The 72,089-nt window shown below is 43.5% G+C and overlaps 2 protein-coding genes across 2 annotated transcripts; one reads left to right on the top strand and one right to left on the bottom strand.

Moving 5' to 3' along the window:
- Positions 1–58,146: 58,146 nt before the first annotated feature.
- On the bottom strand, positions 58,147–63,437 carry LOC134203606 (CLK4-associating serine/arginine rich protein-like). The gene is given in 9 exon segments (XM_062678489.1): positions 58,147–59,039; positions 59,097–59,202; positions 59,388–59,478; positions 59,938–60,094; positions 60,407–61,415; positions 61,418–61,837; positions 62,081–62,262; positions 62,564–62,661; positions 63,088–63,437. Coding segments are annotated over 9 exon segments (2,829 nt in total). The 5' UTR covers positions 63,193–63,437; the 3' UTR covers positions 58,147–58,378.
- A 5,889-nt stretch (positions 63,438–69,326) lies between these two features.
- Positions 69,327–71,473, top strand: LOC134203605 (symplekin-like). The gene is made up of 3 exons (XM_062678487.1): positions 69,327–69,652; positions 69,747–71,151; positions 71,224–71,473. Exons 1-3 carry the CDS (start codon positions 69,569–69,571, stop codon positions 71,265–71,267), a joined length of 1,533 nt encoding a protein of 510 aa, XP_062534471.1. The 5' UTR covers positions 69,327–69,568; the 3' UTR covers positions 71,268–71,473.
- Positions 71,474–72,089: the final 616 nt, after the last annotated feature.

Below are 72,089 nucleotides of genomic sequence, written 5' to 3'. Positions count from 1 at the left end.
AATCAATAAAGGCAGTTTGTAGAGGAAAGTAATGTCATCGATTGCCACCAATTACGTACTGTTTGTATGGACAATGGCAGTTAAATGATATCTATTACGGGTAAAGTTAATGGCCGCAATTAACTAGCAATATTAAACTCCTGGCTGCGCTTTGGTTTCACGTCTATGAATGTTTTGAAGAAATCTCGCTTAACTTTTCAAAAGGTCCTAAGTAACATTTTTTTCATGAGTTAATTTGAATAGCGCAATCAACACACCAATATGAAAGTTTTTGATTGCAGTACTCAAATTAATTCATGAAAAAAATGTTACTTAGGTCCTTTTGAAAAGTTAAGCGAGAAATGTTTCGACGGTTGCCCATTTTAATACATACAACGCAACCTTTCGACAATAAAACCGCGATATATTTAGAGACTAATTATATTTAAGCCTAGAATTCGCCAAATATGACCGAAAGCGATTCAGGTTCGGTAAGAATAATACATGGGCGTAGCCAGGATTTCGAGTAGGGGGGAGGGGGGCAACATTTTTAGGCTCTCTGAATCGTAATTTTATATTAGTTTTATAAAAACACATGTATATTAGTGCTTGGTACAATTTCCTTCTATGTGTGTATGTTTCCATTCTATCTCCCACTGTCCGGCAGTGTTGTTAAGGTTCCCCCAAACACACGCGACGCGACAGTCGCGACGCGATTCTATCGCTTGGCGACAGCGATTCTGTCGCCGTTGGTATGGAAGCGTATTTAGAACATTGGCTGCAGCGACGCAACGATGGAATCGCGGCGACTAGTTGTCGCCGTCGCGGCGATGAAATCGCTAAGGTTTGGGTGAGCCTTTATGGAAGAAATATGTCTTCATATATTTCTCGGGTACTTATTCAAAAGGACGCATGTGATTTTGTAAACAAAGATTCAAACGTCGATTTGTCCAATCTGATTGTATTCCCACGCAAACCATCGCCACAGACAGGTAGGGGAACCCTTCGGCTACCTGTTGCTAGCCCTAGATTTGTTGATATTTTATCCAAACATGAAAACATTTTTAGTCCTGGAGATAGAAGGTGATAGCTCTACTGTGCATACAATTACCCTATAAAAAGAAGCTCATACCACATCTTGAGGTAATTTTCAGCACAGTAAGCACCGCGTAAATCTTCTATATAATAAAAATGAGTTGAGATTTCCTCCCTGATGATTTAACTCGCGAACGGGTTAACCGATTTGCAAGATTTTTTCCCTAATCGATTCGTTTTGAGATTCGCAAGGTTTGTATATAGAAAAAGTTGGTGAATTTAACGGGGAAAGGTAAAAAATCATTAGAATACAATTATGGGTCAGTTGTTGAGGAAAGCAAAACAATCACACGGAAATTGATCTAGAGTGCGGTGCTGGAAATAATTCAGTATGTGACATTTGCAATATAAACACCCGGGCAAAGCTGGGTATTTTCGCTAGTACGTTATAGATATCAAATGGATATATGCAATGTATTTACACTTCCGGGATTTTAGATTAACACCAAGGATATACATCAAAGTTACATATCTTTGATCGTAGCCCGTATTTAGTGAAATCAATTTTAAATATGCCAATAATGGAACCAAGGATATTATCGATCATTTAGTAATATGCCTTCGATCATTTAGCAGTTTGTCAATAACTCATTCCAGAGCCTAAATTTCATAATATGTTGTATGGCGGACTTCTTTGGTCATCTAAAGCTCTGCCTAACAGTTCGTTGTTTGAATTACACTAATAACGGAGCTATAGCGCTAGTAGCAGTAACTTAGACTAAATGATTGCATATTTTGTTATCATTTAGTATAAATATAGCAACTAGCACCGTAGCTCCTTTAATAGTGGAATTCGAACATCGACCTGTTTAGGAGAGTTGTAGAAAAACCTTAGCACTAAAAGTCCACCATACAATACATTTTGAAATTAGGTCTCTGGAATGATTTATTGACCAACTACTAAATGATCGAACGCAGATTACTAAATGATCGATAACATCCTTGAATGGAACATACTCACCTATTTGCAGCTTGATCGATAGGTCTTTCCTCACTTTCTGAGAGTTCAGTTTTTGAATGGAATGGAATGAATGAATCAGGAATCAGGAATGAATCTGTAAGTCGTTCTTCATCGTAAGATCTCATTCTTGAAAACCTGCGAGCTCTAGCTTTGTACTTATTCTCCAGAATGCAGTATACGAGCTAGCTGCATTTTCCAAAATGCAGTGAAAAGCTTTACCGACAATCCAGGAAAGCCACGAATCTCAAATATAATTTGAGTGGACACATTTCCGGAAATCTTGATTTATTTACAAATATTAGTTTCTGTTAAAATATGTGGAGCGTAAATATGAAAAATGGTTTAAATTTATTTCACTGAAAGTGGAAGAAACAAATTTACAGGACAATTTTGGAATTTCTGAACTATCAATAGTTTTTGGTTTCAATTCACTGATTAATAATCAAACTACACTAAATCAATCTAAACTAGACATACATCTTGCAAAATTATGTTTCTTTTCAAACATCTGAGCTCCTATTTTATATGTTCCATGAAAATGATTATCTACATGTTATATATTGAGGTTTGAACAAATTAAATATAATGAGTGTAAATCGTTTCCTACGTAATGAAGTTTAATGTAAGTTTAATGTAAAACATAACGTTGTGATTTATAATATTATAGTTTTGTTTGGGAGTGGTACACTTATAACACAAAAAAGCGCTTGCTGCTTGAGCGTGGGAAGCGTAGGTGTGGAATTGCAAGGAGAATTCATTAATTCTTTTCAATAGCGATCTTTTTAGTTGAATGAGTTATCGGTCATTACGTGTCGTTAAATCAATTGTTGATATTTGGCATAGGTTTTACGCATATTAATTCCTCTACTTGTTGTTGGTTTGCTTCGGTTGGCCGTCAAATCAGACAATGCGTCCAAAAAATGGTCAAGGGATTTCGTGAAGAGATACGGTTTATATCAAATTTTAAATGTCCCATACCTAGGCTGACCATACGTACCATATTTAACGGGACAGTCCCGTGTTTAGACCTTTTTGTACTGTCCCGTCGTAATCTGAAAAATCCTTAGTTCGTCCCGTTTTTTCATTGATTCAACATTGATCATACATAGAAATTGTTTTTTTTTGCGTCCTTATCAAAGAGATTTACAGCCCTCGGCTGGCTCATATCTCAACATAGAAAGTAGACGAAACCCATAAAAAAAGTGTTGGATGTTATGTTATTAGTGTTGCTTTTAAAAGAATGCTATCTATGCTGTTTTGTATTTTCCATTGATCGACTTTTATTAAGGTTTATAACAGTTAATGACAACAGGTCGCTTCTCTGGGAGATTTTTCATACAATCAATGATTTTTTCTGCTTATTCCTGGAGCATTAACATTTGGCCAATTTCATCAGTGGATTGAACCGAATTAGTAACTTGGTAGACAAGTATTTCCTTAAAATCAGGTCACGCCTCAATGTCAATAAAATGAAACGCAGGGACAGACATTCTAAATTTCAAATTAAGTTTTTTTTCATTATTGTTTTTTAATCTTCCGAAGTAGGTACTTCAATTTTTTTCAAATGCTTTACCACATGTTGTTCAATCATTTGATTATATTCGCGTTTCAAGTTTAGGGTATTTTCAAATAGAGGGAACATTTGGTCGGATTAATTCGGCTAGATTAAAAGTCCTCACGTACTTCAAGGCTAGTTTACACATCAGGAGCTTGTCTGCAAGTTTCGCTCCCATGTGTGTGGACTAGAGATGTTGTAAAATCTCGATTAATCGATTAGTAACTAATCGATTACACTCGATTCTTGACGATTATTGAATCGATTCATCGTTAGGTAGTAATCGATTCAAAATTAATCGATTATTACAACGATGAATCGATTTGAAGTAATTGACATCTAATCGTTGTCGTAAAATCCCGATTTATCGGTTAGTAACTAATCGATTACTCTCGATTCTTGTCGATTATTGAATCGATTATTCGTTGGGAAGTAATCGATTCAAAATTAATCGATTATCACAACGATTAATCGAAGTAATCGATTAATTTGCGACATCTCTAGTGTGGACGGGATTTATGGGATTTCGTTATGAAAAATTTGAAATTCGTCCCGATTCAAAATACAATCCGGCGGAAATCTCCGATAGTCCGAACTTGTAAATCAGGCTTTAAATTGGGCCAGATTTTTTTACTTTTTGCGTCGGAATTTCATCAGTTCCTTTTTTTTATAGTACATGGGAACAAAATCAATGGACGAAATTCCCGAAGTGTAAGGCTACTTTTAGCGTCATTTAAAACAACTTCGATAAAAAGGACAGTTAATTGATTAGATTTGTCATTCATTCTCATGCGCCAACCATATTCATTGGAATAATTAAAATAACATTTTATTAATGTTCTTTCCTTGTTAAGATTCCTGTTATTCTTATCTGCAGATTTTTTCCCACTTATATTCATGAAAAAGGGATTTGGAACGGGAAATAATTGCTCTTTTCGCATTTGTCTCTTGACAATTTTTCTTTTCTTAGCCATAATATTTCAAGTTTTTGATATTGGTCAATAGTAAAATCCTTAATGCATGTCTAAAAGTGGATTGAAATGAAATTTCAAAATTCCTTAGTTTTTTTAGCATTGAAAGATTCTGCTCCTTGGTGTTTTTGTCCGCGTCCCCTTTGAAGAGTAAAATATTTGTAGTCAAGTATTTTGCCACAACTAACTTAATATGTACAATAAAAGGTTATGGTGGGGAATGATTCACTCTAAAATATTTCTAATTTCTGTAATTCTGTAAATCTGTAATTTGTAAATTAAGCCCATATATCTAGAAATTTCCACAGCTCTTGAATATTATCACAATGTTTTTTGACATGTCCCGTTTTGCAAGCGCGTTTGTCCCGTTTTTTCATCGAAATGATCTGGTCAACCTATACATGGTATGATTAACATATGGTATTTCGAATGATTCCATAAACAATTCTACTTTAATTTTCAATACTCAAAAAATGATAGCTAGAAAAATAGTCGTATAATACCATTCTATTCGAGATCACGTTCCACAGCAATGGACCCAGAATTGATCCCTGTGGGACACTGCCGTGATGGGAGTGCTAGCTAGTATTGACCATCGTCTCGTAGGTCAATACTCGATTCTGAAAGTAGACGTCGTTGTAACACAGCACTTAGTTAACCTGATAGACCAAAGGATATGAACTCCAGAACAGTTTGGAGAACTTAGAACACCTGGTTTATGCATTATTGATATTCAAATTACACCCAATGGTTCCATGGGCATGTGTGGGCTTGATGGGTTCACGTCATTGTAGACCAAATAATCTGCTCCGGAACAGACAGGCCAATAATGAAGATTAAAATTAAAATACAAATTATGATTTTTATTTGATGTCGACAATAAAATCTGTTTTCTACTTAATGCCCTATGACATCAGACTTTGCATACTAGCCCTAAAAGTTATCTTATTAAAAATAATGGTAATGTGGTTAACTGGTGACCAATATTTAAGGAAATCAGCCTTTTATATATTCAATTGTTCATAATTTTTGCGGGTTTTACTAATAGAGGTAGGAAAATATACAGATAAGAAAAATCCGAACTAAAAATACGTTAGATACGTAAAGTTTGAACTATGACTTAGAATTATTACGACCAAGTACATATTTTGAGTACGAATGCGTTGCTTACTATTCTCGTTCAGTTCAAAATGTAACACAAACTCAAGATTTGTAACAACCTGTTACTAACAGGGTTTAAATTTAAATAGGAAAAAATCCCTTGTTTTTATCAATTATACATACACTGACCATAGATAGCGCATCATGAGAGGCATCTGGCGGCGTGATATAAAAAAAATCAGATTCGGAAGCATACATCCTACATTAAATTGCATTAAAAGTGCTCCAAATGTGGAGGCCTCGGTGTTGTTGATGTTCTCAACATCAGCGAAAAAAACTTATCCTCGAAGATGAATAAACGAAAACAAGGCATTTCATCAAAAGCTGCTTCTCGTGATGCAGCTATAATTCGTATAATCCGATCACTCTGATAATAGGATAGGTAGAACGATTTCTATCGTTTCTATTTGAATTTAAACCCTGAACATGAAACTTAAACCGTCGTTTGACAAGTGATGGCACTCCACTCAATCTCGTGGGAAGTTTTTTTATCTTCCCAGTAATATCACAACCGAATTTAATCTCACATCGGTTGCGCAGGTACCGCCACATCGGTCGATCCAGCTAGTTAATAATTCAGACAACATCCAGAGGTCCGCGAATGCTCGTAAAGGTAGGAGGTAGTTTGTCACACACAAAATCAAAAAGATTCACGCGCCTTAGTGAGTCACTTTGCCATCCACCATGGTTGCAAAAAAAAAATGGAAATAATTCCTCCGACAAACCGTTGTCAAGCGAACCTAATAAAACAATCCCATCTACAGGTCGGTTCATGGATGAGAGAGGTTTTAGATTTGCGGTTAATCCATTGATCATCAAAGTCATCGATATCTCACAATTGTTCCCTCCATCCTCATTCCCGAACGCTGACGAGACGCTTAGAATCGCAAACCCTCGCGCTAAGCTAAGTTGGTTTTAGGCAAACGATAGGTTTGAAATTGTCAACGAAGCAACCGCCATGCCATGCCACCATAACCCAGCCAAGTCGCAGTTTAAATGCTAAACGTGATCCAAGAGGAAAGTAAGCACAGAGTCAGTGTGAGAGACGAATGATTTTTTGAATACCTTGCCGATGGCACCTCAACGCTATATCAAGTGTCTGGGAGTTAAGATTGGCGTTATGCAACGCTCGATTAGGTCTTAGGGGGTTCCACGCGGATACTCCCACAATTTGTGACAAAGTTGGTTCAACCAGCAGTACATCGAATAACTATCAACCAGCTATTTTTATTGTAACCAATTAGGAAACTTGCAATGGCACGAAATACGCAAACTGCAATCAATCGATCATTAATTTCAAGTTGAAATAAATCATTTATTTTGATGAGCACACATACCGCATAGTTGACCTATGCTGAGCATCCTAAAGATCACGATCCTCTCTGTGGGGCTTGCGTTTGGCGGGGTCCATAAAAAAGGAAGAACAGCCTGCCGACTGCCGGCGGCAATGCCGAACCCACCCGGTTGGTCAGCAGTTGTCGTCATCATTCCTCTACTAGTCAGTCACTCAGTCTGACACGGTGACACAGAAAACATCGCTTCGTTGGGCGATGCTGAACGTGAACCCTATCGATATTCTGCTATAGGAGTCCTGTCAACATAACCCATGATGCGGAGACAAGTTGATCCGTAGGGGGCGGAGTAGAGATGATTCGTCATGTGGCGAAAATTACACAATTAATTATTTACGTGTCATCGGATAGCAACTCTCATGCATGGATAGATGGCTTGCTTCACACGAAAGGTCGAAAAACAATTTAAGCTTGTCAGAGTTGATTTTTTATTGGAACCCTAATAAGTTTTTCGAAAACAAATACGTGTGTGCTCATCAATATGGCCTCTCAAGGCCACGGATGTATCACAATAACATTAACTTTGCCTCAAATAGTGGTTCTATATTTGGCACATCCTTCAGGAAAGTCCCTAGTAGCACAATTTTTTTAAACTTAATTTTCAACATTTTTTTGCCTTTCTCGTACAACAAAGTTGTACCGAAAGGCTATCATTTCACTCCAAAATCGAACTTTTTATAGAAGTCTCGGAGACCCATGATGTTATATACCAATCGACTCAGTTCGTCGAGCTGAACAAATGTCTGTCTGTCCGTGTGTATGTGTGTGTGTGTGTGCACACGAAAACCGAAAAACATTAGCCACTTTTTCATATAGTAATTCTTAACCGATTTTCTCGCAACAAGTTGCATTCAACGAGGGACAAACCCTAGTTGATCACTATTGAATTTGATAACGATCGACCATTGCGTTTAAAAGTTATTAAGAAAATGGAATCGAACTATGTAAGCGCCATAAAAGGTTGGTGTCTTGGCTAAATGCGAGAAAGGCAGTGTCACCACTCGGTGAATTAAGTTGGGTTTTTATTTTCCATATTAATTAATGCATAATAATTAATTGAACTACAATGAACTCTTCCTAGCTCGATGTTTTCGATATTTCCCAAACAAACAAGCCCTCTGAATCTAAATAGCATACTGCGTTCCCTCCATAAGTCGATTCCTCCCTAACTCGATATTCTCTAAGTCGAAGTAATTTTCTAATGCATTTTCACCATACATATTTTCAGTAATGTTTTTATTACATTTAGAGTAAAATGCCCAATAGTGGACCCCCTAGTAGCGGAATTTTGCATAAGGAGTAGAAATTTTCATCATATTAATACTGCTTGATATCTAATAACAGTTCTGCATCTCCTCTTCACGATACATATATAAAACACGCAAATACACGACGTTATTCGTTGAAATTAACATTTCTAGACCAACATTTGGAAAGGGCGTAACAGCCAATATTAGTTCCGTCTGATTCTTCGTCCACATACATAGCTATATACAGGGGTTAGGCAAAATGATTGAGATAGGCAAAATTTGGCCCAAATTCAAATCCTTATAACTTTTTGAAAAATTGAGGAAATTGAACAAAACTGGAAGCATTCAACGGCAAATTTAGTCAAGATTTAGGAACATACACGGTCACGAATACTGGCCACCGGACACCGGAAATGTTCCGGATTTTCGGAGGCCATGTCAAAAACACATTTTTTCTGCCGCTCGTATTTTTGTGTGGTTTGAAGTTACATTGATAAACACTATTTTCCTAGAAACTAGATGTTGAAACATCAATCAAAATGGGTTAATCTTGAACGTCACTTTCATGCAAGTTTTATGTAGCTAAGGCTCCAACACGGTGTATAACAGTTAGCATGACGTTTACGAATATTTCGCCTGATAAAACTAGCAACCAGGATACAAAAAGACCGTTGGACGCTCCTTTACTCGCCGTCCCAGTTAGTTCATAATTAGTAGTGCAGTTGAACAGAACGGAGCAATAAAATCAAGTGTTGATAGTAAGACTAAGTGTTTGAAAGTTAATAAAATAAGTGCATGAATTCAAGTCTTACCTGTGTTCTAAACGTCCGCGTATCGAAACCTACCTGTGGATCCACCGTTGTCCCGGTACTGTGCCTCCGTCGTCCGTTGATGCTCCGTTGCTGCTACTGCTACCTGCGAAAGAAAAGAGAAACCCAGACCCCCCTGCTGCATACACTACCACCGACCGGCAGAAGTGTCGGAAATTGAATTAGAAAATACACAACGTAGGACTCATTCGGGTAAGCGCCCTACATAAAAAGTGGTGCCGTGACCAGGATCCGTCGACACCGTCCGGGATTCAACATCTGTGAAGCACGTGGGACGATCCTACTGGGCGCTGCCATTTTGTTTTCGCCATACTTTGGAATCGAAGTTATTAGATTCAAGGCTCGTTATATCGGGCCACAGGTAATTACCTGTCCGATTAAGTTGCGGGGTCTCGCAGGTGCCCTCTAGATTCCTGTTTTTTCTTTGCATGTTTTCTGTCGACGGCGGACGCGCTATTTTCCTGTCGAAGTGCATCAAAGGACGACGTGTCATCGTAGGGCGATCGCCCTTCTCTCTAGGCCATTATATTCCATTGAAGAAATACTGTTCAGGCCAAAGCATTCCGCCATTGCACTTGGCGCCAGTCTGGAAGAATCAACGCATTGTTCAGCGATCTATCGGCATTGTTCTAGATCCACATCGTCCACCAGTGACTGCCACCAACCGGCATCTGATCTAGTGCCACTCTGCTGCGCCATCGACTCGGATTGACACAGACGCTGCCGTGATTTGTTCCAGGTTCCAGATTTCCAAAAAAATACAAGGCATTGTTTTGCCTTGGAATAGGTGAGTACCTTTCCAAGCGCTTATATTCTCTCTCTCCGGATCTACTGTGGTCGTTTTTGTTCAACAGATCCCTCGTTGTCTGGAAACGCAAGCCGTAAGCCATTCTGTGCATCGAAGATGGCGCTTCCGCAGCACATTCCAACGTTGATGTCGAGGAGGACTACCGTGATCGATGCTTTGGGTCGGGCAGAGGCTTTCATCGCATCATACGACGAGCAACGTGACCAGGCCCAGGTGCCAATTCGCCTGGAATACTTCAACAGCATGTGGGCAACTCTGGAGGAGGTGCAGGGGCAGCTGGAGGATCTGGAAATGGCTGAAGAAGGTAGGCAAGCCCATCGTGACGTCCGTTCCCAGTTCGAACCAAGGCTATTCGCAATAAAAGCCGCTCTACTTTCTAAACTTCCTGTTATTACTCAACCTGCTCGCATCCCTGAATCTGGTTTTCAAGCTTCCGCTCTCTCTGGGTTAAAACTGCCGACTATTTCGCTTCCTGAGTTTGATGGCGATTACATGCAGTGGCTGGGGTTTCACGATACATTCTTGGCATTGATTCATTCGAACTCGGAGGTACCAGCGATCCAGAAATTCCACTACCTAAGGGCAGCACTAAAGGGTGAAGCGGCACAGCTGATTGAATCCATCGGGATCAGCTCCATCAACTACAACTTGGCATGGCAAACTCTCGTCGACATGTATGCTAACGACTATCTTCTGAAAAAGCGGCATCTTCAAGCTTTGTTTGACATCCCATCGGTGAGAAAGGAAACTGCTACATCGTTGCATTCGCTTGTGGACGAATTCCAGCGGCATATGAAAATCCTCTGCCAGTTAGGAGAACCGACGGATACTTGGAGCAGCATTCTGGAGCACCTTCTCTGCACGAAGCTTCCGGACGAAACCATCAAGGCCTGGGAGGACTACGCGTCAACCAACAACCAACCAAACTACGACTGTTTGATTGAATTCCTGCAACGGAGGATCCGCGTATTGGAATCTATTCAGGTGAACCATCATCAACCAACCTCGATGCCAGCTGGATCCACTTCAAATTCCAAACGGCAATCACACTTCCGACTCTCTTCCTACGCATCCACAGCTGGATCCGGCAACAGTAAGTGTCCAGCTTGCAATCTAGACCATATCCTAATGAAGTGCCCGAAATTCAACCGTTTATCAGCTTCCGAACGTCATCAGCTCGTCTCAAGCAAGCGCTTGTGTCACAACTGCTTGAAAGGTGACCACATTGCCCGTAAATGCTCATCGAATTTCAACTGCAAGTATTGCAACCAACGCCATCATAGCATGTTACATTTTGGTGACACTTCTAGTTCTGCCAACGACGGCTTTCCAGCTCGGGTTTCCGCTTCGTCTCGAGCCGCACAGGCCACTGCTCGCTCAACGATAGAATCATCTCCTCAATCAACCGTTTCAGCTACTCAAGTCGTCCCTCGTGTCGTTGTCGCTGCATCTGCTCCACAGTCTCGTGAGGACGTACTTCTCCTGACAGTGTTGGTGAAGGTTATCGATGCTTACGGTCAGGACCATTTAGCTCGTGCCCTACTCGATAGCGCCTCTCAACCAAACCTCATAACCAATCGTTTTGCACGCAGGCTGCATCTGAAGAGAGATCCCCCACTAATTCCAAGTGCACGGCCTTGGTGGCGAAGCAGACAAAAACGCACAAGTAAGCTTTGGCAGGGGCAGCACGCTTGTGTATGGGCTTCAGATAAATTGGTCCTGCGTAATCCACACCTGTTACTGAGAATGGACGACTTTGGGTAACCCTCGAGGATGGTTAGCGCCCAAGGTTAGCGCCCTCTGACGCTACGAGCAACTCGAACGCAGACTAGATCGAAATCCACAATTGAAGGAAGATTACAACAACTTCATGAAAGAGTATCTCTCCCTCGGCCATATGCAGCTGGCCGACACGGACGATGGAACGATCTCACACGCGTATTACTTACCGCACCACCCCGTCATGAAGGAAGAAAGCACGACCACCAAGGTCCGATTTGTTTTCGACGGTTCGGCTCGTACTTCAACTGGCTTCTCGCTGAATGAAGCTCTATGCGTGGGTCCAGTGGTGCAGAATGATCTTCTTTCAATAATCCTACGATTTCGGACCTATCAAGTGGCACTCGTTGGAGATATCGCCAAAATGTATAGGCAGGTGCTGCTACACCCCGATGACCGTCCTCTGCAGCGCATTATGTTTCGTTTCACAAAAAACACTCCGGTTCAGACGTACGAACTGCGTACAGTAACTTATGGACTAGCTCCATCCTCCTTTCTCGCGACTCGCACACTCCAGCAGCTTGCGACAGATGAAGGCGATGCATACCCTTTGGCTGGGCCATCGTTAAGCAAGAATTTCTATGTTGACGACTTTATTGGAGGGGCCAATTCAGTTGAGGAAGCTATCCAGCTTCGAAAGGAGCTATCTGAGTTACTCACCAAAGGAGGTTTTGAGCTGAGGAAGTGGACCTCGAATCGTTTAGAAACTCTGCATGGGCTAGATGATGATCAGATTGGAACGCAATCAACCTTGCAGTTTAGTCCCAACGAAACCATCAAGGCACTGGGCGTTCGTTGGGAGCCAGAAATGGATCAACTACGTTTTGACTCGCAACTTCAAACACGCGATGATCCTCCTACGAAGAGATCTATTCTATCTGACATCGCCAAGCTTTTTGACCCCCTTGGTTTAGTTGCACCAGTTGTCGTAACTGCGAAAATCCTCATGCAGGAGTTATGGTCGTTGGCCTGCGGATGGGACGACCCGGTTCCGGCTGCTACTCGAATAAAGTGGGAACAGTTCCGCAGTGAGCTACCGAAGATTTCCGTTTACAGAGTTGACCGTTGCGCACTTCTTCCAGAATCCAACGTGGAACTCCATACCTTCGCCGACGCTTCAACAGCTGCCTATGGAGCATGCACTTATGTTCGCTGTTCAAATGCCAGGGGAACCGTGAAAATCACCTTACTGGCTTCAAAAAGCAAGGTCGCACCCTTGAAACGTCTGTCCATCGCCCGCCTAGAACTGTGTGCCTGCGTATTGGCGGCGCATCTCCACCATCGCGTGAGGGAATCTATCGGCGTAAACGTGTCGGCATCGTTCTTCTGGTCCGATTCAGCAGTATGTTTACACTGGCTTCGTGCTTCACCGAGCACATTGAAGACGTTTGTAGCCAACAGAGTCTCTGAAGTGCAGCATTACACCCGCGGTGGAAACTGGAATCACGTATCCGGATCAGAAAACCCAGCGGATCTGGTTTCTCGAGGGATGCCAATTGCGGAATTCATTAATAGCGCCGTATGGAAGCATGGTCCTGGCTGGTTAGTTCAATCTCAACAATATTGGCCGATTTCTAACCCGGTAGTCGTTCCAGAAGATGAATTAGAAGAAAGGTCCGTCGTCGTATCAGTGCAAACCGCACGCTGCATCAATCCGTGGTTCCTAAGATGGTCATCGTACACACGATTGCTTCATACCGTTGCTTACTGCCTTCGCTTTGCTGCCAAAGCCCGTTCGAAAGCCAGAACTCAGCCACATGCAACACCTGAAGAGAGAGAGATAAATTCAAAGGCATTAACCGTCGAAGAACTTGCCAATGCGAACACAATCTTAATCCGTTTTGCCCAACAAGATGCGTTCAAGGAAGAACTCAGAGAACTGCTTCGAGGAAAGCCACTCCCAAAACATTCATTCACTCGGCGTCTGCACCCGTTCATCGACCCAATGGGAATCATGCGAGCAGGTGGTCGGCTTAACCCTTAAATTCGCAATGTTGTTTTAAAACAACAAACCGAAAATACGTTTAATGTTAATTATTTCAATGTTCATTTACGTTGAAAATATTTTCGACGATTTCTAAAAAAAATCGCCTTGCGCATTAAAGGGTTAATCTATCTCAGCTGCCTTACCAATCGAAACACCCTGTCCTCCTCCCTAAGAACCATCCGTTGTCCCAGCTCATCGGCGAACATTTCCACCGCCAATTGCTTCATGGCGGCGGGCGTCTTCTGCTGTCCACGATCCGTGAGGAATATTGGCCACTTAATGGCAGGAACCTCGTCAAAAGCATCGTCCGGCACTGCTTCCGCTGTACACGTCATCGACCGGTCCTAGCACGGCAACAAATCGGTCAATTACCATCCTCGAGGGTTACCCAAAGTCGTCCATTCTCAGTAACAGGTGTGGATTACGCAGGACCAATTTATCTGAAGCCCATACACAAGCGTGCTGCCCCTGCCAAAGCTTACTTGTGCGTTTTTGTCTGCTTCGCCACCAAGGCCGTGCACTTGGAATTAGTGGGGGATCTCTCAACTCCAGGGTTTTTGGCCGCTCTACGCAGGTTTATTTCTAGAAGGGGAGTCCCAAACCACATCCATTCGGACAATGGAAAGAATTTCGACGGCGCAAAGGGGGAGCTCGCAGAACTGTTCGCCCGATTCCGCAGCGAAAGGGATCAAGTAGAAATTACCTCCGCCTGCGCCCTAAGAGGGATCACGTGGCGCCAGCACCCCAAAGGCACCGCATTTTGGTGGCCTTTGGGAAGCCGCGATCAAAAGTGCCAAAAACATTTATTCAGACAACTCGGTAGTACTCGTCTCACATTCGAGGGCTATTACACGGTGCTAACACAAATAGAAGCCATGATGAATTCTCGTCCTCTGCTGCCCATCTCCGATGACCCGAACGATCTGGCTGCGCTGACACCGGCGCACTTCCTCATCGGAACATCGTCCACCGCCTTGCCCGACCCAGATTATCAGCATCTCCCGACTGGCTTGCTCGGAACGTATCAAAACTGGCAGCAGCTCGTCCAAAAATTCTGGGTCCATTGGAAGAGAGAATATCTGCAGGAGCTGATGCGCGATACAAAATATGCAGCTTGCAACAACCAAATTCATCCTGGTCGCCTGGTCATCGTTGCGGATGACTCACTACCAGCAATCCGTTGGCCACTTGCCCGCATCGTTGCCGTACATCCTGGAAGAGATGATTTATGTCGCGTCGTTAGTCTTCGAACAGCGAAGGGAATAATAAAACGTACCATCAACAAAATATGCCTCTTGCCGCTTGCTGATCATCCCGACGAAGTTCAACGAAGCGAAACAACATCATGCCTGGTACCGCAATCCGCGGCAGTTTTCGATGAATTCCAACGATGTAGCACCAGAAATCCAACCAACAATCCACATGCCAGCGATTTGTGAATATTTGTACCTAAAATTATAAGAAAAACAAACAAAATAGTTAAGATAATCATACTTACCTGTAACGCGAAATTAGCTAGACTATTTATTATTGTTATGATCACTGAATTTGTTATTGACGTTTGTTGAACGACACAATCATTCAAGGCGGCGGGTATGTTGAAACATCAATCAAAATGGGTTAATCTTGAACGTCACTTTCATGCAAGTTTTATGTAGCTAAGGCTCCAACACGGTGTATAACAGTTAGCATGACGTTTACGAATATTTCGCCTGATAAAACTAGCAACCAGGATACAAAAAGACCGTTGGACGCTCCTTTACTCGCCGTCCCAGTTAGTTCATAATTAGTAGTGCAGTTGAACAGAACGGAGCAATAAAATCAAGTGTTGATAGTAAGACTAAGTGTTTGAAAGTTAATAAAATAAGTGCATGAATTCAAGTCTTACCTGTGTTCTAAACGTCCGCGTATCGAAACCTACCTGTGGATCCACCGTTGTCCCGGTACTGTGCCTCCGTCGTCCGTTGATGCTCCGTTGCTGCTACTGCTACCTGCGAAAGAAAAGAGAAACCCAGACCCCCCTGCTGCATACACTACTACCGACCGGCAGAAGTGTCGGAAATTGAATTAGAAAAGACACAACGTAGGACTCATTCGGGTAAGCGCCCTACACTAGATCTTATTGAAAATTGAATGCGGGCGATTGCGCTAAGATCCATTGAAAAACATCCGAGATATGGCCATTTCAGTAAACTTGGTTCCGGATACTATAGTCAATTATGTATATCCTTCCAATCACGTATATATTATCCGGTACCATATCAATATTGGTATCAAACTTCAAGATTTTTCATGGTGATGCTTCAGGAAGCATATGCAGGACGATCAGTTGCCCTGACCACTCTGTAGTAGGTTCCAGGTGCCCCGGGGGAAGTGGTCAATTTGAAAAACGTTCAGAACCCTATCAATATGGGTATCAAACTTCAGGATTTTTCATGAAGATGCTTCAGGAAGCATATTCAGGATGCTCAGTTGCTCTGACCACTCTGTAGTGGGTTCAAGGTGCCCCGGGGGAAGTGGCCAATTTAAAAACGTTCAGAACCCTATTAATATAGGTATCAAACTTCAAGATTTTTCATGAAGATGCTTCAGGAAGCATACTCAGGATGATCAAATGCTCTGACCACTCTGTAGTAGGTTTAAGGTGCCCCGGTGGAAGTGGCCAATTTGAAAAACGTTCAGAACCCTATCAATATGGGTATCAAACTTCAAGATTTTTCATGGAGATGGTTCAGGAAGCATATTCTGGATGATCATTTGCCCTGACCACTCTGTAGTAGGTTCCAGGTGCCCCGAAGGAAGTGGCCAATTTGAAAAACGTTCAGAACCATATCAATATGGGTATCAAACTTCAAGATTATTCGAGGTGATACTTCTAAATGCATTTTAGAACCAGCAGCTGTCATGACCACTCTGTAGTAGGTTCCAGGTGTCTTGGGGAAGTGACCAATTTGCAAAATGTTCGAAACCATATCAAATACTCAATACTCATTATCAAAGTTGAAGGTTTGTCATGGAGATGCTTTTGGACTCTCCTGTCGAATAAAGTTCGCCGCCGCACGAAGTTGACCATCTACAAAACGCTCATTAGACTGGTCGGCCTCTATGACCACGAAAGTTGGATGTTGCTGGCGAAGGACCAACGCGCCCTTGGAGTTTCCGAATGGAAGGTGTTACGGACTATTTATGGTGGGGTGCAGATGGAAGCCAATGGAGGTGGTGGTGGAGGCCAATGAACCACGAGTTGTAACTGTTAGGAGAACTACCACACGGTACAATTTTGGTGGTTACGGTGGGCCGGGCATGTAGCCAGAATGTCAGACGACAACCCGATTGAGATGGTACTCGATAATGATCCGACCGGTACAAGAAGAAGAGGCGCGATGCGGTCACGGTGGATCGACCAAGTGTAAGATGGCCTGCCATCAATGGCAACAGGTCGCAAGCATGACTTAGCAATTGTGTGGGGTGCTGTATCTTGACATGGCCATGGTCCTATTATGACACTTAAGGGCAAAATGAAGCCTGCCGATTATCAAATTATTTTGGAAGACAATGTATTTGTTGATATGATGACAAATCCTGAATAACGTCTGTTTTTCATTTTTGCGAAAGATCCGCAGGTCGCGTTCCACTTGGTCGATCCACCGTGACCGCTGCACGCCTCTTCTTCTTGTTGATATGATGACAAATCCTGAATGACGTCTGTTTTTCATTTTTGCGAAAGATCCGCAGGTCGCGTTCCACTTGGTCGATCCACCGTGACCGCTGCACGCCTCTTCTTCTTGTACCGGTCGGATTATTATCGAAGCATCATCTCAATCGGGTTATCGTCTGACATTCTGGCTTCTAGCCCGGCCCACTGTAACCGCCAAAATTGTACCGTGTGGGTAGTTCTTCTAACAGTTACAACTCGTGGTTTATTGACCTCCACCACCACTTCCATTGTCTTCCATCTGCACCCCACCATAGATGGTCCGCAACACCTTCCATTCGGAAACTCCAAGGGCGCGTTGGTCCTTCGCCAGCAACATCCAACTTTCGTGGCCATAGAGGCCGACTAGTTTAATGATTGTTTGTAGATGGTCAACTTTGTGCTGCGGCGAACTCTATTCGACAGGAGAGTCCAAAAGCATCTCCATGAAAAACCTTGAACTTTGATACTCATTTTGATATGGTTTCCAACATTTTGCAAATTGCCCACTTCCCCAGGACACCTGGAACCTACTTCAGAGTGGTCATGACAGCTGCTGGTTCTAAAATACATTTAAAAGTAACACCTCGAAAAATCTTGAAGTTTGATACCCATATTGATATGGTTCTGAACGTTTTTCAAATTGGCCACTTCCTTCGGGGCACCTGGAACCTACTACAGAGTGGTCAGGACAAATGATCGTCCTGAATATGCTTCTTGAAGCATCTCCATGAAAAATCTTGAAGTTTGATACCCATATTGATAGGGTTCTGAACGTTTTTCAAATTGGCCACTTCCCCCGGGGCACCTGGAACCTACCACAGAGTGGTCAGGGAAACTGATCGTGCTGAATATGCTTCCTGAAGCATCTCCATGAAAAATCCTGAAGTTTGATACCCATATTGATAGGGTTCTGAACGTTTTTCAAATTGGCCACTTCCCCCGGGGAACCTGGAACCTACTACAGAGCGGTCAGGGTAACTGATCGTCCTGAATATGCTTCCTGAAGCATCTCCATGAAAAATCTTGAAGTTTGATACCCATATTGATAGGGTTCTGAACGTTTTTCAAATTGGCCACTTCCCCGGGGCACCTTGAACCTACTACAGAGTGGTCAGAGCAACTGATCATCCTGAATACGCTTCCTGAAGCATCTTCATGAAAAATCTTGAAGTTTGATACCCATATTGATAGGGTTCTGAACGTTTTTCAAATTGGCCACTTCCCCCGGGGAACATGGAACCTACTACAGAGCGGTCAGGGCAACTGATTATCCTGAATATGCTTCCTGAAGCATCTTCATGAAAAATCTTGAAGTTTGATACCCATATTGATAGGGTTCTGAACGTTTTGCAAATTGGCCACTTCCCCCGGGGCACCTGGAACCTACCACAGAGTGGTCAGGGCAACTGATCGTCCTGCATATGCTTCCTGAAGCATCTCCATGAAAAATCTTGAAGTTTGATACCAATATTGATATGGTACCGGATAATATATACGTGATTGGAAGGATATACATAATTGACCATAGTATCCGGAACCAAGTTTACTGAAATGGCCATATCTCGGTTGTTTTTCAACGGATCTTAGCGCAACCGCCCGCTTTCAATTTTCAATAAGATCTAGTTTCTAGGAAAATAGTGTTTATCAATGTAACTTCAAACCACACAAAAATACGAGCGGCAGAAAAAAAGTGTTTTTGACATGGCCTCCGAAAATCCGGAACATCTCCGGTGTCCGGTGGCCAGTATCCGTGACCATGCATGTTCCTAAATCTTGACTAAATTTTCCGCCGAATGCTTCCGGTTTTGTCCAATTTCATCAATTTTTCAAAAAGTTATAAGGATTTGAATTTGGGCCAAATTTTGCCTATCTTAATCATTTTGTCTAACCCCTGTATGTAGACGAAGAATCAAAAGGAATAAATTTTGGCTGTTACGCCCTTTTCAAATGTTGGTCTAGATTTTATAGGGTTATCCGTACAACAAGACAGCTTTTTAAATATTTTTTGGAATAAATTAAAAATCCAGCATGCATTGCATGTTATTATAACAGGACTACATAAACCAAGCTGAATTTGTTCACATTAAAATGTGATCGTGTTGGAAAAAATCACGATGGCCGCACGTTTCTATACAGATACTTTTCACACATTTTTGACGATTGTGACATGATTTCAAATGTCTCGATAATATGTTCGGTGTTTTGATGGCTGTTGATTTAAAGATGGACCATACCGAATGATAAATTCAATCCAAATCGGTTCAGTATGAAGGCAATTCCTTTTTGTTAGGAAAACCGGAAAAAAAAGCATTCAAATTTTTTTTGACGTAGGACTTACGTCTCTCTTTACTATACCGGGTGTCATTTCAAAATTTCTAAATCGGCCGCGTTACGCTGTGTTGAAAGATTTCAAACGTTAATAGCTTTTACCCTAGTGAACAGATTTCTGCAGTTAACCCCTCAATCGACAGCTTTCAAGTATGCCTTTCATATTAATGCTTGATAATATCCGAAAACTTGTTTCAATAGGCCTGAAACTGTTTTCAAAGCAAAACATTGAATTCTCGAAAACCTATAAATATGGGTACCGCATCATTCTTGCATCATTCCATTACCACGTTCTGATTGGTGCAGACACCAGCGAATGAGCAGCCGCTGGGTCTGCCGAGAAGCCATAAAATAGCGCAACGCATTTTTTTCCTTTCATTCTGACCGGGACAAGCGAAGCAACCGCATCATCGATTGAACAGCACTCACACCTTTTAGCAGGGAATGAAGTCATCGAAGCCACCATCATCAGCCGAAACCTAGCCAGTACCGCAGCAGTCCACAATACAGACCCGACAAAGCAGCAATGCTGAGCAGATACCGGCAGCAGCAGCAGAGTCGAGCCGAGACCGGCCGGCATCGGTGATGAGCCGAGACAGGCTGAAGAAAAGCCACATGCATGCACTACATGCTGCATGTATGTCCAAAAAACAAACGGTTCTTCAGAGAGCCAATGATAGAGATCAATATCAAAGCTTTCAATTCCATTCGGGATAGAAAATGCAGGGTTGATACGGAGATCCTGAAATATTTTCCGCGCCAAATCCGCGCCGACTAAAATCAAATCCACGCCATTTCCGCGCAACATGAAAATCCATTCTGCGCCAAATCCACGCGACCCAAAACTAAATTCTAAGCAAATACACGTTAAATATCAATGCATTGATCAATGCAATATTGGCATTGATAAAAAATATGTAGAAAAACATTGTTTGATACTGACCGCACACAAAGCGAACGTGACTGAATGATCGTCCCATGTTATGAATTCTAAATCTTATCACCATAAAGCCCATGTCCGGGTGTTTTCTTCCTTCTACTACTAATAATGTTGTCTCAGAAAAGAACACCCTACTTCCCACCTGAACTGCAATTCTAAGCTCGCTTGCACGGCTTATTGGCCTGTATCAAGTGAAAAGTCCCGTTAAGAAATAGACGCCAGCAGCGAGCAACAAGCGTAAAAAAGAAGAAGCCCTTCAACGCGTTGATGATGATGACGCTTTGGCTGACAAAGAATCGGGATTCAAGACACTAGCTGATTGGCCCACCAATTGGGAAGCAGAGAAGATTCAAAATTAAGTAGTATAAAGAAAAGTGCACTCGCTCGCAGAGCATTCAGTCTTTATACCATCACTAGAAATTCGCGGTTATTTGAAAAGATCGTTTTCTTACTTTTTGCACTTAGCCGAAGCAAACAGCCTTTTCAAGGCTCTAAGAGTTAAAAATAATGTTCTCCTTCAGTAGCTATCGCACTTTTGGATTAGAAGGCCCTTCAGTGGAAGGGCTGAGATACAGTCTACATCCCCTGCTGAACCAACTTGTGGTTTATTTCAGGCAGTCCTTCAGTGGGAAGGTTGCCACTGTCGAGGCTAATATTTCGTGACCGGACAGATACTTTCTGAATTTATTTATCCAAAATAGTTGATGTGAGAAATTTGGACATATTATGTATCTTAAATGCATGGTCAAGTCAAGTCCTACGTCCACTTAGCGGTTATGTCACAGACATTATCCACTGTTCGTTTTTTATACATGAAGTGACGCTCAGTGTTCTCAGAATATACATCTGTTACAGCCTGCTGAGTTGGTATGCCCATATAGCTACCGATTCAGTACATTATTGTCTGTTTTTGATTTGTAGAAGCAAACTATCAAAATCTGTACGGATAATTTGCAGACACCCTGTAAAGTTTGACTGAATTCGCCCTATAGTAGACCCCCTGGGGGTCCATAATAGGAAATTGCTTCCCTATAGTAGACACGAGTGCTTTTCAGATGCATTCCTACTAATGTTTCATTCGAAATATAATGTGAAAATATTTGTTACAAAGAATACAAAACTCGAACTAAGTTTATTATTATTTTTTTTTCCCAAATAATAACAATACTTCTCAATATAAGATCTGAATCGAACATAACCACAATCTTCAATGTTTGGCTCCGACACAATTGGGCTTATTCTACGAGTGGAGTGACGTGAGATTGCTCGAAGTGAAGTGAGAAGAATCGTATAGCCCCTGTTAGTTATAAAACTTTTCACTGGCCAGACTCAAACTACGGGTCACTCGCGGAATAGCGCGTTTCTAACTAAAAATTCTAATATGTGCTGCGATCGACGCGACGACAGTTAGCTGCCGAAGAGCTACCTACACTTTGACCTATCTCGATTTACATGCGCAATAGATATAGTGTGAGAAGAAATATGCGACGATGAAAAACACTCGTATTGTCTGTTTTGCTGCTGCCTATCTGATTGCTTAGTAAGGTGCATCTTGAGATGCAACATTCTAATTTTGTACGTAACATGCCGGCGGCCTTGAGTTATCTCAACACAAACTTAACTAACAATTCGACTAACATTCTAACTGACTTAACATAACACAATATGTTCAGATGAAGTGTAACAAACAGTAGTACTTCATATGATGCAAAAATCTCGATCCTGTTGGGCAGCTCACTGATGACGATGTCCTAATCACGTAAACGATGAATCCGTGCACTGATGTCATGCGTCTAGCAGAAATGGAATTCGCCACTGGAGACTCCGATGATGGACCGATCGAATCTGTTGAAGATAAACACGACTGTAATCCTAGACACGGACTTACAGAGGAGACACGTAACTTATGGTTCGGCCCCCTGGCGAAATGCGGACGGACTGTCCTAATGTTGCCAAAGTTGCCCCGTGAGGGCAATGAATACTTATCTGTTGTGCAGCTCCCTGCTGCCGGTGATGCGATGATTTGAACTGATGAGCCAACGACGATTGAAAAAATGGAACTAACATCCGATTGGATAGGTTCTGCGACTCTTGCACTTCAGTGGGCTAGTAGATACCGATGACTAGCGATGTACAGGTGAACAGGAGATCTGTCGAAGAATACGAAGCGATTTGGATCCAGAACAAACACAAAAGCGGATCGACGTAACTTATAGATCGCCCCCGTGGCGTAGCGGTAATGCACCGCAAAATGCCGACAGTTGCCCCATATGGGGGCGTACTTAGCCTTATGATGATCCAAAGCAGGAAACAAGAACAGAAGAAGTCTCACTAATCAAGCAGACGATTTGGCAGCGACGATGTCCGGAGCAGGTGCAGTTGATGGTCACATCCCTAGTGAAGGAAAGCAAAGCAGTAGGTTCCAACAGAATACTAAGAAGGGATGCACGTAACTTGAGGGTCGCCCCCAGACATCAACGGCGAAATAATTGCCGCCTGCTGCCTTAAGTGCCCCAACGGGGGCAGAAATACTTATTTTACTTGACGGACTTGTCTACTGAGCGTGCTCGACTCGATGCTGATTGTCCAGGATGGGAAGTATACAAATCTTCTGGATCCCTTTGCGGAAAGTTCCATACTGCGTACGAACGGATCTCCGTCACTCGTCCCAAGTGCAATTGCAACGGAGGCAACTTGTCTTCTTTCAATAGCACCATCGCTCCAATGTGCAAGTTGTCTCTTCTCCTCGTCCACTTGTTTCGGTTGTGAAGGTCCGACAAATAATCTGTTGACCATCTTTTCCACAAGACTTGACTAAACCGCTGAACTTGACTCCATCTACTCAGTCTGATTTTTGTAATTTCCTCTAGGTATGCAGCCAGGAATGGCGCAGTTGTAAAATCTGCTATCATCGCTATATAGACTGCTGTGACTATTAGGAAGACGAATACGTGCAGGTAAAACTTAACAGTAGCCATCTTGCGTGATGCTTGTCGGACGTTCAACGTATCACTAGACGGTAGTTCCTGCACTACATCTGCTATCAACGGCTTTTTCTCAAGCGAAATTGACTCCAACTTCTGCACTGTGCTGTCACTCATCTTCGGCCATGTACTGGAATCCTCTTGAAGCCACTCAGGCCCATTCCACCAAACAGAACTCTCGGCAAGCTGTACTCGCAGATAGATCGCTGCTCTATACGCTTTCTCCGAGGCGTCACAGAATCCGTGTAGCTCACTTGAAATCACATTATCGTCGAATGCGATCCAGCGGGGAACGCAAACTGCATCCAGTCGATCCAACTTTGTCCGGAATTGTAGCCATTGTGACTGCAGATCTACGCTCAACGGTTCATCCCAAGAATACTTCTTTTTCCAAAGTTCTTGGAGAAACATCTTCGCCTGTACAATCACTGGCCCTGCTAATCCGTACGGATCAAACAAACGAGCGGAGTCAGAAAGAACGATACGTTGCGTAATAGGTAACGACTGCTTCCAGAGTGGCATTTTGAACCAGAACTTATCCGTAGCTGGCTCCCAACATAGTCCAAGGGTCTTCACGGTAGACGACGAATGTCTAAAAGTTCTCGCTTGTCTCCCAAATAACTTGGAATTGCCTTTAAGATTGCTGGCTGATTAGAGTGCCACTTCCGGAGATTAAAACCAGCAGAACTGAGTAGCGACGAAACATCGCGACAAAGGCTATGTCCTTCCTTGACAGATTTCGCACCAGTTAGCATGTCATCGACATAGAAATTGCGCTTTATGACCTTGGCTGCTGCAGGGTACGCCTGTTCTCCTTCTTCGGCACACTTCTTCAGACTTCGAGTTGTTAAGTACGGCGCTGACGAAGTGCTGTAAGTCACTGTACTCAACTGATACGTTCGAATTGGCTGATCGACGGACTCTCGCCAAAGAATACTTGGCAATGGCTGATCTTGTTCGACTAAGTTGATCATTCGATACATTTTCTCTACGTCAGCGACTATATCGTACTTCTGGAGGCGGAAACGAAGCAGTATTGACAGCAAATCGTCTTGGACCACCGGTCCTACCATCAGTGTGGCGTTCAGGGAAAAACAACTCTGAGCTTCGTTGTCATTCTGTCCGGTTTCATGACTGCATGGTGTGGCAAATAATAGCTGTGGACAGGTTCTTCCTCCTCCTCACGTACTTCTCGCATATGGCCCATCAGTAAATACTCGTGGATAAATTCAGTATAGAGAGCCTTCATTTCTGGATTTGCAGTCAGTTCCATCATGAACTGCTTCTTCGGCAGCACCACTCGAAATTTTACATCAGTGTCTCTCGTTGACGTCTGCTCGAAAATCGATTCACACGTAGATTCTTCGACGGAAAGACAGCTCTTCGTTCGGCATGACGGCAAGTCCCAAAAACGTGCTAACTGCTCGTGTATCTCTTCTGTGCTGACTGAGGCTATAACAGCGCTGAACGTGGTGACTGGACTATCAGTTATTTCTCCAGCAACTATCCAACCCAGTTCGGTGTTTCGTAAAATCGGACCAGAATCCGATAGCTTCAACTGCTCACTCAGCAGCAACTCGTAGAAAACTGATACGCCAAGGACTGCATCTATCGCACTGGATTCGTGGAACCTTGGATCAGCTAGGCAGATGTCTGATGGCAGCTTCCAGGAACTGATGTCAATAGTTGTCTGCGGCAGATTCACAGTAATTCGAGGCAACACATAAAATTTCACATCCTTAGTTTCGAACGAAGAATAACGTGACAGGATCCTCGCTAACACCGATTGTTTCGACACCGTCATTGAATCACCAACACCTTTCACAGGCAAGTTCTCGTGTGAACGCTTGAAATTCAACCTTTGAGACAGGTTCTCCGTGATCATGCATATTTGAGAACCGTTATCCAGCAATGCACGAGCGATGACCCTATTTCCGAAGCGATCGGCGAGTTTTACAAGAGCGGTTGACAAAAGTGTGGTGTTTCGATGACTTCGAACATTGTGTGAGGACGCAGTGTGGTGAAAAATAGTTGGTGTGTTTCTGGGAGGTGGCTGTCGTGTATGTGGTGGAGTACTTATTTGGACGGGTGTTTGTGGAGATATTTGACTATTATTCGTCCGGGATTGATGCGATTGCGAATGCTGTACTGACTGTTGACGAGGCTGAGATTGAGCGTTTGAGTTCGCGACTTGAGGCCTGTTCGGGATGCTCGACGTTTGGTTCTGCGTGCTAGAAGCGGATGGGTAATACGGATGCAAAAGATGGTGATAACGTTGTCTACACTTTGCACAGGTACGTCTCGAACAATCCGCTATAAAATATCCAGAACACAAGCAATTCAAGCAAATTCCAAGTCTTCGGATCAACAATTTTCGGTCGACCACTCTCATTTTGTCAAAACGACGACACTGGTCGATGCTATGTGGTCCACCATTGCATATTGGACAATTACTAGAAGCAGAAACAAGCGTATGAACAGCTGAACTCTTGAATGGTCTTCTTTGATCACTTGTACTGCGGGCTGACGTAGAATGTAGAATTGCGCAATGCCTTTCGAAAAAATCAATTATAGCATCATACTGAGCAATATTCTTCGAACTGTGATGAGTTTCCCATTGACGAAGGGTTGCTGTATCTAGCTTCTGCGACAACCTGAATGCTAGAATTGTGCTCCAGTTCTCAGTGTTTTCTCCCATCTTTTCCACCTGCTGAAGATTGACCTTAAACGTCATCAGGACGGTATTCAGGGCATCAAACGACTCCGACTTCATCACTGGAACAGGTGGCTGTTGTAGGTGGCAGCGCTCACCTGAACTTGATTGATCTGAAGTAATGCTTCATCTCTTAAAGATGCTCGCAAGTGGCTGGAGGGTCCACTATTGGTTGGGGGTCCATTATTGGGCACTTTACCCTATTTACTTCCAAAAATGTAGAAATTATTGGATGGTGACCTACCCACTGATTGTTTTTGCTATACAAGTATGCAAACATATACATATTTTTCCTAAGGCTGCACCTCATTTCCCGAATTAAACTCAAATAAAATTTGAAAGTGATAATAGAATAATTTCCGAATAACGCTGCTCACACAACGAGATTACTTTTGACATACCAGGATTTTGTTTTTACACGATTTTTTTTTTCGCTCGTATTTTTGATCGTGTGACTTCAATTTGCCACCAAACTCTTCGCAACATGTTTCAAAAAATCCAGAATAAATCAAAGAAAAATCACATGATAATTAATATACGTTAAACATTTAGGATGAGTGGAAAATAGAGGAAATGTAAATCGTGTAAAAACAAAATCCAGTGTACATTGAATTGTTTTTAACAGATGTCTTATGGGTTCAAAAAGGTTTTTTTTTTCTCATAAGCTACCTTGACTTCTTGAAATTCTCTTGGATTTGCTTCAGAAATTATGTCAGAATATCTTCTGGAAACCCATCGGGAAATCCACACGCAATTTTTTTTAATTATCCGAAATTTCTCCAGGAATTTCTTCAAAAACTATTTCAAATTTTTTTTTTTCTCGAGTGTTCTTCTAAGAAGTCCATTGAGAAATGAATGAGAAATTTCTTCGAAAATGACAAGACGAGTTTATATAATCCCATTGAATTCCACCACTTAATTGTATCTTGACAGATACGTATTTCGACCTCAACTTGACTTGGTCGAGTCAAGTACAAGACACTGAAGACGGCCTTACTGTTGAGGTCGAAATACGTATCTGTCAAGATACAATTAAGTGGTGGAATTCAATGGGATTGTATAAACTCGTCTTATGACAAGGGGAGAAACTGAGGGTTTTATAGAAGGATTCTTGAAGTAATTTCAGCGTAAACTCTCGAAGAAAAGAGTAGAGAAACTCGAAGAAAAGAGTAGGAGAACTTGTGGAAGGATTTCCAGAGGCGAAAATTGGGTGGAAGTACGAGGAAAATTATTAAGCGACTTTCGGAAGAAATTTCTAAAATAGTTTCTGTGGGAAATGCTGGGAGAATTCTAAATATTAATACTTTCCAGAGGAATTTTCGTGTGCATTCCTTTTATAGAGGAATTTGTTAAGAAATGTCCAGGGCTTCATGGAGAAATGTTTTAGAAAATACTCGAAGGAATTTATAGATTATCAGAATTTTCTGGAGGAATCCGCAATACAACTTTCACAAGTAATCGTGGAATAATTTCTGAAGATATTTCCGGAAGTATTCGTGGGAGTTTGGTTATAAACTCTATATGAGATTCGAAAGGAGCTCAGTGGAAATATCTGGAGAGCTCTCCAAGTAATTTATAAAGAATTTTGTGGAGGAATTTCTGGAGGAACTCAAGGGAGAATTTCAGGAGAAATTCCTTGAAATAAACTGGTAAACATTCTACGGGAGTATCTAAATAATCTAAATACAGTGATCGTTCGCTAATTGGGGCACGACCTCACCCCAACTAGCGAATGCCGTTCGCTAATTGGGGCGTTTTGACAAGCGTCAATGTTGTTTACTTTTTGCATTGAACAAAGGAAAATTTTACGCGCCAGAAAATATCGATCCCGCCAAACACGGAAACAAAACGTCAACTCTTTTTTGACATCACATTCTGACGTTTAGCTGCTTTTTAATTGGGTTTCGCCCCAATTAGCGAACCCCCAACTAAAAAGCGCCCCAACTAGAAAACCCCCAATTAGCGAACGTTCACTGTAATCCGGAAAGTTTCTGGAGGAACGGGCTGTTATTAATATGGGAGCATTTACCCTACCAACTATCAAGGAAGAGCACACAAATGCATACCAGTGGAGCTTTGTTCGTGTTTTAAGGTAAATATTAATTATTTTTATCTTTCAATTCGATGAGAGGCTTAGATTGCCAACAATTGGTATTTTATCCAATCTACTCGTAAAAAATTCAAAAGATATTCTGTGTCTACAGACCGCTCAATTATTTCCATGAGTTAATGAAGCAAAGGAATTTCCTTGTCTAATCCCTAGTTCTGGGTTTATTTGATAAAAAATCGATAATTTGAACTTCGACAAAAATAAGCCAATCTCAGCCTTTTTGTCTGTATAATTGCATGTCATGAGATCTATTCGATCTACTCATTAACGGAATATTTTTCGATTTTCCTCTTCATTGTTTGCGTCAATCTAATTATAGCACACAAAAAGACGTAATAAAAAACCTACCGCCAGATCATCCAGAGGTCATAGATAGCATCCGCTTATCCATACTACGACCCCTTCAACAGCGTGTGTTCCAAATTTCGCTGAATTTGATGGTGGTCAACGTCACCGCCCATCCTCATCTTATCGCACTTGATATATAAGATAGCTGAGAATAATGATGAATCTATGAGTGGTCACGAGCCAGCAACTGCGAACAAGGGTTCGTTCTGGTCAACATCGGTGGGGAAAATATTATCATATTTTGGCTGCCACAATTAGTCACACGGTTGTTTTTTTATACATCAGACATAGATTGAATATTCTATTGTTTGGCCGCGGCGTTGGCTTGTGCATGGTTTTCATCTAGTCGGGTTCACGCCAACGTTTCTGGGTATGTCTCATTTCTTTTGCTCAGTTTTCCGCTAATAAATGACCTTGACTTAGCGGTTGTGGAGTGAACTATTCGCATATTTAATAGGTGGATTTGATTTATTCACTGGATGGTTGTTTACGACTAAAATTGGTTTATTGTTTAGCTGGAGTTATTTTCTATACTGCTTGTTCGATACGCGGAACATTAGATCATTTTTATAATAGTTTGAAGTTGGAACAAAAACAATGTAGATAACTTGGAATTCCAAATTCTTCCGTTTCAAGTTAAGCGAAGAAGCTATAACTATTGAAATTTGTCAATTTTGTTGCTAAAATAAAAATTCATGGTAAAGTTCTTGCTTAATTATAATTCAAATTGAGAACATAATATAATTTCCGTCTTTAAAATTTCACTTTGTATGTATAACGGAGGCGACTTACGTTTCAAAAGCAAATCGTATCTGTCCGATCAAATTAATTGACAAACGGAATTATTCATCCATTGTACATATTTCGGCAGTCGGCTTGAAACATTTTGATAACTTTAATTCAAATGCGCCAACCGATTAAGCTAAAATTTTCAGAGTTTGATTTTCTCAATCAAAGACACAATCCTGGGTGGTGAGGAGGCCTGTGTAATGATGGAGTACTTGAAGTAATATTTTTAGGGATTGTCATTTTCTCAAGCTCCACAAGTTCTAATTTTCATACAAAGTGAAATTTTTGATCCATGACATTGACTTTGGAATGGTGTGCGACACTAAACAAACCGATTAATTGTTGCAAGCAGCTCAGTCTAGCCGAAACATCAAGAACAATAAATTGGATTGACTATAGAATTAAAATTCAGGACAGATGGTCACATCTTGAACGAGGTTGGAGACTTCATTGGCGACGCGGAAGCAATAGTGGGAACAACCGCACTGAATCATACCAGATACAGCAACACCTTCGCGTGAAGACTAAATTTTGATATCTGACGGCTCGTCACCCCAAACCAAATGAAATATCAGGTATCAGGTATCAGAACGTCGGCTCCAGGGGCACGTTCACCTCAATTTGGGAGATTTGTGCCATCGCCTTCACAGCCTTTTTCATCACACACCTGACGGAAAAGGAAGTGAACAAAAAGGAAAGGAATGTGGATGGGAGAAAAAAGGGAATGTTTGGAAAAGGGCCCTTGAAGAGGGCATGCAACGCATAAGCGTACAAGAGCTTATAACTCCTTACCACAACGGGTTATGAACAACAAAATACTCTGAAGGTTCAGGTTTCTGAAGTCAATTTCACTAAGTAAGTGTTTACCAAATATTTGGAAGCGCAATTGTGCATAGACTGGGCAGTTACATATTAGATGATAAGAAGTTCCATAATCGGATTCACAACTATCACAAACAGATGATTCAACGCGTTGAATATTTGCCATGTGATAGTTCAGTCGGCAGTGACCTGTCAAGGCCTTGACTAAGACACTGCAATTCTGTTTAGACAGATTAGCTAAATAGCTTGCTACTACCGGAGATGGCTCCCGGATGTACAATTTTGTTTGATGACATGAATCCAGACTACTCCAATGCCATTTGTGCTGAGTGACAGCCCAAGAGTTGATCAAAAGCTTCACCCAACACTTGGATATTGGAATAGCTGGCTCAGGACCAATAAAGTCATGCGATGCTCCATTACGAGCTAACTCATCAGCCAATTCGTTTCCAGCTATGGAAGAATGGCCAGGTACCCACATAAGGTGTAAAGTATTAACTGAATTCAGTTCCTCAATTTGAGTTCGACATGCGATTACTAACTTCGACCTTGAGTTGGCCGAGGCGAGAGCTTTAATAGCTGCTTGGCTATCTGAACAGAAGTATATTACTTTGCCCATAATGCGTTGCTGCAGTGCAGATTGCACTCCACACATGATGGCAAATATTTCCGCTTGAAAGACAGTGCAGTGTGTACCAGGTGAGTGTGACTGTTCCAATCTTAGCTCACGCGAATAGACGCCTGCACCTGCTCTACCTTCGAGGAGGGAGCCGTCAGTGTAACAAACAATGCTGTCCGACATACTTCTCTCCAAATAGCCAGATGTCCACTCATTCCGCGAGGGGAATTGTGTTGAAAATGTCCTATAAGGAAAACTACTAACGTGTGTGAGATCACTTGGAGCAAGGAAAATTTTGTCCCAATTAACCATAAGCGGTAACAACGAAGTGTGTGTAGAACTGCGGTTTACAGGATTCTCTTCCATAAAATCGAGTACCCATAGTCGGTAAGTACAAGAAAATGCATCTTGTTTGAGATGTATGTGTAGTGGGGCCACGTCGAAGAGAACTTCGAGAGCAGCCGTGGGAGTTGAAGAGAACGCACCAGTCATTGCCATTAGGCACATCCTTTGAAGATGGCCTAATTTAGTCTGAAATGTCCTCACTTCCCCCTTTTGCCACCACACAAAACATCCATAAGCCAAAATTGGTCGTACAACTGTTTTGTAAATCCATTTGATATATTTGGGTTTAAGACCCCAAGTTTTATCAAAGGTTCGTCGGCATTGGCCGAAAGCCATACACGCCTTTTTGATTCTGAACTCAATGTTAGGAGTCCAGGAAAGCTTTGAATCCAAAATTAGACCCACGTACTTTACTTGATCAGTTACATTGATTTCAGAACCAAAAAGATGTAATGGACGAATACCATTACGATTACGTTTTTCCGTGAAAAGAACAATAGATGTTTTATTCGGATTGACCGAAAGGCCATATTGGCGACACCAACTTTCAACTACCTGAAGAGCATTTTGCATCAGGTCGAATAAGGTAGTAATGCACAAACCCACTATCAATGTAAGATAGTCGTCGGCAAATCCATAGGTAGGAAAACCGCCATTATTGAGTAACCTCAATAGCATATCTGCAACGAGATTCCACAAAAGTGGAGATAATACTCCCCCTTGAGGGCATCCGCAGACACTTAATTTCCTAATCGCTACTTGACGTAATGTCGAGTAGAGATGTCGGTTTTTAAGCATCTGGTGAATCCATTTGGTAATAATATTAGGTAGCCCATGACAACGTGCGGCTTCCAATATTGCATCGAAAGCACCTTCAATATCTAAGAAAGCACCCAAGCACGATTGCTTTTGAGCGAATGCTTTCTCGATATCGTACACAACCTTGTGTAGAAGAGTCACGGTGGACTTTCCAGATTGGTAAGCATGTTGATTAACATGAAGAGGCATGTTTGCCAAACAGTCATCACGAATGTGATGATCGATAATACGTTCTAAGCATTTCAGAAGAAATGAGGTCAGACTGATGGGTATAAAACTCTTTGTTTCTTCATACGAAGCACGTCCTGCTTTTGGGATAAACTTTACAGTGACATCCCGCCAGGATATGGGAATATACCCAGTAGCAGAACTGCATACTAAAAGCTTTTTCAAAACATGTTTGATATGTTCAAAACCTCTCTGAAGTAGAACGGGATAAATCCCATCCTCCCCTGGAGATTTGTAGGGAGCAAAACTGTTAAGTGCCCATTGAATTGATTCAGTAGTTATGATTCTACGTCCTTGAGCCCAAGACCCATAGCTACATGAAAAGACATCAGGATCATCCGAAGATGTAATATCGACGCATCCAGGGAAGTGCTTATCAAATAAGTGCTCTAACGATTCTTCATCAGAAGAAGTGTAGTCGCCATTTGGCTTGCGAATTTCGACAACTTGGAAATCCTTGGATCTCGCAAGAATTTTATTCAATCGACTGGCTTCACTCAAAATGGAAACATTTGCACAAAGGTTTTTTCAGCCGGATCGTTCAGCGGATCGTAGAGCCTTCTTGTAAGCTTTGCGAGCCAACTTGAAAGAATCCGTCCCTGCTGAATGGCGTCTGTTCCAACTCCTTCTGCACTGCTTCCTTAGCTTAGCCAAATCGGAATTCCACCAAGGGGTTCCTCTTGAGCTTTTTACAGAACGTAAAGGGGCCCTCCTTAGCCGTGCGGTAAGATGCGCGGCTACAAAGCAAGACCATGCTGAGGGTGGCTGGGTTCGATTCCCGGTGTCGGTCTAGACAATTTTCGGATTGGAAATTGTCTCGACTTCCTTGGGCATAAAAGTATCATCGTGTTAGCCTCATGATATACGAATGCAGAAATGGTAACTTGGCTTAGAAACCTCGCAGTTAATAACTGTGGAAGTGCTAATTGAACACTAAGCTGCGAGGCGGCTATGTCCCAGGGGGGGATGCAATGCCAATGAAGAAGAAAGGGCAAGCTTCTTCGAAAGCTTCCACGATGTGCAACGTTGTAGTATCAACTGCATCATCCAAGTCGGTAGGAGTTTCCATATAAGGTAGATATCCATGAAATTTGGTAGAGAGCAACTCTGTGTAAAGATCCCAGTTTGTTGAACGGGGATTTCTAAAACGCAAGGTCTGCGAAGTAACATTCAAATGATCAAAGTAGATGTAGCGATGGTCAGATATCGATTCCTCATCTGACACATGCCAATTCGTCAACTCGTGACTGATTCTATTGGAGCAAAGGGTTATGTCTAACACTTCTGCTCTATTAGATACCATAAAGGTTGGGCGATTGCCTATGTTAAGTAAACCAAGTTCGGTACTACTTAAGTATTCCATCAAGCTGGAGCCTCTCAGATTGATATCCGAGCTACCCCAGATGATGTGATGAGCATTAGCATCACTGCCGACAATTAGCGGAAGGCATTTTGAAGTGCAATATATGACAACTCGTTTGAAAGCATCCGTATGGGGATGGTTCATCATGTGGTAAATAGACCGAACAAAAGACGTATTTTCTGACGAGGGTTTCGCCAGTTGCATCAATTGTGACAGCAATACATCTCTGGTTGTTAGTTCAGAGATAAGTGTAGCAACAATAGCATTGTTAACAAGTACACATGCACGCGGCATTGATCGAGAGTTTGCCATTTCTTTACTGAAAGCAGCAAAAACCGGGTTCACTAGGTTACCTAGGTAGAAGCTATTCTTGCGAAAATAGGGCTCCTGCACCAAAGCCACTTGGGATTTGCCATTTTGCATGAGTCTACAAAGATTAATCGTTGCTGTTCTTTTATGCTGAAGATTGATTTGAGCTATCTTAACTGAAGCCATTGCAAATTACGATAATACACTCCACAACTTCAACATTTATGTGAACAGCAACGATGAAACCAAATTGGTATCTTATCAAGAAAGTCAAAGACGAAACACAGAGTACAATGTGTATAACGCATAAAGCGAATCCATATAGGTGACAATTTGTTGAAAAACTAAATAAAAACATGCTCATAATCCCACCCTTATTTAACCTCAAGTTGAGATTGAATAAGAGTAGCCGATTATTTCGGAGAAGCAAAAAGTCAACTACGCCATAGCTCCGGTTAGCGCAGTAAGGGCTAGATACTGTGAGGGGTACCCTGGTGCTTCACAGGCTCCGTTAGCGGTTAGGTTCTTTTTAGACCCCCCTAACCATTCATTCGTAGGCACGGTAAGCATAAAGCCAAGAATTTGGGGTTTTTGTACTTCCCGTCATCTTAAATTGAAGTGTTCTGGAAAATTGAATTATGAAGAGAAGTAAAAAAAATCGGTTCACACTTCTTCAAGAAATGATACAGTGTCGGAAGAATCTCTTTGCTCGGATTGCGAAGTTTTTCCGTCACCTGAAATTGCGAACTGGTTCCTGCTTTTACAAGTCGTTAGTAGCAGCTTAAGATGAACGTGCTAGTCGATTCAAACTTGGAGTTGGAACGTATACCGTTAGCCACAAAAGGAACTAAGATTTGATACGGTATTAATACATCGGTAAGTCCGTTCCTTTATTATTCATACGCGAGTTATCGCTCGGTTTGATTGTCGGTCGTCTATCGACTCCAAACACAATGTCATTTCACAAGACAAGACATTTCATTAGATTGTCTACCCAAAATTGTTTAAAAGACTACTAATAGCAAATCAGTAGTTGGAGCACCAGGCACAAAGATCATATAAAATGGCATTTCAGTTGGGACATTCTATTGCCAATGTATATGACTTTATTCCAGGTTTTATTTGATCTTTATTATTGTTTTTTTGCTATAGTTAGCTTGATTTACTAACATCAAAACTACTACAAACACATTACATAGTTGATTGTATTTCATGTATTCATTAGATTACTTTATTACTTTAATTATGAAGGTACGACCTGATAATCCCAGGATTCGATAATCCATTGAAAGGAGCATTACGAATGGAAAAATAATTTATTTTTTATAACTTCTAATTTAAACATAAGTTTCAAGAAGTAGCTAAGTCAAAATATGTTTATTTGTGATATGTCTCCTCGATTGCTACAATCCAAGAGTTAAATTGTACAGTATTAATCAAGGATGGGATAAATCGTATAAAAATCATGCAAATCTCAACTTAAATTATCAGCTGGTAAAAACTCGGTAGTTTTCATTCGCATGAGAATTTGAAACATTTAGCGTTATTTTGAATACATTTCGCCACATATCACCAAAACACCAAAACGCAACGTCAAAAAGACTAGGGCTAGATTTCAAAATTAAGAGGGCAGCCCTATTTTGAAATGATTTGTGGTAGTTTTGCATATACTCAAGAATTAGAAACAGTATTTACTCGGATTTGGTGCGGTAAGACGCGCGGCTACAAAGCAAGACCATGCTGAGGGTGGCTGGGTTCGATTCCCGGTGCCGGTCTAGGCAATTTTCGGATTGGAAATTGTCTCGACTTCCCTGGGCATAAAAGTATCATCGTTCTAGCCTCATGATATACGAATGCAAAAATGGTAACTTGGCTTAGAAACCTCGCAGTTAATAACTGTGGAAGTGCTTAATGATCACTAAGCTGCGAGGCGGCTCTGTCCCAGTGGGGGATGTAATGCCAATGAAGAAGAAGAAGATTTACTCGGATTTGTCCCACAGTCATAGAACAGCGAAAGACTTTTCGATGGGTCAGCATAGAAGTAATCTTTTCTCCAAAAAGGCAAATAGAACTGGATACTGCAGGTTAGTTATCTCAAATCCACTCACAACTACTCATTTTTTTCAATCTGCAGTTCGTTAAATAACCACAGTGAGATTAGATAAGGGAAATTAATGTATGGAAAGGCAAATTAATTGTAGAGTCTATGGTGAGTGCAAGATTTGAGTGTTGATTTTAATGAGAACAATATGTGAAATTCCTTGAATTAATTTGATATTCAAAATAGAAAACGCCCAATTTTATTGAACAAGTATAATATTTCTCATACGAGACAGATTGATTCGAATCAGTGTAGTGAATGGACTTACATAAGCTAGAACAAGATGAATGATTCGAAATGCAAGTATGCATGCACCCCAATTCGAATATTCAAGAGAGAGGGAGAGTTAACGTTTGCATGGGTTAATGTTTTTGTGTCACATAGAGGAATTTGACCAAGCAAGAGCAAGATCTTGCATGTGTGAGTGTTAGAGATTCTATTTGAATCATGCGAGATGAAAATTCATCCCCGAGATGATCATCAGTCTATTGACGAATTTTGAAGTGGTCGGTTCGTTTTGTGCGGTTCAGGCGGAAAAGTAACATTCGGCTGCTGTGATACGACATGGCGTGGACGGTAGGTTACTACAATTTTTTATGATTAAAAAAAAAAGAAATATGAAAGAGAATATCGCATTCGGCACGAGTGGGTTCCCGTTTGCCAAAAAAAAAACAAAAAAAATAAAAAATAAATGTGCGGACGAGTGGGATCCAGCACAATGCAAGAACGAGTGGGTTCCTTGCATTATAGAAAGAAAAAAAAGTGCGGACGAGTGGGTTCCGGCACGAAATTTAAAATGCAGGACGAGTGGGATCCTGTTTAAAAAAAAGCATTCGGCACGAGTGGGTTCCCGTTTGCAATAAAAAGGAAAAAAAAAAGTAAAATGGAGAAAATGTGCGGACGAGTGGGATCCAGCACTACGCAGGACGAGTAGGTGCCTTGCGTGTTTCAAAATGGTTAAATAAAGAAGATGTGCAGAGGAGTGGGCACTGATGCAAAATTCGAAATTCTATGATCAAGAGCAGTAAGTGAATTAAATAGTAGAACGTAAATGAGGACCGATGTTAAGAATCCTGTCACATTAAAAAAAATGTAGAGTTGCACATTGAACGTTGAATCAGGATAAAGTGGCAAAAGAAAGTAAGTAGCCTGAAAGCTGGTAGGCAGTTTAAGATAATCGGATGGTAATTTTGTTGTTGCGTTCGACTTCGACCAAGTCCGAACGCATTTGGATTGGTGTCGGTTTGAATCAATTCATGCAAGGCGGAAGGTTGTGTCACACAACATGTGTGTGGGAGCTAAGAGAGTGTACAGTTATTGGAATTTGAGCATTATTGTTTGCAATGCAAGTTTATTGATGGTAAGGCGTAGATGCAGGCGAATGAGATTTAAGTTCAAAGCTTGATGACATTGGATTGTGAAAAAAAAAACATTGTACCATATTTTTGTTGAGTATGGATTAATTTTAAAGTAGATTCAAAATATAACTGGTTTTATTGTGGGTTGAATTTAATTCTGAGTTGAAGTTTCATTGAGTTTGTGTTGGATGTATACACAGATATCGTCTTGACGTTGGATTTGGATTGTTGCATGAAAAACTGAAAGTTTGTATGTTGGTATTGAATACGGATAAGGGGTTGAATAGAAGATGAAAAGTGTTTTGTTTCACAGTAAAAGATCTGAATTCCTAATATTATTTGTGGTTGAAATTCGATGTAGAAGCTTCGATATGCAAATTTAATATTGATTAAATTTTAACCAGAAATACAGCGCATAATAATTATTGAATATGAATTAGTTTGAACAAAAAATATTTTGTTTTTTTTTAAGTTAATTAAGATATTATGATAAAACTTACATTATAATCGGCTTGGATTCGGTTGGACTTGTATTGTTGAATTAGGCATTCGATTCGAGATTTGAAGTGGATTTGGATTTAATGAATTTGTATATAATTTATAATGAATTAGATTGATTTAAATTTGATTTAAATTGGATTAAGATAAAATGAACAGATATGCATGATTGCATGGTAATCAGAAAGAAGTATTCGAATTCCAAATATGTTTTATTACATTTAAATTTGAATTCCGATGGATTGAAGTCAGTTGGTTTGAATTCGGGATGGATTGGATTTGTACTATACTGGATTTTGGAATGATATTTGAATTATTCCGCGTAAAACTGGCGATTTTATGTGCTAATCGCAGAAACAGCATATAATTATTTAATTTCGAATATTTAAAACATATTGTTTTACAAAATGACGATGATAAAAGACAAATAGAGACTTGCATTACGATTGAATCCGATTTGATTGGAATAAATCCATGCAACACTAGTCATTTTTTGTGAAAAGTCGAAATAATGTTTAATTTTGATTTGTTTAAATTGAATTCGAATCCTATTGCATTGATTAGTTGTCTTCGAACTCATATATAATTTTGTTTAAATTGAAATTTGTGCTGAATCCAGGATGAGTTCGAATGGTTTATTTTTGGATTGATTTTGTAGTATATATACATTTATTTTGGTTTTGGATTGAATAAGAATAGGATTTAAATGATTATAATATGCAAAATACAAAATATACAAAATTGGAAGAAAGTTGTTAGAGCTTGTAAAACAGAATATCTTTACTTGTCAGAAGGAATTAGTTCTAATACATTAAATTCCACCACATTGTAATATCTACAGATACGTATTCCGACCTCAAGAGAGGTCCGTTTCCAGTGTCCTGTACTTGACTTGACCAGAGTGAGTACACAATGATAAGGAAAAAAGATGATAGAATAAATGAAAAATCCTATTGTTTTGATTCAAAAACAAAACAAAAATGGAATAAAGTATATTGTGTTTACTTGTATGTTATTTTTATGGGAGCATATATATGGAACACTATTAACTAAGCCTTATAAGTACAGAAGGGGACGAATGTAGAGTCTATGGTGAGTGCAAGATTCGAGTGTTAATTTTAATGAGAACAATATGTGAAATTCCTTGAATTAATTTGATATTCAAATTAGAAAACGCCCAATTTTATTGAACAAGTATATAATATTTCCCATACGAGACAGATTGATTCGAATCAGTGTAGTGAATGGACTTACATAAGCTAGAACAAGATGAATGATTTGAAATGCAAGTATGCATGCACCCCAATTCGAATATTCAAGAGAGAGGGAGAGTTAACGTTTGCATGGGTTAATGTTTTTGTGTCACATAGAGGAATTTGACCAAGCAAGAGCAAGATCTTGCATGTGTGAGTGTTAGAGATTCTATTTGAATCATGCGAGATGAAAATTCATCCCCGAGATGATCATCAGTCTATTGACGAATTTTGAAGTGGTCGTTTCGTTTTGTGTGGTTCAGGCGGAAAAGTAACATTCGGCTGCTGTGATACGTTTACATAAAAAATCCCGTTTTGCAAGCTTGTTTTTCTTTGGTCACCGATGAGAAAATCATACATATGTCTACTATAAAGAACATTTTACTAAAATTACAACCATAGGTAGTTTAATTTAGTTTTTTTCAGGAGCACATTATGAATCACCGGTCATAAAAGGTCCATGCTACACATTCTGTTACTGTTGTTTTGTTTTTGTTCCAATACACTTCTACTTGTATGTTAACAGCATTAAATGTTGCTCATGATTTGGATAATTAATTACAAATGCATTAATGGACTCCATTGAGGGTATAAATGTTAAAAAAAATCTAAATAAAAACATACTCATAACTGATGCACATAACATAACTAATATATATTTGGGACGATTTAGTCTTCAAGATTATAGAGAATGATTATGCTTGGATCAAAAAGGTCAGGCACAAATGATGGATTGGAAAGTTTCAAATATGGTGAGTCCGTTCCATACTTATAAATATATATATATATAAACTGATTTCACTAAATACGGTCTGAGTTCAATTATGTATATTTATGATGTATCATGGATATACATCTTGATCTCGGAAGTATAAATATATTGCATATATCCATTTGATATCTGAATGTATTTATGCGGGGCTTACTGTTAGTGATAGTGACCTCGGAGTGGACATGAAATACCAGGCACTCTGAAATGGGTCACTGGAGCTGCAGTAGAGCTAGCACTTTCTAACTCCCGGATTAAATCTGACTGTTTTAACAGACAGCTTTCTTCATAACATCACTGCCATACAGTGGGGGTTAGCTTGTACACACACACACACACACACACACACACACACACACACACACACACACACACACACACACACACACACACACACACACACACACACACACACACACACACACACACACACACACACACACACACATTTTGTGTGCTTACTGGTACAAACAAGAGAGCCAAATGGCCCAGAAGTAAATAGAAAATCGAAGAGAGGCGCCGTGGAACGTGCCATTTTGGGAGGAGTACATTTAGTACTGCCTATCCCCCAGAAGTAATACTGGAAGGTAGTCCCGGGGGGTTCAGGGTATTAGGGGAGAGGGTAACTCAAGTAACCTTCTGTTACTTGGGTGGGTTTAGTGGGTCCGGCGGTTTGGCCTTTTGCCTAACGCGTCAACGGTGTCTGTATGCAGATTTGCCTTCATCCCTCTATAAAAAAAAAAAAAAACACACACACACACACACACACACACACACACACACACACACACACACACACACACACACACACACACACACACACACACACACACACACACACACACACACACACACACACACACACACAAAGGCTCGGTGAGCACGTTTCGGAGAGATGGGAGGGAGTCTATCATCGACATCACATTCTGCAGTCCTTCGTTGATGGCAAGTATGGACTGGAGAGTTAGCGAGGAGTACACCCACAGCGACCACCAGGCGATTCGCTACCGTATTGGCCAACGAAATCCTGGTGCAACACGAAGAAGGATATCCAGTGATCGGAGGTGGAAAACGAAAGCCTTCAACAAAGACCTATTCGTTGAAGCACTTCGACCGGACAGCAGTACTGAGATCATTGATGCGGCCGAGCTAACAAGAATGATGGTAAGGGCTTGCGACGCTACGATGCCACGAAAACTAGAACCGAGAAGCAATCGGCATCCAGCTTACTGGTGGAACGAGAGGCTTAGTACGCTACGCGCTGCTTACCTCAAAGCTCGGAGACAGGCACAGAGAGCAAGGACGGAACCAGAGAGAGAGGAACGCAAAGCGGTGTTCCGGGTAGCTGGGACCGCATTGAAACGGGTTATCCAGCTCAGCAAGTCAGACTGCTACAAGGAGCTGTGCCGAGAAGCAGACGCCAACCCCTGGGGGGACGCGTATCGGGTCGTGATGGCGAAGATCAAAGGCCCATCGACGCCAGCTGAAATGTGCCGGACAAGTTGAAGGCAATTGTGAAGGGTCTTTTCCCGAAACATGATCCGACCATGTGGCCGCCAACACCGTACGACGAAGAAGGAGAAGCAAACCCCGTAGATCGACAAGTGTCCAATAGTGAGCTTGCAGAAGCGACTAAACGCCTGAAAGCGAAGAAAGCCCCGGGTCCGGATGGAATACCGAACGTTGCGTTAAAAGCTGCAATCCTGGCATATCCGGACATGTTCAGGAAGGCGCTGCAAAAGTGCCTGGACGAAGGCAATTTTCCAGAAATGTGGAAGATCCAGAAGCTGGTGCTGCTGCCTAAGCCAGGAAAGTCACCCGGCAATCCGGCCGCGTACAGGCCTATATGCCTATTAGACACGCTCGGGAAGCTCCTTGAGAGAATCATCCTCAATAGGCTGACGAAATGTACAGAGGGAGAACGCGGGTTGTCGAATATGCAGTTCGGATTCCGTAGAGCAGTTTCGACGGTGGATGCCATTCGAACAGTGCTCGAGAGTGCTGAGAAGGCGTCCAAGCAGAAGAGACGAGGAGATCGGTACTGCGCAGTGGTCACGATAGACGCGAAGAACGCGTTCAACAGCGCCAGCTTTGAAGCCATCGCGACGGCGCTGCACAGAATGCGGGTCCCCAACTATCTGTGCAATATCCTGAAAAGTTATTTTCAGGGTAGAGTTCTGACGTACGATACGAACGAAGGACATAAATCGATGCGCGTTACAGCGGGTGTTCCCCAGGGCTCCATACTTGGTCCAACTCTTTGGAACGGGATGTACGACGGAGTGTTGACTTTGCAGCTACCCAGGAAAGTGAAAATCGTGGGTTTTGCGGACGACGTGTCACTAGCGGTGATGGGCGAGACTCTTGAAGAAGTGGAGGTGTTGGTGATGGAGACGATAGCCATGATCGAGCGCTGGATGAGCGGTGTTAAGCTGCAGATAGCTCACCACAAAACGGAGGTGCTATTAGTCAGCAACTGGAAAGCGATTCAGCGGATGGAGATCGTCGTCGGAGGCCGTGCGATTGTTCGAAGCGATCACTGAAGCACTTGGGGGAGTGATGGTCGACGATCGGCTAAATTTCAACAGCCACGTTGACTGCGCCTGTGAAAAGTCGGCGAAGGCAATGAACGCAATAGCGAGGATCATGCCAAACGTAGGCGGTCCAAGAAGCAGCACGAGGCGTCTGCTAGCTAGTGTCTCGTCATCGATACTGCGATATGGGGTTCCTGCTTGGGGTAATGCACTGCAAACCAAGCGGAACCGGGAAAAGCTGAAAAGTGTGTTCCGGCTGATGGCCATTCGAGTCGCGAGCGCATATAGAACGATATCGTCAGAGGCTGTATGCGTTATTGCTGGGATGCAACCCATCTGCATCACCCTGGAGGAAGACATCGAGTGTTATCGGCGAAGAGACACCAGAAACGTAAGGAAGGAGGTGAGAATCCGATCGATGGCGAGATGGCAACAAGAGTGGGACAGTACGGAGAAAGGGAGGTGGACCCACCGGCTCATCCCAAACCTGTCGGTGTGGATGAACAGAAAGCATGGTGAAGTGAACTTTCACCTGACGCAGTTTCTGTCGGGTCACGGATGCTTCCGGAAGTACTTTCATCGGTTTGGACATACTAATTCACCGTTATGTCCAGAGTGCGAGAATGTCGAAGAGACTCCAGAACACGTGGTATTCGATTGCCCAAGGTTTGCGGAAGTACGTAGAGGAATGCCTGCCCTAAGGGCGGACAACATCGCAGAGCGAATGTGTCACGAAGAAGGCACGTGGAATGTGTTCAGCAGAGTCGTGACGCAAATACTGTCAGAACTGCAGCGTAGATGGAGAAGTGACCAGCGAATAAGCGTAGTCTCGGGGAAATCCAGTGTGAGTCCAGTGAGCAGTGTTTGGTCTCGGGTCGTCGGGGCGGCATCGAACCGGAAGTCTTCTGCCAACCGGAATCGTTGGACCGACCTCGGCACTCGAACAGCCATCAGCTGAAGAAAGAAGAAGGAAGCGCTCCGGGTATGTATGGCACTGCCAGTGCGGACGTCATCCACTACCGGAACTATCGGACCACCTCTGCAACCCGAAGACGAAGACGCCGCAATGCGCGAAAGCGTCCCCTGCGATAGCCGCCGGTAGTCGGGGCACCATCAGTGCGGAAGTTTCCTTCACCGGAACTGGTGGACCACCCTCGACGCTGGGGGAAGTCAGGAGGATTCGAGTCAGGAAGTTCGGTGCATGACCGTCGAGGGATCGAGACTACGTTGCAGTGGAGCAGTGGACTAGCCAGCCAGTCGGCGAACTAGCCTAAGCTAGGGGCCGGAATTTTAGAAGAAGTGCAAGAGCACAGCCCCCCCCGAAGTAGTCGCAGCATCCCGTGGTCCCGGGGGGATCGAGGCAAGGAAGATAAGGGACCCGGTTTATCCGGGAGGCACATTTTTAGCAGGTCGGGAGGAGCCCATCCCTGTTCGCCTTCGAGCATAGTGTGGATGCTCGAGGTGTCTGTCGCGCAGATTTTTGATGGCCTTTAACCATTGTAAAAAAAAAAAAAAAAAAAACACACACACACACACACACACACCTGGGAGTGATGATCGACGACCGGCTAAATTTCAACAGCCACGTTGACTACGCCTGTGAAAAGTCGGCGAAGGCAATGAACGCAATAGCGAGGATCATGCCAAACGTTGGCGGCCCACGAAGCAGCACGAGGCGTCTGCTAGTTAGTGTCTCGTCATCGATACTGCGGTATGGGGTTCCTGCCTGGGGCAAAGCACTGCAAACCAAGCGGAACCGGGAAAAGCTGAAAAGTGTGTTCCGGCTGATGGCCATACGAGTTGCAAGTGCGTATAGAACGATATCGTCGGAGGCAGTATGCGTTATCGCCGGGATGGCATCACCCTAGCGGAAGACATCAAGTGCTACCAGTGCAGAAACACCGGAAGCATGAGAAAGGTGGCGAAAATTCGCTCGATGGCGATGTGGCAGCAGAAGTGGGACAGTACTGAGAAAGGAAGGTGGACCCACCGGCTCATTCCAAATCTGTCGACGTGGATGAATAGAAAGCATGGCGAAGTAAACTTCTACATGACGCAGTTCCTGTCGGGCCACGGATGCTTTCGGAAGTATTTACATCGGTTCGGACACACCAATTCCCCGCTATACCAGAATGTGAGAATGTTGAAGAGACGCCGGAGCACGTGGTGTTCTATTGTCCGCGGTTTGCGGAAATTCGTAGAGAAATGCCTGTCTCAAGGGCGGATAATATCGCAGAGCAAATGTGTCACGAGGAAAACACGTGGAATTCGGTAAGCAGAGTCGTGACGCACATACTGTCGGAGCTGCAGCGTAGATGGAGGCGAGATCAGCGAATAAGTGCCAATTCTGGGGAGTATTCAGCGCAGTGAGCAGTGTTTGGCTTCGGGTCGTCGCGGCGCCGGTGAACCGGAAGTTTTCTGCCAACCGGAATCCTCGGACCGACCTCGGCACTCGAACAGCCAACCTGCAGAAGAAAGAAGAAGAAAGCGATTGGGGTACGTAGGGCACCCGAGGACGATGTCGAGAAAATGCGTGAAAGCATCCCCTGCGATAGCCGCCGGTAGTCGGGGCACCACCAGTGCGGAAGTTTCCTTCACCGGAACTGGTGGACCACCCTCGACGCCGGGGGGAGTCAGGAGGATTCGAGTCAGGAAGTTCGGTGCATGACCGTCGAGGGATCGAGACTACGTTGCAGTGGAGCAGTGGATTAGCCAGCCAGTCGGCGAACTAGCCTAAGCTAGGGGCCGGAATTTTAGAAGAAGTGCATGAGCACAGCCCCCCCCCGAAGTAGTCGCAGCATCCCGTGGTCCCGGGGGGATCGAGGCAAGGAGGATAAGGGACCCGATTTATCCGGGAGGCACATTTTTAGCAGGTCGGGAGGAGCCCATCCCTGTTCGCCTTCGAGCATAGTGTGGATGCTCGAGGTGTCTGTCGCGCAGATTTTTGATGGCCTTTAACCCATATAAAAAAAAAAAAAAAAAAAAAAAAACACACACACACACACACACACACACACAATGGCAGCGTGCGTGGGACAGTTCCACTAAGGGTAGATGGACACATAGGTTGATACCGGAGATAGGTACGTGGGTCAAGAGGCGCCATGGGAAAATCACTTTCCACCTGACCCAGGTCCTTACAGGCCATGGTTGCTTCAGACAGTACCTACACCGGTTCGGACACTCGGCCTCGCCCGAGTGTCCGGTGTGCGTTGGTTTAGAGGAAACGGCGGAATACGTGTTGTTCGTGTGCCCGCGTTTTCGCACAATACGTGACCACATGTTTGCCACATGTGGTCTGGACACTTCCCCGGACAACCTAGTTCGGAGAATGTGTAAAGATGAAGTTGGCTGGAACGCCGTTTTATCGGCTATCGTCCAAATCGTCTCGGAGCTACACAGAAGGTGGCGCGTGGACTCGAGGGATGGCTAGTTCAGGCGCAAATAAGAGGTGGTCCAAGGGTTCGGAGTCGGCTTCATGGGTCATACCGGTGCCCTGTGGTCGAACTCGATCCTTTTATCGAACAAGTGGCCGCGTGAAAAACAACATGGTATCGTCGCTTTCGCGGCGTCGGTCAACTGGGCGGGTTCCGAGCCCGAGGACGGAAAGGGGTCCTCGTCAAGGCTGGGGCAGGCGTAGGCACCGCGTCGGCAAGTCCCTCTGTGTGCTGACGAATAGGCCCTATCGCAGAAAGGTCAATTTGGGGTGCACGCGGCATCATCATTCTTGATACCAGTCGTGCAGAGGGAAGCAGGCGCGAAGTCGACCCTGCCCACCTTCCGAGGACATAGGGCGTGGTAAGGCCACCTGGAAAGCCGGCAATGCGCTGGCACGATACCATGGTGTTATTCTAAAAAAGCGAGTCACGATGTTCGATGCTGCAAGGACACGCAGCTAACCTCGAGGGTGCGTTATGCACTGGCCCCCCTTTGAAGCATTACTTTCTGGTTGTACCGAAGGGACGGTGGGCTTGGCGGCAATGGAAACGGTTTAGCTGGTCGGGGATGCAGTCCTTATTTATTTATCATCAGACTAAGGCCGGAGTGGCCTGTGCTGCACATAAAAGACTTCTCCATTCAGCTCGGTTTATGGCTGCACTTCGCCAACCACGCAGTCTGCGGAGGGTCCGCAAGTCGTCCTCCACCTGATCGATCCACCTTGCCCGCTGTGCACCTCGCCTTCTTGTTCCCGTCGGATCGTTGTCGAGAACCATTTTCACCGGATTACTGTCCGACATTCTGGCTACGTGCCCGGCCCACCGCAGTCTTCCGATTTTCGCGGTGTGAACGATGGATGGTTCTCCCAACAGCTGATGCAACTCGTGGTTCATTCGCCTCCTCCACGTACCGTCCGCCATCTGCAACCCACCATAGATGGTACGCAACACTTTCCTCTCGAAAACTCCCAGTGCGCGTTGGTCCTCCACGAGCATCGTCCAGGTCTCGTGTCCGTAGAGAACTACCGGTCTTATAAGCGTTTTGTAGATAGTCAGTTTGGTACGGCGGCGAACTCTATTCGAGCGTCTTGCGGAGTCCAAAGTACGTACGATTTCCAGCCACTATGCGTCTCCGAATTTCTCTGCTGGTATCGTTATCGGCGGTCACCAGTGAGCCCAAGTACACGAATTCTTCAACCACCTCGATTTCGTCACCACCGATAGAAACTCGTGGTGGGTGGCTCACATTGACCTCTCTTGAGCCTCTTCCTATCATGTACTTCGTCTTCGACGTGTTGATGACTAGTCCAATCCGTTTAGCTTCGCTTTTCAGTCTGATGTAGGCTTCCTCCATCCTCTCAAAGTTACGTGCCATGATATCAATGTCGTCGGCGAAACCAAATAACTGGACGGACTTCGTGAAAATCGTACCACTCGTGTCAATCCCTGCCCTTCGTATTACTCCCTCCAAAGCGATGTTGAATAGCAGACACGAAAGACCATCACCTTGCCGTAACCCTCTACGGGTTTCGAAGGGACTCGAGAATGCCCTGAAACGCGAACTACGCACATCACCCGATCCATCGTCGCCTTGATCAACCGTATCAGTTTATCCGGAAATCCGTTTTCGTGCATTAGCTGCCATAGCTGGTCCCGATCGATTGTATCATATGCGGCTTTGAAGTCGATAAATAGATGATGTGTGGGCACGTTGTATTCGCGGCATTTCTGCAATACCTGACGTATGGCGAACACCTGGTCTGTGGTAGAGCGTTCACCCCTAAATCCCGCCTGGTACTGCCCCACGAACTCCCTTGCAATTGGTGTTAGTCGACGGCATAAAATTTGGGAGAGTACCTTGTAGGCGGCGTTCAGCAATGTGATTGCGCGGTAGTTGCTACAATCCAGCTTATCGCCCTTTTTGTAGATGGGACACACGACACCTTCCATCCACTCCTGCGGCAGAACCTCATCCTCCCAAACCTTGGTAATCACCCAATGCAGCGCTCTAGCCAGTGCTTCACCACCGTGTTTAAACAGCTCTCCTGGTAGTTGGTCAACTCCAGGGGCTTTATTGTTTTCCAGCCGGCCGATCTCCAACTGGATTTCCTGGAGATTCGGAGCCGGAAGTCGCATGTCCTGCGCGCGTGCTCCTAGGTTCATTACCATACCGCCACCGTTGTCTGCCATATCGCCATTCAGGTGCTCTTCGTAGTGCTGCCGCCACCTTTGGATCACCTCACGCTCGTTCGTAAGAAGGTTCCCGTTTATGTCCTTACACATATCGGGCTGTGGCACGTGGCCCTTACGTGAACGGTTCAACTTCTCATAGAACTTTCGTGCGTTATTAGCGCGGTACAGTCCCTCCGTCTCTTCACGGTCTCGATCTTCCTGCTGGCGCTTTTTCCTCCGGAAAATCGAGTTTTGTCTGTTCCGCGCCCGTTTGTATCGTGCCTCGTTCGCCCTCGTGCGGTGTTGCAGCAATCTCGCCCATGCTGCATTCTTCTCCTCAACTATCTGCTCACATTCGCCGTCATACCAGCCGTTTTTCTGATCCGAAGGCACCGTGTCTAGTGCAGCGGTTGCGGTGCTTCAATGGCGGATAGAATATCTCTCCAGCCATCTGCAAGATATGCTGTGCCTAGCTGCTCTTCCATTGGGAGTGCCACTTCCAGCTGCTGCGCGTAGTCTTGGGCTAGTCTACCGTCTTGTAGCCGCCCAATGTTAAGCCGCGGCGGACGACTCTGACGCGTGTTGATCACCGTCGAGAGTTTTGAGCGCAGACATACTGCGACGAGGTAGTGGTCGGATTCAATATTCGCACTGCGGTAAGTGCGTACGTTCGTGATGTCGGAGAAGAATTTACCGTCGATTAGAACGTGGTCGATTTGGTTTTCCGTTACTTGATTAGGTGATTTCCATGTGGCCTTGTGGATATTCTTACGGGGGAAGAAAGTGCTTCGGACTACCATTCCGCGGGAGGCTGCAAAGTTTATGCATCGTTGGCCGTTGTCGTTCGATACGGTATGCAGACTATCCGGTCCGATGACCGGTCTATACATTTCCTCCCTTAATACCTGAGCGTTCATGTCACCGACGACGATTTTGACGTCCCGCAGTGGGCATCCATCGTATGTCTGCTCTAGCTGCACATAGAACGCTTCTTTCTCGTCGTCGGATCTCCCTTCGTGTGGGCAGTGCACGTTGATGATGCTATAGTTGAAGAAACGGCCTTTTATCCTCAGCTTGCACATCCTTGCGTTGATTGGCTGCCACCCAATCACGCGTTGGCGCATCTTTCCCAGCACTATGAAGCCGGTTCCCAGCTCGTTGGTGGTGCCACAGCTTTGGTAGAAGGTAGTAGCTCGATGCCCGCTTTTCCACACTTTCTGTCCTGTCCAGCAGATTTCCTGCAGCGCTACGACATCGAAGTTGCGGGGATGTAATTCATCGTAGATTATCCTATCGCAACCTGCGAAGCCTAGCGACTTGCAGTTCCATGTTCCAAGCTTCCAATCGTGATCCTTTATTCGTCGCCTAGGTCGTTGCCGATTGTATCGAGTCGTATTATCTTCTATGTCGTTCGTAATAGTTGTTTTAAAGGCGGCTTATTGGGCCTGCGCAAACCTCCTGTCTCGTCGGAGGGCCGTCGTGTCAGGGCTGTTTAGCGTCCCACCTAACACCAGGACTTGGGCTTGTGCGCTTTGAGCGGCACACGGTCGCTTTGGCGGAGCCTACTTGCGGATACATGCAGCTTTTTATAGAGGTTTAACAGGGCCCACTGTCAAACCCCACCACATCCTAGGCAGGCGCCACAACTCGCAGATGGCCTGGGGAGGGATCGTCAAGCCCTTGGACATAGTCCCTGCTGCCCCCAGCAGTCCTGCCTCCCTCAATTGGAGGTGGCCCCTAACCCAGCACTTCCTGGTCAACCCAGGATGTCTGTTGAGCAGATTCCCCCTCCATTGTTTAGAAAAAAAAAAAACACACACACACACACACACACACACACACACACACACACACACACACACACACACACACACACGCGCACACACAGAGGGCAGCAGGGACTTTGTCCAAGGGCTTGACGACCCCTCCCCATGGCCACTGCGAGTTAGGGGGCCTGTCTAGGATGTGGTGGGGTTTGACAGTGGGCTTTGTTGATCCTCTATAAAAAGCTGCATGTGTCTGCAAGCAGGCCCTATCACAGCGACCGTGCGCCGCTCAAAGCACACAAGCCCAAGAGGAGTGCCAACCGGCACATCAGGATTCATACCAGTAAGATCCTGATTATGGTATACTGGTCACGGCAAACGACATTGGACGATTCTCGGTTTATGGATAGGACTAGGCGTATATGGGCTGACAGTCGAGCTATTCTGTTTCCTGAGTAAAAAGAGTGACATCTTCTTGAAATGGCAAGCAGGCTAATGGTTCGTCTGCCTCCGTCCCGATAAACAACCTGGCAGGCCTCCGGTAACGCTCAAAACCTGTCACCTATACCGGTGGGTAGTAGATTCAGATGCACCATTCCTGATTTACGCCGATCCGGCTCTGAACACGGTGTTATAAGGCACCGGAGTCAACCCTTGCATGGACCTCACTGTTTACAAAGGCACCCTTGGGATCATAAGAGGCGACTATCTACAACAGGTAGAGATAACGGCCCGGAGGGGGGACTCTTTTAACATGGAAACAAATTCTACAAACAACGAAGGAGCAGGCGGGGCGAATGTTTTCGCAAAGAGTGGGAAACTGCAGCGATCTCCAGTGATGTCGCAGGCAGCAGTAGCGAGTACCAGTAGTACGGCCAAGACTGCTGAGTACCAGGCAGGCCAACAGGAGCTAGGATCCGGGAATAGGGTGTCCACCCAAAAATCGGAAAGTAGTGCTACTCAGGAGGAGCTACAATTCGGGAGGTCCAACCTGATGGAGGTGCGGAAGCGAGTCAACGAGCTTTATGACTTCGTGAAGGACAAGCACAATGTTCACACGAAGATCAAGCTTCTAGTGACAAGCATTAAGTCCGCCGTAAAAGCAGCCGAACACGAACAGATCGCGCTGAAAAAGAAAGCCGAAGCAGGTGAAAAGGTGCTGAAAGATGCGGCGGAGCATACAGCAGTTGAGACACAGCAGGCACCCAAAAGTCCCCGAACCACTCGCACGGAAAAACGAGGAAGGGATTCGCCTGGAGAGCAGGAAGGCACGAAAAAGCAACGGAACGTGCAAGACTTTGCCAGCGTTCTGAAGGAACGTGTCAAGGATGGTGAGTGGCAGACCGTGGAAAACCAGCGGGAGAAGAGGAAGCAGCAGAAGGAGATTGTGGAAAAGAGGAAGGAACAGAAGAAACAAGAAAAACGTCGTTCTCCTCGGGAGAGAGTTAAAGGTGATGCCCTGATCGTAGAAGCGAGCGATAAAACGTCGTACGCAGCGATCCTGAAGAAAGTGAGAGAGGACCCGGAGCTAAAAGACTTGGGTGAGAAAGTGGTGAGAACTAGGCGTACCCAGAAGGGGGAGTTGCTGTTCGAGCTGAAGAAGGATCCCACGATCAAGAGCTCGGCCTTCCGGGAGCTCATTGCCAATTCATTGGGCAGTGACGGTAACGTAAGAGCTCTAACGCAGGAAGCAGTGGTCGAGTGCAGAGACCTGGACGAAGACGAACTGAGGGATGCACTGGTCTCACAATGCAAGCTGGGGGAAGTGCAAATTCGACTGAGGAGAGCGTACGGTGGCACACAAGTAGCAGCGATACGACTACCAGCAGAGGCTGCCAACCAAATGGTGGAGGCGGGCAAGGTAAAAGTAGGATGGTCGGTGTGCCCGTTGAGATTCGCCCCACGAGTCACCAAGCAGATGGAGCGATGCTTCAAATGCATGGCGTTTGGCCACCAGGCGCGAAACTGCAAAGGCCCGGATAGATCCGGTCTATGTAGGAAATGTGGTGAAGAAGGACACGTTGCTAGGGACTGCACGAAGCAACCAAGATGCCTGCTCTGCAAACCGGACGACGGAAACGACCATACGATGGGTGGCTTCCAATGCCCTGCATACAAGAAGGCGATGGCGGGCCGGGATTAATGGAGATCATCCAGTTGAATCTCAATCATTGCGACACCGCACAGCAACTGTTGTGGCAGTCGACAACAGAAGCAATGTGTGACGTGGCAATTATTGCTGAACCGTATCGGATCCCTCCTGACAACGGCAACTGGATGGCGGATTCATCGGGGATTGCAGCTATCCAAGTGATGGGCAAATTCCCTATTCAAGAAGTGGTAGACAGCTCAAGCGAAGGTTTCGTTATCTCCAAAATCAACGGGATCTTCGTGTGTAGCTGCTACGCACCCCCAAGATGGACTTTGGAGCAGTATAACCGGATGCTGAACTGACTAACAGGCTGACTAACCCCAGAGGTTACAGTTTGCTGGAGTCGTTGGCAAAGCTGGACGTCAGGCTGTGCAACGAAGGTACCGTTAGTACATTTCGCAGAGATGGCAGGGAGTCCATCATCGACGTCACGTTCTGCAGTCCGTCGCTGGTGAGGAACATGAACTGGAGAGTTAGTGAGGACTATACACATAGTGATCATCAGGCGATCCGGTATTGTGTTGGAACACGAATGCAGACGGTACGGCGAGAGATTAGGAATAGCGGGCGAAAATGGAAGGCGGAGGACTTCGACAAAGATCTTTTTATCGAAGCACTCCGAGCGGACAGCGGCGCTACAAATCTCGATGCAGACGAGCTGACAGAAACTCTTGCGAGGGCATGCGATGTGACGATGCCAAGGAGACTGGAGCCAAGGAAAAGCCGGCGGCTAAATTACTGGTGGAACGATACTCTTGCTAGCCTTCGTGCTGCGTGTCTCAGAGCCAGAAGACACTTTCAGAGAGCAAGGTCTGAAACAGTCAGAGAGGAGCGTAAGATAATCTTCCGTGAAGCTAGATCGGCCTTCAAACGGGAGATTAAAGTCAGCCAATCCAACTGCTTCAAGGAGTTGTGCCGAGAAGCTGACGCTGATCCTTGGGGCAACGCTTATCGGGTCGTAACAGCGAGGATCAGGGGTCCAGCGACGCCAGCGGAAATGTGTCCGGACAAGCTGAAGATCATCGTTGATGGTCTCTTCCCGCAGCATGATTCTACGATGTGGCCACCTACACCGTACGTAGATGAAGACGGAGTAACCATTGCAGGCATGCAAGTCTCCAACGACGAGCTGTCATCAGTGGCGAAAGGTCTGAAGATGAAGAAAGCTCCGGGTCCGGATGGAATTCCAAACGTGGCTCTAAAAACTGCGATACTGGCGTTTCCAGATTTGTTTAGGATGGTGCTGCAGAAATGCCTAGCAGATGGTAACTTTCCGGATAGGTGGAAGATCCAGAAACTAGTGCTGCTGCCGAAACCAGGGAAACCGCCGAGGAATCCAGCATCGTATAGGCTCATATGCCTGCTGGATACACTGGGGAAGCTTCTGGAAAGGATTATCCTTAATCGGCTGACGCAGTTCACTGAAGGCGAGACCGGCTTATCGGAAATGCAGTTCGGATTCCGAAAAGGCAGATCGACGGTGGACGCAATCAGGACGGTCATTGAAGTTTCAGAGAAAGCGGCCAAGAAGAAGAGACGCGGCAATCGATTCTGCGCTGTAGTAACGATTGACGTCAAAAACGCCTTTAACAGTGCCAGCTGGGAGGCTATCGCCGCAGCGCTGCACGGTATGCGGGTTCCTGACTACTTGTGTAGAATCATTGAAAGTTACTTCCAGAACCGGATCCTGGTTTACGAAACGAATTCGGGGCAGAAGTCGATTAGGGTTACCGCAGGTGTTCCGCAAGGTTCCATTCTAGGCCCGACGCTGTGGAACATTATGTATAACGGAGTTCTAAAACTGAAGTTGCCCAAAGGCGTGAAGATTTTCGGATTCGCGGATGATGTCGTTCTAACGATAACCGGAGAGTCGCTGGAAGAGGTAGAAATGCTGGTGGCGGAGACGACCGACGCAGTTGAAAACTGGATGAATGGAGTCAAACTGCAGCTTGCTCACCACAAAACAGAAGTGATGCTGGTTAGCAACTGCCGCGAGATCCAGCGGATCCAGCTTACCATAGGAGGGCACAACATACCGTCCGTGCGGGCTTTGAGGCATCTAGGAGTGATGATCGACGACCGGTTGAATTTCAACACCCATGTAGACTATTCCTGCGAAAAGGCATCTAAAATGGTCAGTGCGTTTGCAAGGATCATGCCGAACGTGGGTGGTCCTAAAAGCAGCAGTAGGCGTCTTCTGGCAGCAGTAGCATCCTCGATACTGAGGTACGGAGCTCCAGCCTGGGGAGCTGCGCTCAAGACGAAACGTAACCGCAGAAAGTTGAACAGCGTGTTTCGCCTAATGGCCGTTCGAGTCGCGAGTGCGTACCGAACCATTTCCTCGAAGGCAGTTTGCGTTATCGCAGGGATGATTTCAATCTGCATAACCCTAGCAGAGGATATCGAGTGTTACCAACGGAGAGATACCAGAAATGTGAGGAAGACGGTGAGACTGAACTCTATGGTGAAGTGGCAGCAGGAGTGGGACAATGCGGATAATGGAAGGTGTACCCACCGGCTCATCCCCAATGTGTCGACGTGGGTGTATAGGGAGCATGGAGAGGTGAACTTTTACCTCACACAGTTCCTTTCCGGACATGGCTGTTTCCGTCACTATCTGCATCGGTGTGGCCATGCGTCATCGCCATCCTGCCCGGCGTGTATCAACATAGAGGAGACTCCAGAACACGTGGTATTCGATTGCCCATGGTTTGCGGAAGTACGTAGAGGAATGCCTGCCCTACGGGCGGACAACATCGCAGAGCGAATGTGTCGCGATGAGGGTACGTGGAATGCAGTAAGCAGAGTCGTGACGCAAATACTGTCAGAGCTGCAGCGTCAATGGAGAAGGGACCAGCAAATAAGCGTCGGTTTGGAGCGAAATCCAGCACAGTGAGCAGTGTTTGGTTTCGGGTCGTCGGGGCGCCAGCGAACCGGAAGTCTTCTGCCAACCGGAATCGTTGGACCGACCTCGGCACTTGAATTGCCAACCTGCTGAAGAAAGAAGAAAGAAGAAGGAAGTGCTTGGTATGTAGGGCACCGCCAGTGCGGACGTCATCCACCACCGGAACTGTCGGAACACCTCTGCAACCCGAAGACGACGACGGGGCAATGCGCGAAAGCGTCCCTGCGATAGCCGCCGGTAGTCGGGGCACCATCAGTGCGGAAGTTTCCTTCACCGGAACTGGTGGACCACCCTCGACGCCGGGGGAAGTCAGGAGGATTCGAGTGAGGAAGTTTATGGCACAACCGCCGAGGGATCGAGACAACGTAGCAGTGGATCTCAGCAAGCCAGTCGGCAAACTAGCCTAAGCGGCCGGAATTTTAGAAGAAGTGCATAAGCACAGCCCCCTGAAGTAGTCGCAGCATCCCGTGGTCCCGGGGGGATCGAGGCAAGGAGGATAAGGGACCCGGTTTATCCGGGAGGCACATTTTTAGCAGGTCGGGAGGAACCCATCCCTGTTCGCCTTCGAGCATAGTGTGGATGCTCGAGGTGTCTGTCGCGCAGATTTTTGATGGCCTTTAACCCTTGTAAAAAAAAAAACACACACACACACACACACACACACACACACACACCTGTATGGTGGACTTCTACCACCGGAACAGGCAATCCGTAGCGTTATTCTTAGCCAGATAACTGGCTGCCGACACCACACAGCTATCTTGGCTGTTCGGGGAGAGAAGTTGACATTGACTTTACGTCAACTCTCAATGTGGCCGAACAGCCTTTAATCAGGCATTTTTGTCACAGTTCGCTCCGCCTATCTCGGTAAACTATAATCGAACATAAATCACTTGATTTTCGGATCAATCGATCAGCTCTGGGTTTTCCCACTGCAGTCATTGATCAAATACTCCACTGTCGATCTCCTTATCCGTCCCAGATCTTTTAGATGAAACTTCTCATGGCTCCGATGCTCAGCCCATCAAAAACAAAGCAATGAAAAGGTATTTGATTTATTTCTTATTTTTGTTTTTGTTTAGGGTCATTTGGCCGAATGCCGTTTGGCCGAATGTCGTTTGGCCGAATGCCATTTGGCCGAAAGAGCCATTTGGCCAAACGCCATTTGTCGCATGCCGTTTGGCCGAATAGTTGAAATACGTTTCCTTACGAAGTGAGTAGTGAGAAGCAAGAAGGAAGAATGAATAAGGAAGAAGGAAGAAGGAAGAAGGAATAAGGAAGAAGGAAGAAGGAAGAAGGAATAAGGAAGAAGGAAAAGGAAGAAGGAACAAGGAAGTAGGAAGAAGGAAGAATGAAGAAAGAAGAAGGAAAAAGGGTGAAGGAAGAAGGCAGAATAAAGAAGGAAGAAGGCTGAAAGAAGAAGGAAGTAGGAAAGGAAAAAGGAAGAAGGAAGAAGGCAGAAAGAAGATGGAAGAAGGAAGAAGGCAGAAAGAAGAAGGAAGAAGAAAGAAAGTAGAAGTAAGAAGAAGGAATAAGGAAGAAGGAAGAAAGAAGAAGGCAGAAGGAAGAAGGAAGAAGAAAGAAGGAAGAAGGAAGAAGGAAAATGGAAGGAAAAAGGAAGAAGGAAAAAGGAAGAAGGAAGAAGGAAAAAGGAAGAAGGAAGAAGGAAAAAGGAAGAAGGAAGAAGGAAAAAGGAAGAAGGAAGAAGGGATAAGGAAGAAGGAAAAAGAAGGCAGAAGGAAGAAGGAAACAGGAAAAAGGAACAAGGAACAAGAAGGGAGGAAGAAGGATAAGGAAGAAGAAAGGAGGAAGGAAGAAGGAGGAAGGAAGAAGGAAGAAAGAAAAGGAAGAAGGAATAAGGAAGAAGGAAGAATGAAGAATGAAGAAAGAAGAAGGAAGAAGGGTAAATGAAGAAGGCAGAAAAAAGAAGGAAGAAAGCTGAAAGAAGAAGGAAGAAGGACCACTCGTAAACTGAGGTCAAATTTTTTTAACTATTCGGCCAAACGGCATTCGGCCAAACGACCCGTTCGGCCAAACGGCATTCGGCAAAATGGCGTTCGGCCAAACGGCATTTTACCAAATGGTCTGACACCTTTTTTTCAGCAGTGAGGGCACATGTTGACAAAAAGAAGCGACGAAATTGGTACCGTATTTCTTTGTTTCGCGATGAGATGGAGATCGGAACAGTTCCCCTATGTCCTGTTGGAATTCTCTCATCTGAACTTGGCGTTACATCCCCCATTTGAAAATTTACGTGTCCCAAATCAGTCTTCATTAATCACTTCCACAGGTATTATCTGCGAGGTTTCTAAGTAGATTCACCATTTCCATTTCTGTTTCATAAAACTAACACGTTGATGCTCATAGGCATAGGGAAGTACAAAAAAAACCTACACCGTACCATGAATTTACTCCAGCCACCTTCTGCATTACCTTGCTTTGTAATTCAGGATGTTTGCTAGTATTCTCACTAGGAATTACACACCCTCCCAGACGAACTATTGAAGAAATTTCAAGAAGAATTTCTGGAGAAATCACTGGAGAAGATCGTAAAGAAATTTTCGAAGAAATTTTTGAAGAAACTTTAGTTGAATCTGCTCATGGTATTTATTCCTGAAGAAGGGAACAGCGTATGTACAATATAAATAATGCTTATCGCCATCAGTGCACGAGCAATGCACATATTTAACAAATGTATTGTTCGTTACCCAGCAACGAAAAGTTTGAAGAATAATTTTGTAACGTGCCTATCCCAGCCGCCGCCGCCGCCGTGAGCAACGACCGTCGTTAGTAAATTCCAAGAGTGTTTCGCATAAGAAACATAACTGAAAAATATTTTACCTTTTTTACCTTGCCATACTCTATCAAAATATCCTATCAAAGTATCCTCAAATCGAGTGACAGAAGCAAATTAATATTCTTTTTACAACCTCTACCTACATTAAAATGATGTTAAAAAACGGCATTGAACTATCTTACCCCGTTACCCATCTTGCCCTACCTTACCCTATCCCTACGTACGTATTTTGAAGTAATTTCGGATCACACAAGTAAAAAACTTTATTCCTGAAAAATAATGCAGATATATTTATGCACAATAGCCGAATCACTTACGCAACTCATGGTGCACCTCATTTTAAATATATTACGAAGTACACGTTTTTTAAAAGTGTTCAACAGATAATAACTTGAAGCGATTGAAGCGTTCTGGTCATATGGCAATATGAAAATGAAACGGATTGAAATGGTGGTATATAGAACAAATGAACGATAGAAAAACACTAGTCTGTATCAATAGTCAACCAACTTCTTCACTATCTTAGGTGATCTATCCCTGCGATTATTACCGGCACTGGTTTTACTTCTGGACTTCGACCTCGATCTTCGCGTCCTGGAGCGGGATCGACGACGTTCCCGAGAAGCCGAGCGCGATCTACGTCGATAATGACGACTGCCCTCGCCCCTTCCATAATCCCGGGAAGGTTTTCCTCCGTAACGACCACGATCGCGATCCCGATCACGGTCACGGAACTTTTCCTGGGACCTGGATCGAGACCGGTATCGCGATCTCGTTGCCGGGGCAGCTGGACTATGTCGCCGGTGGCGATCGTCATACCGTCGGCTTGTGCTAGGAGCTTGTGCCGTACTACGACTACCGGCCGTTGATCGGCTACGACTTCGGGAACGTCGACGCGTCGATCGGGTCGTACTCGGTGATCGGGAAGGCTCTGCTTGTGCGAACCGCCGAAGCATGGGCTTCCGTTCGATAACGGCACTGGTGCTGAAACTCGACGTCGTTGATGACGAAGGTGGAACTTTTGGCGGTGGAGTCGGTTCCTTCACCGGCGGTAATCGAGACTCCTTCTGCTTTTCATCGTCGGAGCTTTCTACCGATTTGGACGGGCTTTTTTCACTTTCCGGCGAACCGTACTTGTGGCGTAATTCACGTTGCCTGCGAACGGTACTGAAGTGAGACGAGAGGGGATTAAGATTTAAAACAAGCAATTACCTTCGACGCAATTTGAGCGCCAATTCTCGCATTTCATCCTCCCGTTCTTGCTGTTGTTGAATTTGACGTTCAACCTTTTCGATTTCTGCCTTTTTATCTGCTTTAACTGTAACAGAAAATAGTATTTCAATGCTTTGTAAACTATGCTACGAATAAACAAGCATCGGATTGCATTTCCAGTTTGATGCATTGCCAGGACGTGTCCTTCAGATTGCGAGGTAAAAAGCAACTGTCTATTTTCGATACTGTTTCATCCTTGTTCTTAACAATAAAAAAATCATTGAGACTTACATTGCTTGTTGAGTAGAATCTGCATTTTCCGCTTTAATCTATCTCTAGGATTAAGTGACTTTGATGCACCGATGGAAGACGAAACCAAAGCCTGAAATCATATTCGAACAAACACGGTTACGCAAATAAATGTCGCCGCGTCGCAATGCCTGAGGAAGATACTGCATTTCTTGGCTTTTTTGTACTTCATTAGTCATTCATTTTCCAGTTAACCAAAAAGAAATCATGCCAGTCGATAAATATACAAAGTATTCCCAGTAGCACCACTCGATCGAATCTAAATAAAACACAGTTTCTTAGAACACCAAATACATAACCCAAAAACCGTTCACATTTCACCAAGCTTTTGTTTTCTTTTGCGCTCAAAACATTTCGTAACAATTTTGGAACAATTTCCAACCAATTTGAAAATAACAAAAAAACATTCTTCCACTCTATCTACGATAGCGGTGTGGAACGGTACGTAGAAGTGGTAGCAGTGATACTTGTCGTTGCCGCAGTAGCAGTGTGAGGTGAGGGATCGAATGATATTTGAATTATTCTTACTGACTTTGGACTCGGATGTGTCGACCACTGAGCTACCACCACCAAACCTTGACGATGATGATGATGTGGAAGCGGCACCAACGGGACCACTTTCGAGCTTTTCCTGCTTAATTATTATTCCTCCGGGAAGGAGGCTACCCGTTGCCTCCGTTGGTGGTAAACTGGAAGAAAGGGAAAATAATTTAAGTTCCAATTGCTAGTAATTTGTAAGGAAGTTGCATTTTAGGAAGTAATTTTGGACAGGAACGGTCAGATTTAAGATTGACATAAACAGAAGTATGACCCAAATTTGAACCACATCGCATTCATCTATGTAAGATTCTTCCTTATTACAACTGTGACCTTTTAATATGCAAATCGAACTCAAATTTCTGACTATCCCGTACCGAAACCCAGAAAGCCGAAACAATAGCACCCCCTCCATGGAAAGCAGAGAACTAGAACTGAAAACGTTTTACATCTTCCGGACTCACATGCTACACGATTCCGTCGCAGTCGGATCGCCGCCTTTTGTCTGCTGCTCATCGTCGGAGCTACCCGTCGATAGATCACTGTCGCTCGAGCTTTGGTCATCACGTTTGCGGCCGTAGTACCGCCGGATCGGCACCTCCGGTTCCGGTTCAATCAGCACAGGCACTTTGGGTGGTGTTGCTTCTTTCTTCACCGTCACAACGGGTATCGGTGTGTTCTGGGAAATGGTCGCGGGTGTTGGAGGAAGAGATGTAACAGTACCTGGCGGAGGTATAGCAGCTAAGGGTTTTTCCGGAGGTTCCGTTTTGATTTGTAATTTTCGTTCTGGCTGAGAAGCAACTGCTTTGGGCTTCGGTTGACCGCCTTGCGAGGAATCGGAATCCGAACTGGAAGGTTTGCGGGTTGCTTTACGAGCAGGCGGCGAAGACGATGAGGAAGGTGATCGAGTTTTTCTCCGGCGGCGATCGGTTCGATGCCCTCGGGAGCGTGAGGAACGCGAACTAGATCTAGAGCGCCGCTTGTATTTGGAATAGGTTCGTTTCTCTCTCGAACGACTGGTGGATTTTCTTCGTCGCCAAGTTCTGGAATTACTTCGACTGCGGCTTCTACTTCGATCGCTGTAACTTCTCGATCGTCTCTGGTATTGAGCGGGCTTTTTGTGTTCTTCTTCTTTGGAACTAATGCTTTTAAGTTTCTCTAAGTTTTGTTTCACTTTTTGGGCATAGGAACTCCCTTTCGAGGTGCTGGCTTCGCCTTGACTGTCTTTCTTAAAGCTAATGGATATTTTAGAGTGTGGTTGGAGCTCATCTTCTCCACCGAAAGAGGTAATGTAAGTGATTTTTCCTGAGTTGACGGGTGATGGTGACCGTGAGCTGTCGTTAGGATCGTCGTAGGTCCTCGGAACTAGTTCTTCTTTTGCAGCATAGCTTGGAGGACTGGTCGGCCTTCCAGCAAATTTCCTCTCCCGTTGTGCCTGTCGCTCCCTTCTACTCTTTCGCCCGCTGAACATAATTTTTCCTGCTCTTCTTCTCTTGCCATTTTAAGCGCTTCCGCCTCGTCGGCATCTTTTGTGAGATATGAATAGAAGTCATTACTTTTCATTCCATAATGCCTTCCGCATGCATTCATCTCGTGAGCCTGTGCGTTACCCACTTTGTTGATGTCTATGGATACGTCCATATCCAGATCAGAATCGGAGTCACTCTTCATGCATTCATCATACTTTGAGGTAGCGGTCGATTGCTCAATAGCCGTGATTGTTTGACTGAAAGGGACCACACCAGTGGAATCGCTGTCCTCATAGGTATATCCTATTGCAACTCCACCGGACGGCTTTTTCTTTGACGAGGAAGCTTGTTCAGCCTCGACTTGCGCATTCACTCCGAATTGTTCTTCCAAGTGTAACTGATGCAGAAATTTATCTTCGCTAATTCCTAAAAAAATGAGAACGTTTATTGAAGGTGCCCTCAGATGATGCTTCTCTTTAACCCTCACAATAAGACTTTTATAAGTGACAACACAAAAAATAAACTCATTGTAAGTAAAATACCAATTCCTTGATAATTTACCATAAGAAAATGGTCGTGTACCAAAATGATTGAGAAACGTGAATTAATTGTGAGACATTCGCACATTTCTAACATTGTTGAACCAATCATGGATGCATAGTTACCCACCGAGAAACTCGTTCTGTGCAAGAACGCGATACCGCTCGTAATTCATGGATCGTTCCTCCATATCCAGCACATCATCTTCCACCGGTTGGTCCGGTTTCACGGTCAAGGTAGGAATGTAATCCAGATGGGCCCTCACGTCAAACCGATCAATCAAATTATCTTTCTGACCTTGCCACGGCATCCTGGAAGCAGGAAAGATAACAAATTAATTAACCACGCCATTGAGGCCCACGACGGCGCGAACTAATCGCTTCATTCTAAATCGTGCAATCGGGTCCTATTTCCAACTTGTATTGTCTGAAAACTAAAACTGGTTTCGATTGAACATGTAGGAGAAAATAGGGTCTGATCCGGAATAGCCGTCGAGAGTCGTAATTGTTGATTAACAAAAAGGGGTCACAACAGGAAGCATCAAACAGGACGATAATTGAAGATGTATATGTGGAACAAAAGCAGGTATTTTGCTTTTGCAATATCACTTGCATGATGGCTGGATTCTCGGCAGCTGCAGCCACGCTGGCATCTAAATGGACCTTGCATTTGCGACCATGAACTTGGAGAAACTGCGTTGGATCGGCTTTCTGCAAACGGTCAATAACAAGAATTGAATTAGGAATAATTCATGAATGCTACCTTTTTATTTAATTATGTGGCACATCCATCCTGAGACTAGATTGGTATTGCTACGATATTCACCAATAAAATCTATATTTTTTTAAAACCTAACAAAATTTTCAAAATACGGAATATAATTAGTTAGACTTTAGCAACCAAATTATTGTCAAAAATCAAAATAAATATTTAATCGAACGCAATATATTTGAATGAACATGATAATGGCCCTGTGTTAAAATAAATGTTTGATTTGTATTTTCAAAAAACTTTTTTCAAGATTTCGACCGTTTTAGGAAAAGTTTCACCCCACTATGCTCTCTCCCCCTAAAGGATGCGACGGCCCATAAAAATACCCCACAAGAAAAACAAACTGGTTCCGAGTACAAACGCACTATTCGCTCGTAAACATCCTGCCGTCGTTCCGCCCGCTTCCGGTAATCCACCAGCATTCCCCGGATCTTCTTTTCCTGTTTACGTGCTTCGTGCCACATTTTCATTGGTTTCAATTTTATATTGCTTCACTGTCGGCGAAAAAAACGGAATCCAAAACACGTCTTTCACTGATATTTTACACTTGTTGCACTGTCGGAAATCGAACAATACTAAGCGGGAAAGCCAAAACTTATTGATGCACTAACAAAATCACTTTTGATGCACTTTTTTGATCTAGAAAAAATCAAATTTTCATTTGAACTGATAACGACCGCACCGCACCGCATCGCAACCATTTTTGATGAGCGGCTTCGGTTTTCGCAACCGAACAGCTGTCAAAAATCGGTTTTTGCGATGCGCGCCGCCAGTGCGGATCCAGTGATGCCAGATATTATTTTGAATTTTATTTTCCGCAATCCCAATTTAAAAAAAAATGTTTACATTCTTTAATACAAATTGTGTTTGTCTCTGCAGTCCTAAACTTGAAATGTGTTCTCATAATTCAAACCCAGAAACAGTAATACAAATGTATACTCTTAAAAACATCGTATACAATGTATTCACAAAAATGATATTTTTGGGAATGAATCATTCTAACTTTGACTAACTTTGGTAACACTGATTGATTAAGCCCACCTACTTTTGATAGCTTTTGATCAGGGGGGGAGTAAGCCTGTCATCCACGAACAAATCAAGCCTACCTGAGATGTATTATCCGGGCCTCGCCGCTTGCGGGAAAGGCGGGCCACCCTGGGCCACCCCGCTTGGCAAGTGTAACATTTTTCGAACTGGAATCTTGTAGGATATTGATTAACCTACACTACTGCTGACTAACGAAAAAAATGTGGGATTGTTTATTTACATTTACTTCATACTACATGCAGAGGAGGCGCGATGCACCGCATATTACCCCCCTGCTTTTGATAGCTACCCTACAGAGTTGCCGATAAAAATTTGAAAGCTGAATCGTTAAAAAATTGGCGCTTTGATGTTGCATGAAGAAGAAGAAGCAGAAAGATGATAATCGAAAAAATCTCCACGGGAAACCATACGGAGAAGTTTTTAAAACTCTTCTCAAAAATTCTAAAGGCAATTTAATTAAAAACGGTAAGCAGTACGGGGTTGGACTTTTCTTATACTGTGTTTCAAGTGTAATATTAGAAAATAAAATTTCGAATAGAAATATTGTGTTTATTACAGTAGAAGAAAAGTCCAGCGAGATGACGAGTTCGATTCTCGTTCCTGTCTAGGATGTGTTCGGGTGGGAAACATTCTCGACATCCTAGGTATAGTGTATCCATCGTACTAGCTACACAAGATATATAATCGTGCAATGGCTGGCATATAAAAGCTTTCAATTTATAACTAAGGAAATGCTAATAGAATATACTAAGTTGAAAAGCAGACCAACTTCCAGTTGAAATATGGAGCCATAGAAGAAGAAGAAGAAGAAGAGAATTTTTCAATAAAAACTATTCTAAATTTCCGAAAGATCTTAAACAGCCAATTCCACATGAAACACTTTGATATTTCTGTTGATTTTTTGTTTTTGGATTTTTTTTTCAAATTAGGAATTTTGAAATGAAAATTTTTCAGAATACTTTTTTACGCTCTTTGTGAATTCTATCACATTTTTTAAAATTTTCCAAGTATTTTTTTTACTCGAGGCATTATTTAGAATTTCCACGGAATAGTCTATGGATTATCTTCAAAAAATTCTTTGGATTTTCAAAAAAATAAATCTTTAGAATTCTCGAGATTCTTGTTTTTTTAATTTGTACCATAAATTCTTCCAAAATTTCATCGGGAACCCGAATAAAAAAGTCCAATAGAGTTGCAATAGAAATTATTGTAACAATACAATAAATTAAATTGTAATTACAATAAACTCTATTGTTGCTGACAATAGAATAACAATTAAGAATATTGTTTTCCACCATAAATCCTATTGTAAATGGCAGTTTTACAATAGAAAATAGGGTTGTTAGTTACCGTAACAATAAAAAATCGTTTTTCTCAAACAATTTTTTTACATTACAATAGAATTTATTGTAATTCTATTGTCAACATTTTTCTGTCAATAGATTTTATTGTACGTTTATTGGAACAACAATAAGGCAATTTAATTGGTACAATAGAAGAACAATATAATTGAATGTTCATCAATAAAATGTATTGTAATTTTATGATATTCTAATGTAACTCTATTGTAGTTTCTATTCGGGAAGTCATTTTGATTTCTTTGTTGGTTCAGCTAAACATTGCTTTAAGTCTTTACCATGCAAAGATGCACGGGAAATTATTTAGAAATTTTAAGATATTTTCACATCAGCAAATATTTAAAATTTTTATTTGATTTTTTAAGGAATTCCTTCAAAAGTACAATTTTTTCGTTGTTTTCACTTGTAAAAACATCGGAATTTCCTCGGGAAATTCATTATTGGTGTTTCAGATGAACTTTTTTCGATTTTCTACTGGAAAATCTTAGGAATTTCCATCGGAAATATTTTGGCATATTCCGAATAATTTGTTTTGGACATTCAAAAAAACTGCTGAAAGTGTCTAAGAATTTCTTTTGGAAAACGAAAAAAATTTCCATTGGAAATTTAGAAGAATTTCCTTTGAAGATTCATTAATGTTGCCCAGGATTTTGAAAAAAAAATCTTTAGAGATTCTGTAAAAAAAGTAAGCTGGATTTTTTTTTCTAATTTATACTGAAACCTGTTAATACCTGTTAATATTGGAATGTAAACTAATTTGATGATTCTGAAAGCAAAACTGGAATTTCTACAGGAATGCTACTCAAAAGAAACAACAGTAGGAGGTTTTATTTGCATCTCTCTCTGAAAATCTCACTCCTCTACGATATCTCACGACGCTTTAGGATCCGACGTATAACACGCGTCAATACCGAAGCTGCATCACTGCTAGAGATTCAAACAGCCTTGGATGAAATTGAACAATCAAACAGCATGAAATTGAATGGGGTCGACCGCATATCAGCCGAGATGCTCAAAGCTGACCCCATGACATCCGCTCAACTACTGCATCGTTTATTTCGTAATATCTGGGACACCGCAACTTTCCCGGTCGACTGGATGCAAGGTATCTTAGTGAAGGTGCCCAAAAAGGGTGACCTGACTGTATGCGATAACTGGCGAGGCATTATGTTGCTGTGTACCGTTCTCAAAGTTCTGTGCAAAATTATCCTAGCCCGGATTCAGGAGAAGATCGATGCGACTCTCCGGCGGCAGCAAGCCGGATTCCGTGCCGGAAGATCCTGTGTGGACCATATTGTCACGCTCCGCATCATTCTGGAGCAGGTCAACGAATTCCAAGAGTCCCTTTACTTGATATTCATTGACTACGAAAAAGCTTTCGACCGTCTCAATCACGAGAATATGTGGGGCGCCCTCAGACGCAAGGGAGCTCCTGAGAAAATCATCGGCCTCATCGAGGCACAGTACGAGGCCTTCTCGTGTAGAGTGCTGCACAATGGGGTCTTGTCCGACTCTATCCGGGACGTAGCTGGTGTGAGGCAAGGATGTATTCTATCACCGTTACTGTTCCTCATCGTAATCGACGAGATTCTGGTAGATGCGATTGACTGGATTGACCGTGAACCAAACCGCGGGCTGTTTTGGCAGCCTATAACCATGAAGTATCTAAACGGCTTCGAGTTGGCTGATGACGTTGCACTCCTCGCGCAACGGCGCTCTGATATGCAGAGTATGCTCAACGACCTTGCCGAGCGCTCCTCTTCGGCAGGTTTAGTCATCAACGTCAACAAAACCAAATCGTTGGATGTAAACACGGTGACTCCTTCCAGCTTCACAGTAGCCGGGCAACCAGTGGAGAATGTTGAAAGCTTCCAATATCTTGGTAGCCAAATGGCGTCAGACGGCGGTACCAAGATCGACATAGGCGCACGGATCAAGAAAGCAAGGGCTACCTTTGCGAGTTTAAGAAATATCTGGAAAAACAGGCGGATAAGTGAACGCACCAAAATACGAATTTTCAACTCTAACGTGAAATCTGTGCTGTTATACGCTAGCGAAACATGGTATGTATCAGTGGAGAGCACTCAACGGCTGCAGGTGTTCATTAACAGATGCCTGCGGTATATAATTCGGGCCTGGTGGCCTCACAACTGGATCTCAAACAACGAGCTCCATCGTCGTTGTCACCAGAGGCCGATAGCAACAGAAATTCGGTATCGGAAGTGGGGCTGGGTCGGCCACACTCTACGTAGGGGCGGAAACGGGGGGGGGGTGTTGGAAATCTTCAAAAATATGACCACGTGGTTTCTGGATGGCCCCTAATTACGTATAGGTCACACCATCTATCCAGCTTTCCACGCTTGGTAATGGCGACTTGTCGGTTCGCAAACATCAATCGGTCACTGTACTGTTTGACACTAGCTGGAGGAAAGCTCACTTGCGTTCCTGGGTGAGGGGAAGGGAAAAAAGGCCTTTTCGCCAGTGAGTTTTCCTCCAGCTAGTGTCAAAAAGTACAGTGACCGATTGATTTTTACTAACGACAAGCCGCCATTACCGAGCGTGGAAAGCTGGATAACTGAGTTTATATGAAAACGAATAACAGTCTTTCGATTCAATATTTCAAGTACATCATTTTACCAAGTACAATATTATTTCTGCCAGGGGAGGATGTGGCATTCTGGATTAACAGTGTAGTTCTAGAGTGGGGAGTTGGAAGTTGACGTGTAAGGGCGATGGTGTGTTGTGTGGAGATCAATAAAGAATATAGTGTAATTATCTAATGACATGGTGTATATATAATAAATATTGAGATATCACAGCCAAATCCAAAACGATTTAATCGAAAGTGTTTTACACTTCAAAGTCACTGTTTCTGACTAGTAGGGCGAGACTTGGGGCGAGACCATGTGTATTCCACTTTAATGAAACAAACACCACACTTGATGTCAGCGAGTGACTGGTAATTGAGTTCTTAAGTGTTTTAACTCTTAAATTCGAAGGGTGGAACAGTTTAATCTGGAAAGATATACTTTTTGAATCAAACAGTGGACCTACATTGACATCCATGCACTGCAAATAATTTTCATGTAGCATTTACCTGAAAAGACACGTAGATATTTTCCACCTTACTTTTCAGGTGAATTCTACGTGAATCTGAAACTCAATGTCACTTTACTGGACGCAGGTGGAATTTACCTGATTTTCACGTAGCCTTTACCAAAACATTCCCATGACAGCAAAAATAAATTCACGTAACATTTACCTGATTTGCATTTGAACTTCACTGGATTTTTCGGTGAAATCTAGAGAAATTTATTTAATTTATTTCAAAGTATTTTACCCGGATTATAGATAATTTTGTAATAAAACATGAAAGGTAACATTTTTAAAAAGGTTTATTCCTTTAAATTATTGTACATAACGTTTCACTGCATACAAGTTCTATTCTACTTGCACAAACAGCAATGTCCTCTCCTCAATTGTTGTCATACTTATCCGATTTCTAAAAAAATACGGGAACAAAATAAATAATTTATCAACTATTTGTGATGAAGCCTGCAGCATACTTACGTTACACCTCCATCAGGATGTCCCAAGTTTAGAATATCCTCTTGGTTTTCCAGTCGGCAAGCGCTTTTAGGAAGATTTCCCTATCAAAGTTTAACCTCGAAGTTGAAATCTCGTTTTCTTATTTGGGCTGCAATTAATCATCACAATTTAGTTTAATTTTTTCATTTTTATAATTAATAAAAACTTACCTAGAGGTAATATTTTGGGAGCTGCGCTAATTGTACTATTATATTGTTCATCAATTATTTTCCTGATGCCGCCATCAAGAATATTTGAAAACATCATAATTTTCTTACCGGTCGCCAGTAAAACTTACTAAAAATTCACGTAACTTTTACCTGATGTTTTGGTATGATTCAACCTCATACCGGTGAATTGTACGTTCATCACGTGATTCGTATCTGTTTGGAGTTTTTGAAAATCTACCTGAATTTTCAGGTGAAATGTACGTGCATAATCGGTTGAGTGTGTGTAAGAATTCTTTAATCGAACGTTTCGATTATTTTCAGTGCACTTTTGTGCAAATGCGTTAATAATGGATAGATGGACACACTGCGTTTATGCCCACCCTGTAACGCCCGTAAAAACGTAACGCTCTAGTTGTGACGCGGGCGCCTTCATTCGGTTTGTTTTGATTCTTGATTGTCAAAAATTCTGCAGTGTCGGCTTGGTATTACGAGTTTTACATTTTTTTTGGAAATTTTGTTCGAAAATTCTCAGCAGTAACTCTTAAAATGAAACTTAGGCCATAAAATATATTTGGTGGACACTACCAGACCGTGCAGTTTCTATTTCAAACAAGTTATAGGTCGGAGATTTCCGTGAAAACATTTATTACCGCGCGGGGAAATTTCAAAGCAAACAGTTGAAAATGGATTTTTTCCGTAGCTCTAGTTTCAACCAAGAAACGGCTTCGCTTTTCATGGACGAAAAGATTGCATCTGCCCGTGGAAAGGTTTGCACTTGTTTATATGAAATTATTATTTAGTTTAAATTAGCTGTTCCGCTGGTTTGATTTTCAACATCAACATAACCTTACTTTCTTTTAGATCATCGAAGCTTTGAACGAATCCTTGACGGCCAACACCACCCAGAAGTGTGAAATCATTGCCAAAGTCCAGGAACTGATAATTCACTCGGATGCCGAGCTGCTGTTAGAGTTTTTGGATAATATACTGGCATTTGCACATGACTCCAACCAGGAGGTGCGAAAGTCGGTTGCCGGATTCATCGAAGAAGTTTGCAAATCCAACATTAGCTTGCTCCCTAAAGTGGTTCACATATTGTTCGCTCTGCTGAGGGACACGGCTCCGAGTGTGACCAAAAGAGTGATTCAAGGATGTGGTGCGATCTACAAACAGGCCTTGCAATGGATCTGCTCTCTGTCGGATATTACGGAGGAAGTTGAGCAAGCCTGGAACACGTTGTGTCTGATCAAGGCCTCGATTTTGGATATGATTGATAACGATAATGACGGCATTCGGACGAATGCTATTAAGTTCCTTGAAGGAGTGGTCATTCTGCAGACGTACCCAGATGAAGACAGCATGAAAAGGGAGAACGATTTCTCCCTGGAGAATATTCCGTTGACGTTGAAAATTGCTCGAAGGCGAAAACTGGAAGACGAAGCTGGCCACATTTTTGAGTTGCTGATTCAGTTTCATGCCGCTTCTTATATTTCTCTTGTGAATCTTATCGCTTGTACGGGTACGCTCTGTATCATAGCCAAGATGCGTCCGTCCATGATGAATCAAGTAGTGGAAGCTCTATCGAATCTACACTCAAACTTGCCACCAACACTGTCGAATTCTCAGGTGAGCTCTTTGCGGAAGAAATTGAAAATGGAGTTCTTGAACCTGCTGAAACACCCGGCTTGCTACGAACATCAAACCACCATCGTTCAAATTCTGCAGGATCTCGGCGCCTCAAACAGTGAAATCGGTCGAGCAATTCCGAAGCTTGATAAACGCGAACAGCAGCGTCGAGCCAAGCGAGCGCGAGACAGCTCAATGTCTTCTCAGTTGGCAGCAAAGAAAGCGAAATTGAGCGAACATATGCGTCGTGAGAAGGAGCGATCGGCTGCTGCTGCCGCTGCAGTGTCTTCGGAACCACGTCAAATGGAAATCGATTACGACGAATTGAACGAACAGAAGGCCCGATCCAATGTCCTGAACGAACAGTTCTTGAACGACAATCTTAAAAAAGTTGAAGTTGTTGCCCAGTTGGTGTTGAACAATTTGACCAAGCTGCCGCCGGAACCTCCGCAGCAATTCGCGCAGAATTACTCTTCGATGCCGGCCAACACCACCGTCCCGCAGCAAATTCAGAAGATCGCCCAAGTTTTCGCACAACAGATGACCGACGTACGGGTTGGGCCAGGTTCGTCTGCCATGACTAAGGAACCACCGATGAGACCGAAGATCAGCGACGATGAAGAGCGGAGTATCATTCAGGGTGAGTATAATAGAATTTGTTCATTTGTAATCACTGTAATGGAAATATGTTGCATGGCGTTTCTATACACAGGTTTCCAGAAAAACCTTCAGAAATTGAAAAATGGAGGAAGATAATGGGACATGATGAGTTTTTAATGCAATCATACATTGACTAGTCTGGAGTCTGGACTAATCAAAGATTCTGAACTGAAACAATATTATGCTAACATAAATTTGTTATGTGTAAAACAACTTTACATAGTTATTATATAAAAACTGTTTCCAATGTCAATTTATTTATATTCTCACGAAATCAATGAAAGCCAATGAGTGGAAACGCTCTTATTTCATAGTTGTTTCAACTTTTTAGAGAACAGAACTATCTTGCGAGCAAAACAAATAGAAAAACAGATAAAGCTTTGAAGAACAAAACTGATTCCAATTGGTTAGAGATGGAACAATGCTAAAAATATGCTGAAGTAGAACGCGCCATGATGCAATGATGGTCAATGAAGGTATATTAAAAACAAGATTGAATTGAAGACGGGCGTTTCTGGAACGCTAGATTAAGAACGCTCTATATGAGCTCAAAAATAGTAGCGCTGCTAGGATGAACAAAATTCTGGCCGAGCATCTGTAAGATGGAAATGAGAAGCTGCAAGGATTTGTTCTCCATGCCATTCAGCGGGCAGCTAACCGGAATTATTTCGCGGACGACATCAACGATATTTTAGGCGATTGCATGGCAGCGGTGGGGGCATTCATCCCACTAACAAAAGAGACATCAACACCAAGATTGTACATGTTGCGGGTAGATAGCCTAGTGTAGATTGCTGATTAAGATGTATAAGTCACGTATACTATGAAGAGAAAAGGCATGGAGCTAATGCGATTTTGCGTTATTTTGAAATGGAAACCAAATTCGCATTCAGTTGACAGACTTTTAACCAAGTTATG

The sequence above is a fragment of the Armigeres subalbatus genome, unplaced genomic scaffold (genome assembly GCF_024139115.2).
Source record: "Armigeres subalbatus isolate Guangzhou_Male unplaced genomic scaffold, GZ_Asu_2 Contig1982, whole genome shotgun sequence".
Classification (NCBI taxonomy): domain Eukaryota; kingdom Metazoa; phylum Arthropoda; class Insecta; order Diptera; family Culicidae; genus Armigeres; species Armigeres subalbatus.
This window is presented reverse-complemented; position numbering and strand designations above follow the sequence as displayed.

Bases quoted from the DNA above. Each gene is read 5' to 3' on its own strand.
- LOC134203605 (XM_062678487.1), top strand. From the start codon at position 69,569: ATGGATTTTTTCCGTAGCTCTAGTTTCAACCAAGAAACGGCTTCGCTT. The intron at 69,653-69,746 runs GTTTGCACTTGT...ACTTTCTTTTAG, and splicing joins TTGCATCTGCCCGTGGAAAG to ATCATCGAAGCTTTGAACGA. The intron at 71,152-71,223 runs GTGAGTATAATA...TTCTATACACAG, and splicing joins AGAGCGGAGTATCATTCAGG to GTTTCCAGAAAAACCTTCAG.